The sequence below is a fragment of the Cyprinus carpio genome, chromosome A15, assembly GCF_018340385.1.
Source record: "Cyprinus carpio isolate SPL01 chromosome A15, ASM1834038v1, whole genome shotgun sequence".
Lineage (NCBI taxonomy): Eukaryota > Metazoa > Chordata > Actinopteri > Cypriniformes > Cyprinidae > Cyprinus > Cyprinus carpio.
The window spans coordinates 20858981-20931069 of record NC_056586.1 but is presented as its reverse complement, the minus strand read 5'-3'; the positions used below and the strand labels follow the sequence as shown (position 1 = coordinate 20931069).

At 35.9% G+C, this 72089-nt stretch overlaps 5 protein-coding genes across 7 annotated transcripts; 1 reads left to right on the top strand and 4 right to left on the bottom strand.

The window, feature by feature from the left end:
• Positions 1-12781: 12781 nt before the first annotated feature.
• LOC109104424 (osteocrin-like) lies at positions 12782-18872 on the top strand. 2 transcript variants are annotated; one of them, XM_042771868.1, is made up of 5 exons: positions 12782-12920; positions 15160-15258; positions 15950-16170; positions 18220-18335; positions 18468-18872. In XM_042771868.1, the coding sequence occupies exons 2-4, from the start codon at positions 15160-15162 to the stop codon at positions 18302-18304; spliced, it is 405 nt and encodes a 134-aa protein (XP_042627802.1). In that variant the 5' UTR covers positions 12782-12920; the 3' UTR covers positions 18305-18335; positions 18468-18872. The 2 variants fall into 2 exon arrangements, with proteins under 2 accessions (XP_042627802.1, XP_042627803.1); XM_042771869.1 differs by lacking the exon at positions 12782-12920 and adding an exon at positions 13400-13557.
• Positions 18873-19226: 354 nt separating this feature from the next.
• LOC109104125 (mannan-binding lectin serine protease 1-like) lies at positions 19227-31288 on the bottom strand. 2 transcript variants are annotated; one of them, XM_042771516.1, is made up of 12 exons: positions 31131-31288; positions 30292-30514; positions 27968-28145; positions 27754-27885; positions 26458-26654; positions 25140-25287; positions 24917-25035; positions 24722-24800; positions 22377-22496; positions 22216-22287; positions 21968-22039; positions 19227-21219 (listed from the first exon to the last, which is right to left on the bottom strand). In XM_042771516.1, exons 1-12 carry the CDS (start codon positions 31142-31144, stop codon positions 20342-20344), a joined length of 2232 nt encoding a protein of 743 aa, XP_042627450.1. In that variant the 5' UTR covers positions 31145-31288; the 3' UTR covers positions 19227-20341. The 2 variants fall into 2 exon arrangements, with proteins under 2 accessions (XP_042627450.1, XP_042627451.1); XM_042771517.1 differs by lacking the exons at positions 19227-21219; positions 21968-22039; positions 22216-22287; positions 22377-22496 and adding an exon at positions 23287-24620.
• Positions 31289-45576: 14288 nt separating this feature from the next.
• On the bottom strand, positions 45577-47077 carry LOC109104126 (somatostatin-1A-like). Its single transcript, XM_042771515.1, has 2 exons — positions 46821-47077; positions 45577-46073 (listed from the first exon to the last, which is right to left on the bottom strand). The coding sequence occupies exons 1-2, from the start codon at positions 46956-46958 to the stop codon at positions 45867-45869; spliced, it is 345 nt and encodes a 114-aa protein (XP_042627449.1). The 5' UTR covers positions 46959-47077; the 3' UTR covers positions 45577-45866.
• Positions 47078-61144: 14067 nt separating this feature from the next.
• LOC109104517 (somatostatin-2-like) lies at positions 61145-62490 on the bottom strand. The gene is made up of 2 exons (XM_019117807.2): positions 62257-62490; positions 61145-61520 (listed from the first exon to the last, which is right to left on the bottom strand). The coding sequence occupies exons 1-2, from the start codon at positions 62407-62409 to the stop codon at positions 61311-61313; spliced, it is 363 nt and encodes a 120-aa protein (XP_018973352.1). The 5' UTR covers positions 62410-62490; the 3' UTR covers positions 61145-61310.
• A 5044-nt stretch (positions 62491-67534) lies between these two features.
• Positions 67535-70245, bottom strand: LOC109104425 (rhomboid-related protein 4-like). Its single transcript, XM_042771711.1, has 6 exons — positions 70224-70245; positions 69686-69794; positions 69495-69583; positions 68979-69035; positions 68583-68777; positions 67535-68042 (listed from the first exon to the last, which is right to left on the bottom strand). The coding sequence occupies exons 1-6, from the start codon at positions 70243-70245 to the stop codon at positions 67933-67935; spliced, it is 582 nt and encodes a 193-aa protein (XP_042627645.1). The 3' UTR covers positions 67535-67932.
• Positions 70246-72089: the final 1844 nt, after the last annotated feature.

The following is a 72089-nucleotide window of genomic DNA, read 5'->3' as shown; positions in this document are numbered from 1 at the left end:
GGATGTTAAAGGTTCTTCGTGGATCCATTGATGTCATTAAAGAACCTTTATTTTTGCGTGTGTATTTTGTGACAAATGATGGTTGCACACTGCCATATTGCTCTGTTTTACTGGGAGCATGAATTTGATCAAGTTTTTTGTGTCAATGGCTTTATTAAAAATAACATTGAGATTCAGGATCCTTCAGGATCTTAATTTCCCCCATCCCCCCACCCCCGCTATATGTCAGGAGCGATGAACTGTTTCAGCTTTAAAGAATAACCTTTTCACCCTAATGGGGAGGACTTGCACCACTTCTGAGGTTTGTTTATTGAGGTTAACCTTTTAACAACCCTTGCCATTTGAGCAACTTGTTGAAGAGTCTGTTTTTCCTGAATGGTCATACACACCGTCTTGGGACGTCAGCAGTTGGGATGATCTCCTGTCATTTATCTGATCTCCAGGAGTGTCTCCGAGACCTAATGAAAGATAAATCCTTCAATCAGATAATCTGACATGACATAAAAGATTTTAGACTGCATGTATTGAAAGTCTTAGAGAAAACATGATCACATAATTGATAGCTTGCGAATCCCACACACTTGTACTGATCACTGAACATTAAAGCCAAAACAAATGATGCAGAATGTGTCTTGACAGGGGGAGGATGAAGGTTTAACTGTCTCATCTTTCTAATCTTCCAACAGCATCCTTCTTGGCTCAGCCTGATTCCCTTTCTCTTGCTTCTCCATCGTTTTCGAAGCACAAAGCACAGGGCTAATAATGTTTCAGAAATTGTCTAAATGAAAGGTTCTAAATTTTATATACTTCCTATGTAACTATCTTATGGTCAAATGTGAGATGTCATATCAGACTAATTGTTGGGAATTCAGATGACTTATGGGTGTTGAATGTCTTGTCTGTTTAAAGTGAACACTTTCATTGAGAGAGGAAGATAAAGTAAATGTAGTGCGGGAGGTATTACAAGTCAGGGGTCTTAACCATCTTTTCTAACCATGGAATGTTTTTCCTTTTCTAACCATGGAATATTTTCCTTTAAAAAAAAAAAAAAAAGTTTGGGGGTATTTTTTATTATTACACTCTTTAATATAAAGGTTATCTATGGCATCACTGCAAAACACACTTTTGGAACCCTTATTTTTTTGTATTTTCCTATAATCAAATTAAAGTTTCTTTTTTTTTAATTTATATATTTATATTCTTGGAAAAATTACAGCTCAGTCTGAATGAATAACAACCATTTATCCTTTAATATTTTTCTTGAAAGCTGAGGTTATCCTCCCTGTTGCCATCCATTCAAAGGTTTCAGGTTGGTACAATTATGTTTTTGAAAGTCTCTTAATTCTCACCCAGGCTGCATTTATTTGTTCAAATATATTGTGGTAAAACAGTAATATTGTGAAATATTATTAAAATTTTAAATAATTGTTTTCAATTTTATAAATAAATGTAATCAATTCCTGTGATGACAAGGCTGAATTTTGAGCAGCTATAACTCTTCAGTGTCACATGATCTTGCTTAATATTTTGTGAAAACATTGATACATTTTTTTATTTATTATTTTTAGGATTCTTTCATAAATAGAAAGTTAATATAACACCATTTATTTGGAACTGAACTTTTTTACTGTCAATTTAACGCATCCTTGCTAAATAAGTTAATTTAAAAAAAGAAAGCCAAACTTTTGAATGGTTGTGTAAATACATAGAATTAATTATAATCAAAGAATGACTAAATGTTTTGCATTCATGTATCTGCATTTATGTGCATTATGTGTGTTATTAGTGGACTATTCTGCTTTACTGACCTCAGGTGACCTCACTTTATAGTTATATTGTGTGTGTGTGTGTGTGTGTGTGTGTGTGTGTGTGTGTGTGTGTGTGTGTGTGTGTGTGTGTGTGTGTGTGTGTGTGTGTGTGTGTGTGTGTGTGTGTGTGTGAGCGTGCACAGTGTGTGTTGGGAAACAGAAGAGGAGGGAAGAAAGTTGAGAGAGTTCAGACTTTTGGGGATCTTCTGAGGGGGTCTGTACCCCTTTTGTCTGAACATACAAACACAGAATTTGTGTAGTTGGAATGATTGTGTGTGTGGCACTCTGCCAGCTGTCAGCGTTGCTCGGATGATGACCCTATTGTCCAATCAGAGCTCCTGATTGTTGTGCACTTCTTGCTTCGAGGGGGCCCTGGCATAGACCCTAGCTGCACCCCCATTAGCCCAAGAAATAGCCCCCTCTCCAGTCCATAATGAGACCCAAAACCAGTCCAAATCTCAGCCATCCCTCCTCCAAGTGAAGACTTGAGCACCTTCACTCTGTTGAGCTACCTCAGGTCTGTCATGATGAGTCCTAGTTCACAACATCTTCAAAACAATCAGGCCTAAAACTGCAATAGTAACAACTTAAACTGCATAATAGGTAAGGCAGAATAGTCTCTAAAAATGCATTTTCAGAATATTTAATACAATTATAGTGGCTCAATCTGTGTTATTGTTTCAACTTGATTAAAAAGCCAGAAACATTGTTTTTGATAGATTGATAAGACGTTCCGGTGCTAAATTAAATCAAGGGGGTTTTCCGTGTATGTATTGTTACTGATGTTATGCAGACAAACCGGGACAATAGTATGTTCATGCTGTGTACTAGAATTTGAACCCTGTGCGTGCGTGTGTCTTGGACGCCAAGTGTGCCAGATTTAAAAGGGTTAGATCTGGACAGGGGCCAAGCCTGAAGGGGTGACATAGAAAGAGAAGGACAAAAAAAGATTCAAAGGAGGAAAAAGGAACCAATCCAGAAATTACAAGCCTTTTACAAACCTGATGGGAAACGTTCCCGACACATGCACGCGTACACACACTCACATAACATGAATGAAATGCCATTAGTATGACGTAGCGGTGATATGTCGCCATCTGCTGGTGGAAACAAGTTCTGCATCCAACACCCTGACAAAACAAGAGGATAAAATACGTTCAGAAATGTCTGCTGAAAATTAGTATACATTATATTATATCGATAGACTGTGTCTTCTTATATTAGCATAGAAAGAGAGTACATGTTGCCACATTTTAGGTTGCGAATTATGGGGGGTTGAGAGAATCTGAAACCCCTAATTTAATCTCGAAGGCTGGGGTGTCGATTTTTTAATACAAATGTGATATGTATGTTTCAGAAGAACAAATCAGCAGTAAACTACATAAAATAAACCATGAGTCGCGTTTGGCTGAGTAAGCATAGCAAGAGCACAACAGAATCTCAATCGGACGTCGACCTAATAAAAAATACTTTTTATTGTGCTATTGTTCACTTATATGTAGAAAGTATATTTTAAAAAGTGTTTGTTTAAAAAGTTTTAGATATTTGACTTTTGCCACAATCATTCACACATTTCGTCAAATTTAAATCCTCTTAATAAGCTAACTATGTTATTTTTGTGACCAATAGAGGACGCCAAAGGCCATTTTCCAAACTGAAAGGCGACTGAAATGCGTTGTGTTTAGGCTATACTTTACAAACCTAAATGCCTAACAGTGGTTTGTAATTAACAAATATACCACTTTAGGACATGCAGGATATTAATTCTGATTTACAAAATAATTTTCTTTCTTTTTGTGCAATCATTTGTAAAAAAAATTCTTTCTTTTCTTCTTTTTATTTTTTTTTTTTACATTTTTAAAATTGAAACTTTTTTAATTGACCTCCAAATCTTCAGAATTTACTACTTAAAACAGGTCTATGACTGAGAGTTGTCACAGAAAAATAAATATATTTTATATATATATAGATTTAAGCTTTGATGTATTGAATGAATGCAATGTAAATGTTTTCTTTTTTTTCATTTTATTTATTTATTTTTCAGACAGTGTGTCTTCTAAGTATGTGTGAGCATGTGTGTGTGTGAGCGAGACTCAGAGAGAATGATCGGCAGCACTGAGGACTTTAACACGCTTCACAAATTGTACTGTGTGTCAGTAAAGCTGTTTACAGCTGATTGTGGCTGTGATTCAGAGCACTGCCCTGTGGCCTCTCGCTGTTTGCAATGCAAATCAGTCCTACCAGTAAAGAGGAAGACAGCTCACAGACCATCTGAAGCTGATGCACATGTTGATTTAAGACACGCTAATATATATTTTGTTATTTTCATGGTTTTGGAAACATTACTATTTTTTATGTTTTTGAAAGAAGTCTCTTCTGCTCATCAAGCCTGCAGTTATTTGATCAAAAATACAGAAAAAAACTGTAATATTGTAAAATATTATTACAACTTAAAATAATAGTTTTCTATTTGAATATACTTAAAAAAAAAAATTATCCTGTGATGCAAAGCTGAATTTTCAGCATCATTACTCCAGCCTTCAGTGTCACATGTAAACATCCAGTCTATCACATGATCATTTAGAAATTATTCTAATATTCTGATTATTATGAGTGTTGGAAACAGTTCTGCTCTCTAATATATTTGATGAATAAAAGGTTAAAAAGAACTGCATTTATTCAAAATAAAAAATATATATTTTCTAATAATATAAATTTTCTTTACTATCACTTTTTATCAATTTAACACATCCTTGCTGAATAAAAGGTATTGATTTTATTTAAAAAAAGAAAGAAAAAAAATGACTGACCCCAAATTACTGACCAGTAGTGTATATTGTTATTACACAATATTTATATTTTAAAAATATAGCTTCTTTTTTTTTTACTTTTTATTCATCAAAGTATCCTAAAAAAAAATATTATATGTTCTGAAAAAATATTCAACAGCAGAACTGTTTCCAACTTTGATAATGAATCATCATATTAGAATGATTTCTAAAGGATCATGTGAAAATGATCAGAAAAATTCAGCTTTTTAAAGTATAATACATTTAAAAACAATTATTTTAAATTGTAATAATATATCACAATATTAATTTTTTTTTCTGTATTTTTGATCAAATAACTGCAGGCTTGATGAGCAGAAGAAACTTCTTTCAAAAACATTAAAATAGTAATGTTTTCCAAACTTTTGACCTGTACTGTATATTATATATATATATATATATATATATATATATATATATATATATATATATATATATATATATATATATTTATATATATATATATACATACACACACACACATACATACGACCTAGCACACACACACACACACACACCTATACATACACACACACAGACACACACACACACACACACACACACAATCACACACCTGGCTTTTACACTGGGACAAAATCATAATCACATTCACAAAACTATATATATATATATATATATATATAATAAAATGTACACATTGCTGTATTTGGTGGTAGTAATCATGTAAATAAGTTTATATAAAATTAGACGTTTTAGGTGGATGCTAGGTTGTTGCTAGTGTAAGATTCTCCAACTTTCTATATCTTCTGTGACTCAGGTCTGCCTGTCAGTGTCACTCTGAGGTCTATAATTAACAAAAATATCAAATTGACCATTTTAAAATACAGTATCTGAATATTTATAATTTTTTTTTTTTTTTTTTTTTTTTTACATATATAAAACATTTTTTGGAATCTTTAAAGAACTGGTTTTGAAAGAAGTCTATTGTGTTCATTAAGGCTACATATTTGTTCAAAAATACAGTAAAAACAGCAATATTGTGAAATATTATTACATTTTTAAATAACTCTATTTTAATATACTTTAAAATATTTTGCCGATTTTCTCAATTATCATTGGCACTCAGTTATTAAAAATGGTTCCTTTGTGTTAAAAATGTTTTTTTGCTGCTTTATACTTTTTGTGGAAACCGTGATACATTTTGTCAGGATTGTCAAGACAATGTTTTTTTGAGCTTTATTTTTTTCAGAGATTATTATATGAAATGTTTTTGTGCACCAATTCAGCATATTATAATAATTTCTGAAAGAAAGTGATCATTTTGAGTGCTGTATCTGTAATTACCCCAAGTATCACTTATTTTTTTGTATGATGCCATCCCTCTATTTTAACCAGCACTAGTCATTAGTTTCACATCTTGTGGGAAACTTTATTTATTTCTTTTCTCTCTCAGGCCCACCGTCGATCATGTGCACATCTTTATCCTGCAATCCTACTCAAAATTCCCCTCACACATTATGAGTTATCTGATTGGCTCTGCAGCCACACACTGCGGTCCATCAGTGTTTTTGAGGAGCCCTAGTGGGTTCCTGGGAAAGAGGAAGCATTACTGTTTTTCTTGTCAGCCGATGTTTACTCAACAATGAGTGCAATCACACGCCTCAATGCCTCGACGAACCTCAGGACCCAGACTGCACCTTTAGCTCCCTCTCTTTCTCATCTCTTGGTTCCTGGGTCAGGTGATATTTTATTTATCAATTTATTTATTTTGAAAGAAATTAATACTTTTATTCAAGTTTTTTGTATTTTTTTGATTTTAAGTGACAGTAAAGACATTTATAATGTTACAAAAGATTTCTATTTCAAATAAACGCTGTTTTATTTAAATCAAAGAATCCTGAAAAAAAGTATTATGGTTTCCACAAAATATGAAGCAGCACAAATTGTTCTCAACATTGATAATAATAAGAAATATTTCTTGAGCACCAACTCAGAATATTAGCGTGATTTCAGAAGGATCATGTGACACTGAAGGCTGGAGTAATGATGCTGAAAATTCAGCTTTGAATTGTATAAATATATTGCATTTTACATTGTAATAATATTTCACAATGTTACTGTTTTTACAGATTTTTGATCAAATACATGCAGCTTTAAGTGAGCATAAGACAAAAACAAAAACAAATAAACAATCCTACCAACCTCAAACTTTTGACCAATAGTGTACTCATATTTATCTATATCTGTACAAATACATTGTGAGGCTGGCATCAGCTAATCATTGTTATAATCATTTGTACCCATATTTATACAAAGGACACAAATGGCGCACATTTAGTTGAACAATCCTCAGATTTTTCCATCCTCTTTCTCTCCTGTCTTCACGCTTTGACTCCCTTCACTCCATCCTTACCTCTCTCTGTGTGTCTTTCTCTCAGTCAGAGACGTAACCCAAGGCACTGCTCTGGCTTTGGTTCCCTTCAGAATAAATTTGGGGAAACTTTAGATTTGGCCCTCTGGTGAGAGCGTAACCCCAATTTCCTCCCAGAGAAGCAGAGAGCTGGAGTGGGGAGGTGGGTGGGCGGGAAGTTTACCTTAAACTGGGGTAACCACTGCCCGTTTCCAGGGTGACGAGTGTCATCATCATTTCTCTGTGAGGTGGACTAAGCTAATCACTTGCTTTTTTTTCCAAATTCATTCAATGCAATTTATATTTCTCTGCATACGTCTAGTAACATGCAAAAATCTATTTTTCACACACACACACACACACACACACACACACACACACACAGTATATATATATATATATATATATATATATACATAAATCGGTTTAATATTGGTCGGTAAGATTTTTTTTTATTTTTTTGAAAGAAGTCTCTTATGCTCACCAAAGCTGCATTTGATCAAAAATACAGTAAAAACAGTAATATTAAGAAATATTATTACAATTTAAAATAAATATTTTCTATTTGAATATATTCTTGAAATGTAATTTATTTCTGTGCTGACAAAGCTGAATTTTCAGTGCCTTCAGTGTCTTTCAGAACTAATTCTAATATGCTGATTTGCTGCTCATGAAACATTTATTATAATTTTCAATGATGAAAACAGTCGTGCTGCAAAACATTTTTATTTACGACCTTTTGTAACTCTATAAATGCCTTTACTGTCACTTTTGAACAATTAAATGCATCTTTGCTAAATGGAAAACATGAATGGTAGCCTATTTTAATACATTTAACCTTGATAATAAAATGAAAAAAATATGCAAAGGTTTTTTTTTTTTTTCGTGTTTTTTTTTTCTTACAGTATTCACTTCCTAAGCTCCTGGAATTTTTTGCCATTGTCATTGACACAAACTGTTTAACCTTGTTTCAAGTGAAGCCATATTAAATCCATGCAGGTTGTTTTGTATTGTCTTTTATCTTTAGTTTTGTTCATGGTTTTTGAGGAGGTCATGCTGCACAACCTTTCCAACCTGTTTTGTTCTTCTGTCCATGACCCTTACAGACCAGACCTGCGTGCCAGCAGTTGAGCACCATTGCGCTACAGCATGACGTTTTCTTAAACTTAAGCTTGGGACAGGAGCACATAACCCTGCGTCCGGCCAAATGACAAGTCCCATCATACAAAGGTATTAAGTAGAGAGTGGGAATTTCTCTGCTTCTCAGGGTCTTCTCACACAAAAATGGAAAAACACACACATGGTTTTTCTCTCAGTGGCTAAAACAACAGCCTGAGAAAACTATCTCACTGTATCTGCAGACTGAAAAAAAGAGCCTTCTTTCTCTCATTTTCTGCACCCTGTTTCGTCTTCTGTCCGGACTTCTCATCCGATCAGGTTTCCCTCCCAGAGTCGCTCGGCACAGCTGCGCGCTTCTTTTAATCCACCTCTTTCGCACACACACCGCTATCATCTTTATTTTAAAGTATCGCCAGGAAATCAGAGCATATTTTAAGAGAGAATCCCATAGATGCAATCCAGGATCTTTGAAACTCCAATTGAAATCAAGAAAAAAAAAAATCTCTATGATTGTAAACACATGGGCGAAATTACCATAGAAACTAGCTAGTTGCATTAGCGCTAACATCCTGTCAGTTGCCACAATTACAGTGAACTTTAAAAGAAATTTGCCTCAAAAGTGACTCAAATATACCACCGAGACCTTTCTTAAAGGTTGCTACAGAGTGCATCCAAAAGACAAGCTCTTAATAGTTTTTAAAGCTGGGGTTATGTCCGAATGAGTGTGTCCGGCTAGGCTATCAAGCATAGCACATAAAACATAATGGCCCGCCTGCAGGAAACTAAATATAGATGGTGTTTTGATTACGTGAAAATTGACATTTCAAAGGAGATTAGGATCAGACCACTAAAACAACACAGCGAAGAGCTGGGAGGCAGAAGCTGGGAGATGTAGCCACCTTTACGTGCTCAGCGTAGCACGTAACATGCTCACTTTTTCCAGCTCGGGCTACTGTGAGTGTGTTTGTGTGCGGGAACATCACTCCGGTGACTAGTTTGGCTACTCTTAGCCTTCCTTTCACGCGAACACTAAGTGGTTGAACCCGTGACCCCCGTCTCCTTGGAGCACACGGAAGTCCTTTCTTCATTACGGCAGGTGGGATGGATGACATCACCATCGGAGAGGGTCCCATTAATGACGAGCAGGGGGATTGGCTGTTTTTTCCGACATTATTCTGACATTACTCCCACATTATTGTTGTATTAGCAGTGTCATTATTAGGCCAGGTGTGTTTTCACAGTGAGCAAACCCTTCGTCGCTCTGAATAGACACTATGTAGGCCAAGACTGAGATGGGACAGGGTGCCGCTTTGCCAACATGAGAGTCTTCTCACACGCACATGTACCATGAATGTACAAAAGTCAAACTGAGTTCACCAATGCAACCTCTACAATATGGCGACACATAATGTGCATTTATGCATTGACACCAGTATTCATTTTTACAAATTTCTTTTTACTTTGTCACTAGTTTTATGTATGATGAAAATATCCTTTGTCATATTCATTCATTTTAACCTTTCTGAAATAACTACATTAATTTCAGTTGGTTAAAATCACATTTTACTTGACAAGAAAGTGCAAATTAAAATGAATATTCAAACATTTTATATATTACTTTAAACATTAACATTTAACAAAATCCTGACTTCACTGATTATGATTAAATAAAACATATTTTCTAGATTTTTCTAGATCTTGCTGTATTATTTTTTCTTGTCATATTTTGGCCAACAGTATGTTTTATTAACATTTTTCATTATGGTCCAAAAAAAAAAAAATTGTTTTAGCCATAGTTTTTTATGTTGATGAAAATATTATTTATATTTAGTAAATGTTTTGTGATTTCATAATTAAAATGACTATTTTTTTTACTACATTACTACACTAAAACTACATTTTAATTATGAGAAAGTACAAAGTTAAAATAAATATTGAAACATTTTATTTTATTTATTATGCAAAATCCTGACTTGATTATGATTATCATATCTTTTCTACATTTTCATTATGGGCCGTTGCATCTTCATTATTGGTGACAAAATTTACTTTTTTTGTAATATACATTAAAAAATCCTTTATTTTTAGTTGGTGTTTTATCATATATTCATAAATTTTAGTTTATTTTAGCTAGTAAGAACAATTTAGCCAAATATTCAAACATTATCTATATAAATCTAAACATATCAAAGTAACAAAATCCTCATTTTATTGACTATGTTTGGATTATACAGTAGATTTGATTATATGACAATCATTTTTGGATCATTGTTCAGATCTTGAGATGTAGACTGATGTATGCTTGTGTACGTTGGTGCACCCAAGAATTATCTTATTTAGGGTACTTTCAAAACTCCCAAAATCACTTGCATTGTGAAAATCACTGTGAAAGCTATCATGTTCAAGAGAGCATGGGGATCCTGAAAGCTCGGGCCAGACATGACGGTCTTCCTCTTTTAAAAGAGCATCGTCATGGAGACGCTTCCGACACCACACAACGTTAAATGGCAGAGCCACAAGAGATATTCAGCTGCACGCACACACACAATATCCAATGCGTGCAATTAAAGAAGTGTTCTTCATTTCACATCCACCTGGATGGAAGAGTCTCAGCGAGAAGCTTGCCAACCGATGGACTTGAAGATAAGCAATCAAAAACAGAGATTCGATCTCATGCACACACACATCTTCATATCTGATTATAGTTAAATGGGGTTGTGTTGAGTCTGGTCGCTATACACACAGATCTGACCTCACCCTAAGGATTTTGGGTAACGGAACACTGCAGATCCACATCTCAATAAGTGTAGAAACAGGTTTCCTCTCTCTCGTTTCATCCTGTTTCTTACTTTCAATCTCTTACTCTCACTTTTTTCATACCATAATGGATTTTGCTCTTCATCTTGTTCATCTTCTGTATCATGCCTGTAAGACTAAGGTTTTAACTAAAGAAAACAATATAACTCACCCATAAAACAAAAACATTTTTACTCACCATCATGCCATTCCAAACCATGACTTTTTACGTACTTCTGTAAAACACAAAAGAAAACATTTTGAACAGTTTTTAAATTCAATTGGAGACTGGAGCTTTCAAAAGCAAAAAAAAAAAAAAGCACCATAAAATTATTATAAAATGTGTGTGCTAGACCTCTAAAGCCATACTATAGCTTTGTGTTGCAAACTGACCAAATTTAAGTTGGTGATAATTTTCACTTCTAATGGGCTGAAACCAAATAACTGAGTCAGTGAGTTTGAAAACTGATTCAGTCTGATTTGTGATCAAATTGGTGAATCATTCAGGTTTCGCAAACTGGATCAAGTGATTCATTGAAAAGATCTTATTCAAAAGAATAATTCTTTCACAAATTATAAACATTGCTACTGTTACTTTAATTGGTTCTTCTTGACAGCAATGAAATTAGATGTAAATCAAATTTACACATTTGCTTTAAAGTTGGTATGGAATGGAAAATCTATTTTCTAAATGCTTGTTATTGATTTAATTCTGAATGATTCACCCATGCAGGTTTTTTTTTTTTTTTTTTTTTTTTTTTTTTTTTTTTTTTTTTTTTTTTTAATTCGACCTTGTCATTTGTAGTCAAATATACCATACAATACAATACCATAACTTGATCCTGGTTATTATCCTGGGAAAATACCTTTTAATCTCACGCATTTTCTTCAGATTTTCAAAAGATATCCGAGTTTGAAGTCTCAAACTATGCTCAGAGTTTCTAAGATTTCAAAGTATACAACCAAAAATTCTCATCAAATTACTCTTACTGTATGTTGTCAGTTGTTGTCAAAAGACAATTGTTGTCTATTTTTCTATTGTCTTATTAACATTTTTGTTTCTTTTTATTACTCCTATGGAATTGTTGGAACCTCATTGAGTCTCTTAAGTGATGAAAGAGCAATACATTTTTTTCTCTGGTACAGACAAAGACACTGATTATATCTATACACGCACACATGCACGTCTCCTGGCTTCCCTCTTTGGTGTCCTCTGATTTTCCAAAACATCTTAGCGAGGGAGCGAGTGAGAAAGAAAGAGCGAGAGAGGGATCATCGTAGGGTCTCTGTGGAAATTTTGGTGTGGTAGACAGGCCTGCCCGGTCTGCTCTTTATTTAACAGTGGGAGTAAAGAGAGATGAGCTCTGTGTGTGCAGATAAATATAGTGTGAGAACAGGCAGTCTGCTGGGGAACTCTTCACAACCTAACACCACCTAACTTTCTCAGTCCAAGAGAAAACTTGAGTGAATTACAAGATGCAGGTCATCAAGGACCATCAATACATACACTCATGTGGCCAGATACAGTGTAGTTTATACATTAGAGATAGGATTGTATGCCAGAGAAAGATAAACCACCTACACACGCTGTCCTCCAACACACACACTCTCAAACCTGTGGAAACACAGCAGGTTCTCAGTTAGAAGCTGACCTTCCAGGCACTTTTGGCCAAGTGTAAGCCAAGAAAGACGGACACAAAGAGACAGAAGTGACACGCATATTCAAACGTGTCCAGCTGCTCCCTCGGGTTGCTATTAGTTTGTAATCATAATGAAGATGAGAGAGTTGGGGAGAGCGGCTTCAGGGCGAGCCACAGTGGAAAACCTGCAGAAATGATGTCAGAGCAATCGCGACCACCGATTGGAGTGGAGATTCCCGGCGAGAGCCTATAAAACCGGGAAAGACAACAGCAGGAACCAGCAAAGGCAGAGAACGTGAGAAATTCCAGGAACTGCATCTGTCCATCCCCGTGTGACTGAAACCGAATCAGATTAAGGGTAAGGAGCCTTGGAGAAAGACCATCCTGCATGTTCCTACAGGGCTGTGTGAGTGTGTGTGTTTGGGTGGAAAGGTGAGCAGACAGGTGTTGAAGATGTATATGAAGACATTTGTTAGGAATAGCAGTAGAATAATGCTGATTAGTTGGTACAGAATCTGCTGTTTGATAAGCAACTGTGAATTTGTTTGAGCTCCAGGGTTACAGATGAGCCAGCATCGGAAACATTCTGTTGATGTTGCATTACTGCAATAGTGACACAGAGGTGTGAAATCATGTCTGGTATCAGAGAACTGTTGAGAGTGTCTTTGAGAGAGCGAGTGTGTGTGTGTGCAGGGTGTCCAGTGAAGTGTGTGTGGGCAATGGGAGATGGCTGGAGTTGTTTATTTTTGGGGATGGAAAATGCTAAAGTTAGCCCATGTTGCTGGACAATGCATTTTCCCAGTTGTGGGGCAGGAGAGGGGCTGCATCTGGTCCGGTGCTCAGTGCACCAGACCTCAAATGCCAAGGACGGGACTCTCTGGGTCAAATGATAGGTGGAAATGCATTATTGGGCATTTTTGTAAGATACTCTACAATCCTGCAGAAGAGTTTTGAAAAATTTCTAGGAGAAATACTGTGGCAGGTGTTCATATTTGGTGAGAAAATTAGTTATACATGTTTAAAAATTAAAATGAACAATTAATAAAAGGACAAAACTAAAATGGGTTACGAAAACCATGGATTACAGGATTCAAGGTCAGAATTTCACAAATACTGCATTTAGCTTTGTTTTGATATTTTTCTATCTTAGCTATGTTTATCTATATATCTATGCTGAAAAAAGAATTGGTGTAGAAACAATGTTCACTTAAACATTTCTAGAAAACTTCACAATTAATTACAAACACATGGCAAGTAAGATATTGAATTAAACATGAAATTTTGAAGTAGAAAGAAATCATATTTTCTTGTATGCTTAAACATACTCTAACAATATTTGTTTTATTTCTAACTTAGAAAAATATTTTTTACAATGTATCTATCTATATACATTTACATTTATGCATTTAGCAGACACTGTTAAACACTATCTATCTATCTATCTATCTATCTATCTATCTATCTATCTATCTATCTATCTATCTATCTATCTATCTATCTATCTATCTATCTATCTATCTGTAACCTATTATTAGGTTACCTATCACTATGGTGTAGAGGTTCTTACCAGTCACTGGACTTTGCATTTATTTAATTTATGTATAAGTCATTTAAAAATAAATCATGTTTAAAGGAAAGTGTCACAAATATCATGCCATTTCCATAGTTGCAATTTAACACATCTGCCAGCAGACGGCAGTCAAAATGTAAGATTCAGTGCAGCATCATAATCTGAATACCATGGTCAAAAAATCAAAAAAGTGAAAAAGCTAAGACAATGGTATTCATATTATATTTACTGTAAATAAATTGATCATTACTATAAAGCATTTAAACAAAGTGATGCGAAACTACAGTAACAGGCAGTCTCGCCGTAAGGATGTTTTTATGTGAGTGTGGTTAAGAGTGTGTTTTGGGGACACACAGGTAGGGGTGCAGGTCAGAGTGTGTGTTTGGGCTGAGTTCATGTGTTTGTGTAGAGGGTGTGTGTTAGAAGCATTCTCACACTCTCACGGCTGCCGGACCGCCCAGTCAGAGTGTATTTTCACAGATGGAGTCTGGATGAATGTAAACACCGCCCTGTATCACAGTAATTCAACACGGTGCTGAAGCTGAAGTGTGTGTGTGTGTGTGTGTGTGTGTGTGTGTGTATGCATGCTCAATTGACAATGCACTGACACAGAGACATAAAAACTCAGTAAGTAATCATTGTAATTATGTTGCTGTGTGTGTGTGTGTGTGTGTGTGTGTGTGTGTGTGTGTGTGTGTGTATGTATATAATATATATATATATATATATATATATATATATATTAATATATATATATATGCTACTACTACTTCCATTTTTTAAGAAATTAATTTTAATCAACAAGGAAGCATTAAAGTGAGTCCTGAAAAAAAAAAGAGAAAAAACACTCAATTATCATATTAAATCAAATAATTATAGTAACGTTTACTGTATATTTCATCAATTTAAATTCAGCCTTACTAAGCATAAGAGACTCCAAGACCCCAAACTTTTTAATGGTTTTATATAATATTTGATTGTCAATAATCACAATAATCTTGTTAATTGTATTTTAATTGTATTGTAGATGATGGGCTGTGGATGTGTGCTGCTCTCCGGTCTGCTGACACTGACCTTGTTCCACTGCAGTGCAGAAAGCCTTCACGTACCCCAAGAAAGATCAGAGGTGAGTCCAGGTCTTGCTGATATATAAATATACATAATGTATATATGAGAGAGAGAGAGAGAGAGAGAGAGAGAGAGAGAGAGAGAGAGAGAGAGAGAGAGAGAATAAGGTTATATTATTTGTTTTGTGAGGGAAATTCACTCTGCCTGCCTTCAGAAACACAAAAACAGACTTCATGTAGGTGATGAGACTAACTGGTACAAGTGAGAGATGATAAACTGTCATCAGTCTGAGTGCTCAGTAAATACAGTGAGGATTCCCCTAGAGAGCCTCCCCAGGAGAATGCAAACATCATCCTCTCCTTATGACCATAAGCTACCTGTCTGACAACTGACCCACTGGGTCACCCAGTCCTCCTGTTTCTCCATGTGAAATAAAACTGTATTACTGTGTCTTAAATGCTCTTGAGTTGGTCTCTCAAAGGTGCTCAAGCTGCTGTTTTTTTTGCTATTCCAAGGTGGTCGACCAGCTATAACTTGCTTGACAAAGGTAGAAACCATATCCACCAGCTGGATCCAGTGAACTTGGACCAGCTACTGTATAGAGCCCATGTAAACCAGGCTACCACCTTAAAAGGGTGTTAGATGAATTGTCCATCAGAGAGAAGAAAGAATATTTAGGAAGACTGTGATTTTTCTGACAAAATTTGTGATTACGCCATAATTTGCATTTCCATTTCTTTCTAATCTAGTATGTGGAACCATCTGTTGTGGAGGGCAGCAGTGTCCAGCCAGGCCAAACCGAGCAGAAGACCTCAGGAGCCGTGAACGCTAAACTCCTCCTGCACAACCAGCTGGTCCGACTGGAGAACGATGTCATTGAGACCAAGAGGAAACGGAGCTTCCCCGGATCCAACACGCCTCTTGATCGCCTGTCAATCAGCACCATGGATCCCAAAAGCAACAAGCAGAAGTAAGAAACAAGAATAAAAGGAAACACTATTCTTTTTGTTGGGAAACAGATGTAAAAAATTATTCCCTCCTTAGCCTGAAAATAATGTAAATAACAAATAAAATATTATTTTTATTATCAAAATGTTTCATTAATAATAATTAAATCATATTTTACCATTTGTAATACATTTTTAAACTGATACCTTGGATACCTTATTGGTGTTCTTTAACAATAATTATTCATATATGTCATACATATTGTCTCAATTGAATCATAGAACTGTAAATTTTATTGACAGCTCTGGCCTAAAGTCTGAAAAACATACAAAACATTTTTGATTTGCTATGATCCCGAACAGATGATGAACCATAGGTAGTTTGGACTGGCTATGGCTCGAACATGTACAGTTTTTATTGGCTGAAGTCTGTCATGCACAGCTTGATAGCTTTGCATGAGCCTGTTTGTGCTTTTACAGTTCACTAAGTGCAATTAATGTTTTGTCTGTAGCCCACAGTTAAAGTTGCTTCTATTTCTTGGGTGGAGTCACTGTGGTGTGGATTGAGGTTTTATATGACATAATAAGTGCCTGATGCTGATTTATGGGAACGGACAGTCCAACTGTGCTGATGACTGGACTTCCAGTCAATGATCAAAACGGTTTTATCTCTTTGAATGATTTGATCTCCCTGATGGACAGAACATGCAGTGTAACTCAGCATGGCCTGAGGCTCTGACAAGGCTCTATATAAATGATCCTCAGCACTTGATAAGATCAGGACAGAAGCCAAGAACAGCAGCGAAAGCACCACGCCATGCATTATCAAATCTCAACACCCGAATCATCTGTCATGAGCCTGATAAACACATGAAAGCTCAGGAAAACCACTGCGTAGCTCTGTGACTGTTCCGTGGATCCTCAGCAAAGATATTCAACTTGAAAGTCAGTGTTGGATTTTGTTACTAGACTTTTACATTTTCTCAAGAAATCTTCCGGTTCTTTTTCCAAATCTTCCAGGTTTTCCAGACAAAAATCGAGATATGACCTTAGAACAAATGCAAGTTTAAAAAACACCTTTGACCCTAGGTAGCAATACTAATAGGCTATTACTAGTAGTAATGGAAAACTGGCATACTACTTAAAAGAGATCATGTCAAGAATTCCCGGTTGATTCATCACTTTGGAAATGAAAGGTCAGGTTGAGTGCATTGCAAGTTGTACATGCTTTGTATATAGTAGGCCTATTTGATTACACTTAATTAGCTGCTATTGATAAATAACTAGAAGAATAAGGAAATACAGTAAATGGTAAAAATATCTGTGCTAAAAAACAGTGTGTTTATAATTATGACAACACATTAATATAATTTTAGAAATACCAGTATCAAGTAGCATAACCAGGTGTACTGTATAACCAAAAATAACCGGAAGCGGATGATACTGGAAGCCTCGCACATTCAAGTTACAAATGGCCATGCCCACTCTTACAGTACTTAAAAAGTTGTATGTTAGTATGCTATTTTTTTGAACACATCCATTCATGATACTTCTTTTTTGACGTTTTATGACGGTTGGCAAACCAGCTTTAAGTGCATATACCGCCACCTACTGGGATGGAGTGTGGTGCATCGAAGTTAAAGGAAGACTAAAAAAAAGGGGGTCTCCAGTTTAAATCTCTGAGATATTTCAACAGTACAGGCTTATACACTTATACAGTTGCATCTTTGCTTAACAACTTCTGAAGTAAAAAAAAAAAGAACAAAAAAAAAAAAATATTAATCCCTATATCTCTAAGTGCTTCTGTAAGTTTTAATCTTTCATTATCATATCCTTTGCACTTTACTGAAACATGTTCAACTGTTTTAGGAAAATAACATCTAACACAAAGTCCAGATTCATGTTTTCCAATCATGTATTCGTGATACTCGCCTTAACTTCACTTGACTGACCTGTCTTTCCACTCTGTATTATTGTGAAGGAAAATTGAAAAACATTAATCCACAATTGTGAGTGGTCGACTAAGCAGTAATCTAAATGAAATGGCTGATTACTTTGCATTATGTCCACAGGAAGACCGTTGAGTTGCCAAGGCGACGAGTCAGTGTTCCGATTGACCGGATTGGCGTAGGCCGCCTTCCCAGCAGCCGAGGATAGACTCCGCCTCTGACCACGCCCTGATACACAGGTGCGTAAGATTAATGGTAGTCACATGTTTATTCTCACCTGTTACGTAAAATGTATTCTAAGATGAAAATGTCAAGAATATACTGCAAATTGTAATCAAAACCACACATGTTGTTTGTTCTTTGTTCCACAGAGGGTAATATCGAAGGTAGATGATATGCATGATAAGCACACCAGCCGACACAACTCACTAACCACCAAACGATCTCAGCGTTCTCAACACACTTTTAATCATCACTGCCCCGGAGCTGTTCTTTCTCACTGATTACTGATTTAGACCTTCAATATCCATTCAAACTGTTTATTTCCAGTTCTAACTCATGTTATAAATTCAGCGTCTAAACTGTAGGCTATTGCTTTCATGAAATAAGTTCTGTTTATGATGTCAGAAGCATTAGTCAATCAGAGAGGAATCTGCTCATGGCTTCCATTGCTCATCACAATATTTACTCCAGTGCCTCACGACTTCTCGCTTGCTGTAAAATACATAACTAATGTCATTTTCTCACTTTGACTGGAGGCTGTTCAGCCTTGACAATAAAACAGATGAAAATCTACAATCTTTCTGTCTTATTTAAACTTATTGTGAGCCAGTAAAATATTTGCAGAATAAATGAGATTATAACTTAATTCTAGTGCTGATTAGTGAACATACCTAGGCTATGTGTATATGATTGTTGATGACTGATTGGCATTGAGACTTTTGGTTACCCTTATATTTTTTTGTGTAGACACTTACTGTACAAGTAAATATTTTCTTACGGAATAGAAGGGGACAATGATATTGAAAGTGGACTCAAAGACAAATATTACTAATAAAGCTAACACACAGCATTAGATAAATACACCAAGCACCAGGTTTCTTAAAACATTTATTTCATTCAAATTACATCAATACGTGCAAATATAACAAAATGTGTGCATTTCTTATATAAATGTCTAGTGGCTTTTAATAAGAGTGTAACCATTTTTATTAAGTATAGCATTTTAAATTTGTGCTGAGATAATATGTAGATGTATAAAACTACAAATTTCATTTGTAAATGATTTATATCATTATAAAGATGTATAATGTATTTTTTTTTCTTATGTACTATATGGTGTCCTTTAAAAAAGAAGTGATAATGGTAAGAAATGTTAATGATTTTGAAAGTGCAAAAATACAGTAAAACTGAAAATAACTATTTAATTTTTGAATTATTTAAAATTGTAATTTATTTCTGTGATGGAGAAGCTGAATTTACAGCTCCAGCTCCAGTCTTCAGTATCACATGATCTTCCAAAAATCATTCTAATATGCTGATTTTGATGCTCAAGAAACATTTATCAGTCTTGAAAATGGCTGTGCTGCTTACTATTTGTGATCTTTTTTTCAGGATTTGATGAATATAATGTAAAAAAAAAAAAAAAAAAAAAAAAGTACTTTATTGGAAGTAGAAGTCTTTTGTAACATTATAAATGTCTTTACTGTCTCTTTTGATCAGTTTAATGCATCCTTGCTGAATAAAAGTATTAATTTGTTTAAAAAAATCGTAAAACCCTTATGGACCCCAAACTTTTGAACAGTAGTGTAATACAGATGCTGTCTTGATAGGCTAAAGTCCCTAACCAGTACTGAAGGTTGATACAATTTTAGGACAGTATAATAACAAAAATGTATGAAGGATCCCAGCACAGGGCCAAATATGAGGTGAGTACAATGCTATTTTCTGGATAAATATGATTCCTTAAAGTTGACTTGAGCGGTCGCTGCAAGTTCATATCATCTGTACTACAAATAAATTCACAAACTGCTAGCATAAGATTTTGAATTTTAAAAAACAGCCAAATTAATTTTAGAAAGTCCATAATAAAGGAATTAATCTGACCAAATAAAAGAATCAACCCTTCTGGGTGTAACTCTTGCCTCACATCAAGTTAGTTTGTGGAAAATGATAAGAATGGCAAAATAAAATGACAAATGTAATAAGGAGAGACTTTCAGCTCCACTGCACTTTTCTGACTTCCTCACCACCAGCGGTCCACATCCATGTGCCTGTGTAGCCAGTGGATGTAGTTTGTCACCCGAGTGTACACCCCATACATCCTCTGACTGCCACACTCCTCTGGCCCGCCCCAGGACACCAGTCCTTGTGCCACCCATCTGCCACTGTGGGTGTCCTGGGTGACAAACGCTCCCCCACTGTCCCCCAAACAGGTGTCCTGACCGCCTTCGTAGAAGCCAGCGCAAAACATATTTCTGGTGATGTTGTAGTTGACAGAGCGTGACGCATAACTGGCTTCACATTCATCCTGCGGCACAACCGGGAGCTTCACATACTGGAGCAGCTCGGAAACGGTGCTGGAATCAGAGGTCAAACCATTGGAGGAGGCAGAAGCATTGGCCGTGTTAATGCCCCAACCGGCCACTATACCCAATGTGTTGGGTAGAGGCATCAGGACATGACCTTCTACACCAGGCCTTGGTAGACAGATGGGCTGTATTAACGCAGACAGCACCACCTCCTGGCTGAGTTTAACCAGAGCAATGTCGTTGTTGTAGTTTTGAGGATCAAAATGAGGATGGAGGATGATTTTTGCTACGGACCGGTTGGTGGCCAAGTGCTTATCCCGTACATCCGTGAGGCCCAAGTGCACACGGATGTGTTCAGAAGCAACAGGTACAACGGAAAGATCACGGCGGTGAGATCTGAGCACATGAGCGGCTGTGAGAACCCAGGTTGAGGAGAGGAGAGCGCCGCTGCCAAACCAGCGGTCCTCAGGGACACGGGACACGTCCTCTACTGAGAGCAGGACCTGCCAGGGGAACAGACCTGGAGATGCTGTTCTCCCACCAACGATTCGCTTCTGCTGGGCTGGGAAGAGTTGTGACTGCTCACCACAAGCTGAAACAAAAACGTGCAAGTTAACATAGATATGAGTAGAAATCTTAGAAACAAATACAAGTAACTTAACACAAACAGAGACACCCAGGGTACCAGACCCAAAAAAAAAAAAAAAGGCTGCTAAATTTAAACATTTTATTAGACATACTGTATTACTTTTTTTAGTTGACAGATTATGGAATCACTGGTTAAAAATAGTTGTTGTTTATTATAACTTGAAATAACTGTATTTTTATATGTGTATTTATTCTTGTATGTATTATAAGTTTAAGTTTTATTTTTGACATGGCAAAGCTGAATTTTCAGCAGTCAGAGTCACGTGATTATTCAGAAATCATTCTAACATCAATGTTGAAAACAGAATCTATTTAAAAAAAATATTTTTTTTTGTAACTAAGTATTTAGTGTTGCATCAATTTATTGTTATTGCTAAATAAAAGTATTAATTTCTTTAAAAAAAAATCGTATTAACCCCAAACTTTTGAAAAGTAGTGTATAGTTTAATATATATTTAATATGAATAATATATGATGTAATATATATATAATGTAAAACAATTTTGTGAATTAGTATCTTTAGTTGTCAAATAAACAATTAGTATGTAAACAATACTGATTCCCAGTTATGAACTGTGTAATGATTTTGAATGGTTTAAAACGCTAAGATTTTTTTTTTTTTTTTTTTTAAGTCACAGTCTGATGTCCTGCAAAACATTTCCAAAGCTTTACATTCTAAGCTCGAGTCTTACCAAGCGGAGTGCTTGCTAGTGGAGTAGGAAGCTGAGATTCGGGATCGGTACTCAAGGTTCTATCTAAATCTCCTACAGTACAGAAACAACAGTGGCAGATACTGTAATCATGTAGGTTAGTAGTACCATGCCAAAACTACAAACTGTTTATAGTCCTGTTTATAATGAAGCAATTAAACAAAACAGAATAGGCATGAATTAATTCACGAGTGATTTTAAAATGAGTGACTCTCAGTAACACACAATACCTGCTAGACAGGTGGGCAGTGGTGTCCCGTCCTCACTCACCCATTCCCCACTCTGATGACAGGTGTAAGTGTCTGTAAGACCAGACAGAGTCAAATCCACAGTGACATCTATTATTATAACTGGACTTAAATGCATCAGTGACTGACAGTGAAATACTCACTGTTGACCTGGGGAGAGTCTCTGCAGCTGTACTGGATTCTGGATCCAAACACAGTCCTGTTTCCAGAGCTCTCAAAAACCACCTCACCCAGAACTACATCCACTGGACCACAGTCAACCACTAAAAGAGATAATGAGAAAGATGTTGACTTAGACAGCTATAGTATTTATATTTGGATTCTTTGGATGACGATTTTGGTTCGATTGATGAGTTTTTTTTTTTTGTTTGTTTGTTTGTTTGTTTTTTTATTGAATAAAGAGATTCTTTAAAAAAAATTTAAATTATAGAAATTTTATTTTATATAAATGTAACAAAAAAAGTACAGTTTTGACAGAATACAAGCATGGCACTATTTATTTAATGAATTAGATGGGAGGATTTATTTGAAGTGGATGAGATGAAAACTGTATGATTCACAGGGTGTTAAGAATTAATGATAAATTATAATTACAGGAATTCACAAATGTGATTGGTGGAATTTAAAGTAGGACATGCCATGCATATTATGATAGGACTGTTGATGGAAGGGATGAACCACTTAAACCATTTAAATAGTGAAGATCACAATCATACCAAACAGTAAGTGTCCACTCTTCAACATGTGTTGTCCGTTCCCAACAGGTGAGGCAGTTTTGTAGTCTGTCCTGTCTGAAAGTCTAAGTGCATTTATGTATATGTATTTCTGTCTTAAAATGTACCAAATAGTGACAAGACTGTGCACTACTGACTAAGGGATGTATAAATATATATTTAAAAGATCATGTTCACATCCATACATGTACAGTACATGCTCACTGGCCCTATTTATGAAACAACATTAATAACCAGTAGATGGAGACATTCTCTGATACATATACTCAGTGTGGCCTTCACAACCACTTTCAATGGCAGAACAACAAATCTAGACTTAGGCATGAAGGATGTAAATTTAATATTGATGATGTTTAGCATAGAGTTTGTATTAGCTGTAGTAACAAAATGCAATATAAAATCTTTCATCAAAAACTGACAGATCATTATTTTCCAATTGCATTTAATCCTGTGAAATTATCAGAATTTGTGCTTATAAATAAAAATGCATCTTACATAATCACAGACAGCTGAATTGAGTGTAAGCGGAGTGTTATTTATTTAACTCTTCATTCATCAATTTATTCATTCTTTTTTTATTAAATGCATTTTGCCTTTTTTCACAATAGATCCAAACCTCAAGTACAATAAATTCTCAATAAGAACCGTTGTAATTTTAGGTTTGGTTCTATTCACAGATACAAATTAAGGCTAGGCCTGAAAGGACTAGACTTAATTTGAGAAGTAAACTGGGAAGCAAAGTTAGTACAAATACAGACATTTAAGATTTCATCTTTGCCACGAGATCCTTAAAATATGGGTGAAGAATAATACCTGAATGCTTTGGAGTATTAAAAAGAAAGTTACATTAAAATAACAAAACCATGAAGCCTGAACATTAAAGGAGTAGTTCACTTTCAGAATTGACAAAAGAAAATATTTTGGAAAATGTTGGGATCTGAACAGTTGATGAGCACCATTGACTTTGACACTTGGTGCTCATCAACTGATCGGATCCCAACATTTCTCAAAATATCTTCTTTTGTGTTCAACAGAAGAAAGAAAATCATACATGTTTGGAACAAGTGTGGGGTGAGTAAATGATGACAGAATTTTCATTCTGAAAGTGAACTACCCCTTTAACTAGCACAATGCTAATTTGGGGTGAGATTTTTAAATGTTTTTGAAAGAAGTCTCTTATGCTCAGTAAGGCTGCATTTATTTGACTAATAATACAGTAAAAACAGAAATATTGTTAAAGTTGTTAAAGCATCATTACTCCAGTCTTCAGTGTCACGTGATCCTTCAGATCAGTTATTCACATGTGCTGATTTGGAAACATTTCTTTTTATTATCAGTTTTGAATACTGCTGAATAATATGTCTGAAAACTGTGATTTTTTTTTCAGGATTCTCTGATGAGTAGAAGAGTAAAAAACAGCATTTATTTGAAATATTTTGTAACAATATTAATGTCTTTACTGTCACATTTGATCAATTTAATGGGGAAAAATCTGACCACAAACATTTTATCAATACATTCACAATGTACTATGGGGGTTGTAGTTCGTAGTGAAAGGTGACTGACTATCAGCCAGTCCCTTTAGATTTTAACTCAGTATCTGATTGGTTAAAATGCTTGGTAGGGAACGATGCCTCCTTTGAGATTCCTTCTCTGGCGACAGCAAGGAGAAGCAGAATAAGAAAAGAGAAAAAGGGCAAGTGAGAAAAAAGACAGGAGGAAAACAGAATTAGAGTCTCTGTTAAAAGACTTACTTTTACACAGCGGGACGTCACTGCTCCATTTCCCATCCCTCTGACACTCAATCTGATAGTGCTCAAATTCTTTATCACCCTGTAAGAGAGAATGTGAGTGTCAGTGTGTGATGTAAAACAGTACTGATTTGTTTCAATTGGCTTGCATCAGTCACTGGCTTTATCAGCACAAGTGAATGGCAACCTTTCCCTGACCTGTCTCAGTGAGTATCCAGGGTCACAGGTCAGCATAATGTGATCTTTGAAGACGTAATTAGACTGCAGAGGCTCCAGGTGTCCATTGAGGGGCGCCGCAAGAGGAGAGCATTCAGAACCTGAAGATAACAACATTTGCATCTTTGCCAATGCACCATATACACAAAGTAATTAATATGATGTATTTAATTTTAGCAGTAATATGCATTGGTCAGTCTCTGACCAGTGGAGGTGTAAGTGAGTTTCCAGCCGAGATTGTCTCCAGAGTTGTCACTGTGAAACAGGATGCTGACTGTGTTACTTCCTGTCTGGATCTTCCCTGGTGACTGCTCACCACAAAATGGGCCAAACTCCTTGTCTCCTGCGTTAATCTGAGGATAAAGCATCATTATCATAACAAAATTGATCTTTTAAATGAAATCTATCAATATTTATCATAAGTGATGGGAGAAACTAAGCTTTTTGAAACACTGAATCAAAGCAGTTGCTGTGCAAAATCATTTACATTTTCAAAGCGCTCAAACCAACTTCAAATGTTTTATTAAAACTCTGTTAAATGCAATTTAATCTAATCGAATACCATTAAATCTGTATAATATGCATTATTTTATTAATGTGTTAATGTGTTTGTTTTATGGAAAGCTTGATTAATCAAGGCTAATAAAAGACTAAACTACAATTCTTCCTTTTTATAATACAGTTGTGTCATTAAAAACCATATAGACAACAGTTCATGGGTTCATCAATGAAATTTCAAAACAGTTTTGATGTAATGAAGCCTCATTTACTGAAATCATGCCACTTTGGTGGTTTAATACACACTCCGAAATCACTAGTTCGAAACAAATGATTCGCAAAGGCTTTAAAGCTTCATTAACAGTGTTTTGAAAGCACTTATTAACTATTTATCATAATATTTAATTATTATGATTAGTGATATACTGAAATTATTTTTTTATGAAACAAGGAAACTGGAAAGAAAAATTTTATTTAGCCAAAAACCGGCAACAAAAATGTATTCAATAATCTATTAATTGATCAAATTTATTTAATATTCAATAATCAAATAAAAACTGAGTTGTATATAAAAAATTAAATAGCACATAAGGCATATTATTAGTTATTTAAAAAAAATGCTGTTATAAAAAAACTAGTTTTCATGAGAGATTTATTCAAACATACATTACTTAATGAAGACAACAGGTTAAGTTAAAATATAATGAATATGTAATATAGTGCATATTATATTTAGCAAAATGCTCCTCTGTAGATTTTTTTTCTAGCTAACTAACAAGCTATAGACACTGATTGGTTTTCCTGAGGTAAAGGTAATGTTAAGTGACATATTATATTATGTTAATAATAAAACAAAATATATTAAAATATATTAACTAATTTCAAGCAGTGATAATTCATTCTCATTAGAAAAATGCAATGTTCTGTCAATATTTCTGTATGATGATGATGATGATGATGGCTAAACTGTACATGTGTTTATTTAACAAAACAAAAAAATCACAGATATGCAGTAGGGTTCTCACTTTGATAAAGTCATAGGGGCAGGTGACTTCAGGGTGGTCTTCAATGTCAAAGGTGTCATCAAACTCCAGAGTGATTTGAAAACCCTCCTCCAGCTCAATGCGGTACATGCAGTCAGAGCTTTTGGGGTATGGTTTAGGGAAATCAGCACTGGTGATCTCTCCAGAGCGCTCTGTGTACACGCTTTCACTACACTCCACTGCAATGATTGCAAACACACACATATAAATAAATCACTGTCATTCAATTCAGCAACCAAAAGTGGCATGCACACACATTAAAAGCGGTCATAAAGTGACTGAACAATGATTCTTTCTATTCTTTAAATACTCAACTAAAAATTGCTCAAACATAAGAATTACATGTTTGCATTGAAATGCATAAAAGCTGCTATACTTGCTCACATTCTAATAGGGTTTATCCACATCTCACTACCACAATGTAAATATTTAGTCGTTGGTGCTTAGCTACAATCAGCTGAGGAGGGGGCAAAGGCTAGACATAAAACAGACACACTCCAACACACACATTAACTACTACTACAACACATTACAGCAACATAAATCAAGATAAAATTGCAAAATTGTATGTGAGCCAACATTATAAAAATATGTGTATATTTGTAATTAGTTGACTCAACCTGCTGCAAGGTTTTTCCTAAAGTACTGCTTTATAATTAGGAATTCCATCAACTAATCCTGGATAATCCAATGGTACGAGATTTATTACAAAAAGCTATGCAATTTAGAGCAAATGTTTGACAAGAGTTCACCTACACAGCTATACTGCACTTGGTTTTCATAATTGTAATCAAATAAAACTGCGTTTTATACTGATGTTAAATCTAAGTATAAAGCTAGTGTGCATTTATAAGTGTGTTAGGTGACAGAGTCGTGCACATTCACATACACACCCATGCACACACACACAGACACACACACACACACATACAAAAGGACTGATCTCTTTAGTTTTGACATGAACTTAACTGACTAACCAACATTTTCAGGAGTATTAGGAGATTTAAAGGATTTTCCTCATCAAGCCACATATAAATAATGTTTAAACTATGCCACCTTTTGGCACCAAGAAGAAAAAAAATGGGTCGAACTTCTGTTTTAGTGAAAATAGTCTGAAGGCACCATTGGCATTGCCCTATTCTGTTTGTTACAGAGCAACAAGTGGGTCACTAGGCTGACATAAATTTTGTTATGGAGTTTGTTATGGAGGAACATACAACAGGTTTTTTTTTGATCAAATATAGAAAATGTAGCAACTTTGCTATTTTGAAATGTTACCTTTGCAAGTTCTGTTGTCAGAATGAAGCAGGAACCCGTAACGACAAGAACAGTAGAAGCCGCTAATGTAGTTATGACAGAAATGATCACAGGCAAGATCTTCATCATTTCGGTCTCTGCATTCATCTACATCTGCAGAAAGAAGAAGAGAGAATGGAATAAAGAGAAATAGGATGGTGGAAAATGAAATGGTTTTGTTACTTCAAACACTCACCAACCGCACTAAAGTGAGCCTCAAAGCCAGAGTAGCGTTCCTCGTTGGAAAAGTCTGAACGGAAGGCCACACTGAGCACATTCCTGGGGGACACGATGATATCATTAGCAGGGACCTGTTCTGTGTCTGTATTCTCTTTTCCACAAAACACGGCCAGCTCTTCAGTGTCTGAGTATACCTGTGTGAACAAACACAAAAGATTTCTATTTCAAATCAAAACTGTTCTTTTCGAACTTTCTATTCATTAAAGAATCCTGAAAGAAATGTATCACAGTTTCCACAAAAATATAAACTATTTTCAACACTGATGATAATAATAAGAAATGTTTCTTGAGCAGCAAATCAGCATATTACAATGATTTCTAAAGGATCGTGTGTCACTGAAAACTGGAGTAATGGTGCTGAAAATTCAGTTTTAAATCACGGAAAATAATTACATTTGGAAATATATTCAAATAGAAAACAATGATTTTAATGTTTTTACTACAATTTTAATTAAATTAATCCAGCCTTAGTAAGACTTCTTCCAAAAACATACTTACCAAAATCAACTTTCGAAGGATACTGTGCATATACTATATACACACAAGATTATAGGTACAAGAATATGTTTCTGTGCAACTATGCAATTTAAATGAATAGATCAACCACAAATGAAAATTCTCACATTTAATCACCTTTCGTTATACACAAAAGTAGACGTTGTACAGAATGTTCATGCTGCTTTTTACACAGCATTTCCCCTTTTCTACAGAAGAAAGTAAATCAAACATGAGGGTGAGTAGGCCTAAATGAAAAATCAGAGGACTGAAATTGTTCTCATTTTCTAAATATACCTGCATGAACATACAAGCCACACAATTTAAACACTCCCAGCTTCTTGCTTTGGATGTACCCACACAAATTACCCAAAAGAATGCTGCCAAACCCTCAATTTAAGAAATATCTGCACAAAGTACACAAAAACTGGCATCCACATGAACACAATTACACTCAGCAGACAGGCAAACTGTCGATCAAACCAGAGTCTTTCACACAAACACCGCAAACCAAGACCACAGCCAAGTCTTCATTGTGCTTCCACAAACACACACACATACACACAAACAGCTCTAAATGTGTCTCTTATCTGGTCCCAGCTTGAGTGTTTACTTTACCCGTGTCAGTGAACGCAGGGTAACCTACGGTTACCAAAGATGTCCATAGGCAATTAATTCCTGAGCACAATACACAACCTCACAAACACACACAAAGAATTCGAGAGATACAGCAATTGAAATCAAATATGAGTGGGAGACAAGCTTATGCCAATGCAAGAATCCTAACAGTACATCTATTTCACCAGACACAGCTCAAGCTAACTGGTTGCAAAAGCAGGTAGGTTAATAATGCTTATAAAAAGTACAAAAGAGTTCAGGACAAGCTGCATTTCGTTGCAATGTTACACAGAATGCATGGAAACCCAATACATTAAATCCCTAAATGCATTTATATGGGTATGTGTGTAACGGTCATTATGTGTGTCTGAGTTTTTTCTGTGCCCTTTTTTGTCTGCCACCCAGTTTTTGGTCCTCTGCCATGGCTTGTTACCATAGCAGGTTGCTGTGGCACCCACTGGGGGTATTTGAATATGAATATGCCCCCCTGTGGTGAGGGGGTAACACATTGGCTCCTGTGAAATAAATGCTGTTAACTCCATCCACCCAGGGTACCAGGGCATCTGCCACAGACCTGTCAGTCAAACCCTATTCTCACCCATTCTTACCCATTTAAACAATGAGATCCTGAGACTGGAAATAAGATGCTTATAATAAAAGGTCTGACAGTGCGTCTAGACAGATCTAGCTGCTCTTTAACTGTCGGAAATGAAGAAATCTTTTGAAATCGACACAAAGACGGGTCATTTAAACTTTTGAAACACTAACATATATGTAGCAAATTACTAGTATGTTTTTTAGACATTCACCAAGGTCCTAGTATGGGACCTTTCTGAGAAAAAAGAAAAAGAAAAAAAATGTTCAGTAGACAAAGACTCCATAAAGCAGTTTTAAAAAAGCTGTGATTCGTGAAAATGACATAATCAGCAACCAATATGGTGTGTGCCACTGTACAGAGCGTAAGACCATCCATCACAGCCTTGCATTAAATTCAGTATGGCATCTAATTAAGGTCTATACCAGACAGCATTATATAACTTCCTTCTGCAAATCTGGTAAGGTTAATGTTCTTTTGTAACATTTATAAGTAGTACAAGTAGTACTACACAAGTAGTTGAGGTGAGTTTGTTAAAAAGGAGATTGAAAAATGTGTATATATTAACTTACCTTCAAGTAGTCATATTCACATAAGTATGATGGCTCAATGTCGAAATGCATAAAATAGAGTCGGATCTGATATCCTTCTGGCACAGTTATATTCCACTGTAGCTCAATCTCTTTCGGATAGGATTCAGGAAAGTTTGGAGACTTGATGGTCCCATACATGTCCGTGAGGTGGATGACTTGAGTCCACAAGGGCCATACACACTGGGCCAAGATCACAATGACTCTGTGTATAAAGGTATTTTATTTAACCATAACATCAAATTCAACATTTGAAACATTAAGCATTAAGATTAAACAAAATGTGTCAAATATTCCATTAAGTTTAAGTTTAATTCATTGGAATTAATTCCTGTAAGAATATGCGTATGGGGGGTTAAGTGGAGGGGGAATAATTAGTGTTCAGCAAAGCCTTAATAACCAAAGATATGTTAGATGACAAGTTATTCAGATTGCGCTCAATATTCGCAAGCGAACATATATAGCGTTCGCCTGAAGTGGTAATAATATCAACAGTACTGTAAGTTGCAAACGCTTTAAGTTAGATTGCTAACTGTACAAATCATAGTTTAATGTCATTAAAAATCACAATTTCAGCGGGAAAAATACTGACATAAATAACATTACTCTTAAATGACGTCGACCCCCTACAAGGAATCATTCCCACGCGGACTAAATAGCCTACGTCATGGATAATAATTAATTCCGGGCTGTCTGTTTGTTGAAGATTATCAGCAGTGACTGATTTTATCTTCGCTACGTCTCAGACCACTTAATTTGAATCTACAGGCTATATACCCTACTGAAGAAGAAATGTTGAAGAAGTGAAAGAAAGTTCTCACCTTGTAAGCTCCATGACTTTATTTATTTCTCTGTACGTTGGAAAGGTGCTGCATTCCCGTCTAAACTCTAGCTTTCCTCCACAAATCACATTGCATGTTTACAATGAGCTCTCCCCCACGGACTGTGTGTGTGTGTGTGTGTGTCGGGATTCGTGGCGGGGTGGAAGTTTGTGTTTTCTCACGCAGCTACATACACAAAAGACACGCCACATTTCAATACAAACAACAACAACACGTGGATGGTGTTTTTAACAATGCAAGTAGCGATTTGCATAAAGAAAAAGACATCATGGCAGGATAAATGTTATCTATGCATTTGAACAAATAAAAAACAGCCAAACACTTGCAAAGGTGAAATAACCGTCTGAGTTTGTGAAACTCACCAAATAATATATATAATATATTATATTAATATATTAATAAGATTTCATGTTAAAGTCTGTCATATCAACAACAGGAGCATGTAGATTAATAAAATTGTTGTATGTGATGGATTTGGATGAAGATCTTCATTCATTTTCTATATTTATCATGGTTTGTGTCGCTTTCTAACTAGGTAGCCTATAGACTGGGCCTGTGTTGCCAGGGGCTTCCAAAGCCTCAAGACATATTTTGACATGCTTAGATGATATTAGAATCATATTTCATATGATTTCAAGATATTTATGCTTGTCAGCCAAGATTACAGTAGGAATAACTTCACACATATATAGACTAAACTATATACCTCATAACAGCTCTCTATGATCTGTTAGCTTTCAAATCACATTGATAGACTTTAAGTGATTTTGTGTAATGTGTTCAGTGGCTACTGGCTAGCTCCTGTCCTTGTTTGAGGTCACCTCTGTGTATGTGTGTGTGATCCAGATTTCTAATGGGTTATCACTGTGGATGATGGGAGCTGATTAATGTGTTTAAACCAGAAGTTCTTTAATTCCAGAAAGATCCATGTCCTGCTGTTTTCTCTCTCAGTATGAGATATAGCGAGAGAGAGGATGTTAATTGGACTGTTAGAACAACACTGTTATAGTCGACAGGTGGGTAATGAGCTGTGTGTTAGAAAGGCAATGAGAGTGTATACTGAAAACACAAAAGAGCAAAGGGTACTTAAACCAAAATGATCTTTGTAAATATGAACTGTGTAAAAATAGATCACTTGGTTGTGTGTTGCCTAATCATTAATGGGTGAAGGTCCAGTCACAGGTCATGATAACTGAGTAACTAAGATCAAAATCCAGCATTACTAGCAAGGTACTTAACACCAGGTGCTTTAGGAGGATAGAATAACTGCACTATCACTCTGGATAAAGAATGTCTTCTAAATGGCAGCTGCCACTGTAAGATTGCCTTGGGTAATTTAAATGGATGGGTGACAGCAATACAATTGAATGGAGTGCATTAGCCTTTTGACCTCTAGAGGGAAGTGTTGACCACCTCTGCAAGCTCATGCTTGCTTTTTGCCAGATGACAAACTTCTTTCAGCTTACTATATGCTGACTGCTTGACTCATGAATTTTAATTAGCTATCTTGACTGGACACTTTATGAAAGTTATAACGTAACACAGCATTGCAAGATTAATATTCATGAGTAAACTACTAGTCACAGTGAGATTAGCCTACTTCCCATAAATGTTTATAAGAAAATTGTACGACGGTTAAAAAAAATGTTTGAAACATTAAAAAAGAAAACATGGCAAAGCAGGAAGAGAGAAAAAAAGTTTCAAAGTTTAAAGTTGGCCAATAATGCCAACAAACAGCAGCGCAAGGACCTTACAAAACTAAAACATGGGAGATCGTCCGGTACATGAAGATCACAGGAAACTTCATTTGTCATGCAATTAGCCACCCTGTCTTTAAATAAGACATTAAACAAAATGCCAGACACTAAGGCCCAGTTTCATAGACAGGGCTTAGCCTAAACCAGGATTAGGCCATAGTTCAATTAGGACATTTTTAATTAATTTTTATAAACATGCCTTAGAAAAAAAATCATTACTGGTGTGAATCTTAAGACAAAACAAAGGCACTGACATGTTTTAAGATCAGTCAGTGCAAGTTTCTTTCAGTTGAAACAGCTCAGATTTACATTTTAGTCTAGGACTAGGCTTAAGCCTTGCCTGTGAAACTGGGGGTAAGAGTTCCCATTCCTGGTCCTAGAGAACCCTCAACACTGCACGTTTTAGATGTCTCCCTATTTAAACACACCTGATTCAACTCATCAGCTCATTAGTGAAGACTCCAATGTGTGTGTCAGATAAGAGACACCAAAAACGTGCAGTGTTGGGCGTTCTCCAGGACCAGGATTGGGAACCACTGCCATAGGAGATAGCATTTTAAAGCAAATTCTGCTAAACCAGGGGTGCCCAAACTCGGTCCTGGAGGGCTGGTGTCCTGCAGAGTTTAGCTCCAACCCTAATCAAACACACCTGAACCAGCTAATCAAGCTCTTTCTAGGCATTGAATATTTAATGTGTTGAGGCAAGTTGGAGCTAAACTCTGCAGGAGACCAGCCCTCCAGGATCAAGTTTGGTGACCCTGTGCTAAAGGTTCCCCTAATTACTATCATTGTACAGGTAAACATGTAGCCCCGCCCCTAACTCATGTCATAGTCAGAAATTCGTCATTAAGTACTGTGATTGGCTAACATTCGTGTAAGAACCTGTGGCAGAGACAAGTGTGATTTCAGGACACATTTAGTGATATTTTACGTGTGGTATTCTTTACATTGTCCTTAATTTATAATGATTGTGCAGTAGTAGTTATTGTCATGGCAATGTTTTCTAAGGGCAGGGCAGAGTAGCATATTGGCAACAGGTTGAAGTTGTGCCTGAGTTCCCATACGTTATCTACACAATGCAGCAGGAAACCTGGGTATTGTTCATGTACTGTTTCACGAATAATCTTACTTATTTACATACTGCTGTTTACTAGTAGGGAGGTAAATGCACATTCAGGCACCGGGATTGAATATTTAATATAATACATATATTATATTTATATTATATTATATTATATTGAAAATATACACACTTAGCAATTAAGTTTTTTCTTATTAGTTTATTTTAAATGTCCAACCCTGCACATATGCGCACCTCTCTTTGTGTGTAAAATATGTCTTTGTATTACTTTATCTCTTTTATGTCCGACCTGGGGCACTTTTAGAAAACTTTATTTCCAAACTCCATTGAAAGCTAATTACTCTTATTACGATGCTAAAGTTTAATTGCATTTAATGAGCTGTATGTGTGCAGGTCTAGAGATCTTTAATCTATTTTTCCACACATTAAACTGACCCTGTTTCCCTCAGAAGCTTAATACTTTAATCAATAACTATCCAAGATAAATGACTCTACAGCAGGCAAACACACACACGGTAAACAATTCTGCTCAATATTCTTCTCATTTTGAGTCATGGCTGACTTTATGAAATGAATCACACATTAGTCACACATTTAGGCCTGTCAAACACTATCAGCCAGATGATCTTTCAGCACAATCTGTGTATATGTGTGTGTCAGTGGCTGTGAAAGTACAGGTAAAGTGTTTTCTCATCAACAGTCACAAGAACCTTTTTGTTGTGAAAGATGATGTTTTTTTTTTCTTGGTCATGATGAAAATGTTGGGTGTTTCAATATCTGGTTTTAGACATTCATTACCGCAGCTTCAGAGAATAAAGGTGATTAAATGGATGATTAGCATACGGTAGCCTACTCAAACACACAAATACAAACATTCTGGAATCAGATATTGATAACGTATGAGACATGATGATATTTAAATATGATGAGTGGGCAATGTGATTTGTTTGTAAGTGCATGTGTGCATGCTTGTTAGAGTTTGTATAGCTATGTGCCAATGCACACATTATGTTATATGTTTTGTTTACGTGTGTGTGTGTAGGAAGCTTCAGGGTTAAAGAGGCGTTCTATCAGCAGGCTCCTGCAGCAGTGGCTGCATTGTCTGCTTGAATGCCTGAATTAAAGGACTTTGTCTCTTTTGTGAGGCTAATGGCCTCCTTCACACAGACAGTACAACAATGGAGACTGAACAGAGGAAACTCATCCCTCACCCTTCATCCCCTCCCACCTTTTACCTCTTCCATCATTTATCTTCCACACCTCTCCTTGTCTGCCTCTTTTTCACCCTTCAGGAGAACGTGACATCATCACTTGTTTACGTAAATGTCACTCTCTTTTTGTCTGTCCTTTATTTGCTTAATTTACGTTTAAATTCTGGGTACAATTTTTATGGTATCCTAGTTGGATTCAGTACAATTGACCAAAAATTATACTATGAAAATATGTAAAACAGCGAACCTGTTACAAAACATTAAAAAGAATGTTAAAAATCTTATACATTAAAAAAAAACTTGAGACCATATGATGTTTAAAGCTGAATTTAACAATTTTTTAAACATTTTTAAAAACATTTTAACATTGTATACAGTAGAAGTGTGGAAAAGGACTTATTCTGTGTACTATCCTCAAGCTCAGACAGTAGTGCTGACCACGTCAATACCATGGGCTTGATTCCAAGGGAAATTAACATGTGCTGCATGAAGACCATCAGTGTAGTGCAAACTTATTAAGATAAAAGCATAAATGCATTAATGTAAATAAAACACCCTTAGGATAGTTGAGAACATGATTATTATTATTATTATTATTATTATTTATTTTTTTATTTTTTTAGTTAAATATATTTCCAAAATGTAGGCTTATTGGGAAAAACGTGCAGTTTCCAGCTGAGATGAACACCATTCTGCAGCTAAAAGTTGGAAATCAACAGATTCTGTTTTCCCTCTTTGTCATTTGTGTGTGGTTGGCTTATAAAAGTCTCAGTGTGCCCCAGTGGAGATGTTCACCTCTATTACCCTTTTCAGCCTCTTTGCTGGATCCCATAATTCTGTCTAGGTCAAGCACAGCAGCACCTCACATCACTGTCCGAGGCCTCTGGGATAAAGGCATAGAGGAAGATAATGATGATAAGTATTAGGAGAAAGAATATCTGATGATCTTATCCTCGTGCTCCTTCAGATAAAGTCATGAGGCACGTCCTGCCTGATCTCTATCTGCTCCCATAATGCTTTTCACCAGCAACCCCAACCCACTCATCACTGTAGCGATCAGAGACAATCATCTTCGGACAGATCCAGGATAAGCCTCTTGTTGGTCTGTGATTGGGTTTATATATTGAGATCAAGTAAGTGTGTGTGCTGAACAATGTGCATTTGATGTTATATTCAGTTCAGCTATTCCACAAAAGTGAAACAGAATGCTAAAGCAATAGGTTTTTACAGGTGGAAAAATATTTTAAGATCATATAAATTGTGAATTCAAGATTTTGCATGTTAAATTGAGTGTGTCAATGTATATTGTGTCAGAAAGGGGCTTCACTGGCTACGGCAGTAACTGATTCCGAGAGAACATATTATTGCAAATAAATAAGTCATCACTTCAGTGTAGCCCTGTAAAAATCGTCTCAATTTTTATCGGTTAAGCACACACCATTCCTCTTCTCTCTTTATCAGTTAAACACATACTGTGCAGAAATGAGGATCTTCAGCCTGGCGCTGCTGCTGTCTATTACCCACAATGCTTTTAAGTCAGCTGTGATAATGGTTATGCAAATGATATGTAAATACAGCTAATGGAAATGTTTCATTTGACAAGACTTGATGTGCTGGGGAAATACCGTAGATGGACAGACTATACAGTAGATAGGCTACTGTAGAAAGCAAATAAAAGAAAGGCAGATTTATGTGTAGTTTTTATAGCATCAATCACAATGCAAGAGAGCCAATTAATGAGTTATAATGCTAAACTATGTCACAGAAGCCTATTTAAACTAGTGTTTCGGTAGCTGGTAATCTTTGGTGCCCCAGCCAAACAAATCATATTTTACACGAGTTGTGAATTCAAGTTTGCATGATGTTTTGCACATAATGTAATGAAAACATTGAATGCCATGGAATAATGCCAAGAAGCATCTTTATCACACCTGCACCCCTCCAAATATAGGCTACAATGCAACCCATTTCACGAACATGACTTTTATGAGCCCGTTCTTTCAGGGAATCAAAAGTAAGCTACACATCATGATCAGTGTAGTCCGATTCCCGAAACCCGGTTCTTTTTAGTGAATCAAAATTATAGCCTACAGTTCAACAAGTGTGACCCGATTACAGAACGAATCATTCTTATTGACGAGTAGATGTGTTGGGTGAATCATATACAGGTATCACAGTGCAACCAGATTATCCTGATTTCCTAATGAATTAATCTTATGAGTTGGTTCATTTAAGTGAAAAAAATATACAGCACCAGTCAGATTCCCGACCAATAAACTTTTATGAACCGATTCTTTTAGTGATTCATAACATACAATGCAACAAGTATAGCCTGATTTTTCAAATGAATGACTCTTGTGAGCTGGCTCTTTTTAATGAATCAAAAAACATACAGCACAACTAATAAGCAGTGTTGCCAAATCTGCGGTTTTGTGGCTACTTTAACACCATAGGTTGCCATAGGTTGTTTTTTTATGTCTGCGGGTTGAAACGACCCCAGTAACATGATATTTTGCCCCTGGAATACAAATTTTACTGGAGGATCCCCGCTGAAAATGTGTATTTTACCCACCCTCGAAACACGATTGGGAAAGATTTTTGCTAGTTTTGAGTAGCAATTGGGCGGGTTATGTTGCAAAAAACCTGGCAATCGATTCTCAAACGAATTACTTTTATAATCCGATTCTTTTGGTGATTCAAAACACACAGGTCAACCAGAACATTTACTGTTTTCCGAACAAGTACAATGAACCTGCACTTTTTAGTCAATCGAAAATATACAGCGTGTTTCACAAACAAATGAACAAATGATTAAAGTCTCAAATTCAAAAAAGAGATGTTCTTGATAAAAGTTAAGACTCGTCCCTCCCCCCTGAAACGGCTCGTTTTAACACGCCCCCACATCTCTACGTCACTGTCTGGAAAGATTTGCAAAAGGCCGCCCAAATGTTCACGCAAAGAAAGAAGGCGTAGCTTTTATTCTCGCTGTTGCCGCCGGCGCCATTTCATGGAGAAGTTGTGTGGTTCATTGTGAAAGTGAAACTACTTTTTTTGGCCTTCCAAAAGAGGACAATATCCGCTTCGTCATGCCTAGAGCTGATCCGTGCTGGTCGCTGAGGGAATACATCAACTTCGCGCTGTGGATCGCCGTATCGGCATTCGCCGTGGACGAAGTGGAGTCCAGCCCGAGGTCGTCACATGTGGTTGCAGATTTCAACTTGTAAAAAGCGTTCATGTCCTCATAGAACTCATAGGTTTTCTGAAAGCTACAACTTTTACCAATACCATCTGACCACCTCAGATTCATTAGGCGATATGTTTAAGCATTGATAGTGCAACAGTGGGTGCTTCTAAATTCTTATTTGTGCATCCTCGGTTCCTTTCCTTGCTTCCTTTCCTTCAAGAGGCGAGGGAAGAATGCAAGGAAAAGACGCGAGGATCGAAGAATTTAATCAAGTGAAATGAAATATCCTCACTCCCTTTAGCGTCACTTCAAAGCATCATCAGCTGTGCTAAAGGGATCTGCCCTTATGTTGTTAGAGTTTGTTATTTAAGACATTCATAATAAATATTAATAAAGCAAGATGCCAGCTGTTTGAAGTATATGACGTGGTTTATTTAAACTGCAAATGTAAAATATAAATTAAAATTATTAAAACAGATGTGAAGGGGAGGAGAATTTATACATGCATCAGGTTTTTTGATGAGGACAGAGGACAGGATTGAGGACAGAGGACTGAGGAAACGAGGAGGGATATTGAGAAGCACCCATTGAGTCCAATGGTGTGAACGGCTCCAAGTAGAATGTCACATGTTGTCATCTTGAAATGATAGTAGTTGAGTGTTGGCATTTGTGATGTGTTAGGGTGCGTTCCAAACTCACCCTAATGCTAATATCGCCCTCCAAAGGGCACTTCGGGGTGAAAACAATCATGGCCACCATACTGAAGGGTTCGTTCCAAACTGAAAAGCTCAAAACTGGCCACTTCAAAGGGCCCTTCAGAATGAAGGAATTCGAAGGGTACAACTGATGGACACATCGGACTCCCATGATCCTTTGTGCAGATTCTTTGCATGATGACGCCACCACATGTGATGATGACGCAGAAGGGCACTTCAAAAGTAGTATGATAATTTTAAGTTTGCATAACTTTAAACAGTTTGTACAGAAAACTTATTAATAAAGTATACTTATGTACTGTTGACTTAAAATAATTAGTTATGTTAACTTCTTATTAGTGTTCCCATTACTTGGAAAATATTAGGAAACCGATTGCCTTAATATTAGCAAGTAAGATAAACTAAAAACATTAAGTAAAGACAAAAAGCAACAAACGAACTTTTGTAAAAGATTTTTTATTGTCTACAGGTAGTACAGTGTACCAAACAATTTCCATTCAAGCACTGCTAAATTCTAAATACAGTTTTTTTTTTTTTTTTTTTTTACATAGGGTTAAAACTTTTTGAAGCTCAAAAGGCACCAAAAATGTGCAATGCAAGTGCAACATATGAACCCTTCCAAATGGAATGCAGGGTTATGCCTTGTCCAAATACCCACACTTGCGGTCTTTGCACTTGACCACTTGACTACTCAAAGGACGTATTTCCTGTATTTGGTCCAAATGATAAAGTGAGCACGAAGACCACAAGTGTGTGTAGAACTTTTCATTACCTGATGGGACACACTATAGTGTTGTAAAAATGCAAGTGTTTACAGAGCTTTATTTTTATTTTCAATACTTTGCATTTTAAAATCAACTTCTAAATGTCTGTTCAATAGTCCATATAAGAGATAAGAGACACAATTTAATTTTGTGGTGCTTCTGATTAAGTGATAAAATGCAGTTGCAAATGTTGTACAAAATAATTATCACCACTATTCATTTGCACCAATAAAATGTGCAACTATTTGTTTTACTACCAAATTATATTTAATATCTATTATTAATGTTTAACATACATTGGAAAAGTTTCCGTGACCTCTCACGAGATCTCGGCAAAAAGTCTCATGATTTATTTCCAGAACGTGATGCATGATGGGATACACTAAGCCTTGAATACCGCTCCAGAGTATTTCAGGCTTATTTGAAAACTACATGGTATGTGTGTTGGAGCAGGGTTGGAACTAAACTCTGCAGGGCTGTGGTCCTCCAGGAACTGAGCTTGACACCCCTTCTATCTGTCTTATTTTTTCTGTAAGAGTGGGTGCGTCCATTTGTACGTTTTATGTGTCTGGCTTCTGGTCTCTACCACTTCCAGCTATTTTTAGCTGTACAATACAGCTCGTTTTGCTGTTTGATATTGCAAACTGGTGCGTCTTAACTCATTATTTTAATGTGTTATCTTAATTATGAACAGAGTGGTTTGTAGTGTAAACAGTTTCAGTGTTTACTGCACGTTGTTCTTCTTCTCGTTATTTCCCAACAGCGGCTAATGAACCGGAAATCTCGCACATTCACAGAAAACGGCCTACTTCCGCATTGAAATATTAGGTGGATAGAGTATTTACTACGGCATGCACTGAATAAAGGTTCTATACATTATGCTGTTTTCACAACTCTCAAAACTCTATTATGAGCTTTTGTCTATGAAGTTTGGAGATTTTTCAGAAATATGTTTCCTCAGCCGAACACTCGGTATGTTGATAAACTACTGAAGTGTTTGAGTGAAGTGTTACAAAGATCACTTAGATGTATACTGATCTGTGTAGATTATGGTTGAAAATGAAAGAAAGATTATAGAGATTTCAAAGGATAGTTTACAGAAATGCATTCACACACAGAGAGGAAGAGAGATTTAATGAGTTATGAGGAAAGTATCCCATTAGGAATAAGCGCAAGGGGTGCTATGTCATCAGCAGCACACACACCCTGCGGGCCACTGCCCCCTGAGAGCTGCTAATGATGGAGAAAAACGCAGGCAGACCGACCTGGTCACATTTGTAAATACTACACATGTAAATATGCACACTCATACATGCTGAGGCTCTGATTGAGTTTTCAGCTCTCTGTAGACATCATTACTAACCCATCATAGATTTAGATTCTCATGATTTCACTTTGTATATTTGCATGTGGTGTGTGTGAGAGAGACAATGCTTATCTGTTCGCATTATTAAAGCATGGCGAAAGACCAGTTTAACACTCTATGACACTTGTTTTTCCATGAGAACTCACACAGCCAAAGGCCTTTTCTCCTCATTCACACTGCAGTGTCATTTTCTGAGTTTGTTTCTGACTTTTTTTAAATTCTATGTTTGGACGTTTTCCTCTTGGGGTCCCTCTTACGCTGGTTGCTCCCCCAAAAAGACTCAGATGCCTGCACTATCTTCACACCTGCATCCAATTATTCTGATACTGGCAGTTTTGGCTCTCGAGAGAGGAATCCAACTCAGATTTGAATCAGTTCTTAATCCCCAAAAGAGACATGTAACTGCTCCGGGATGCGTGAACATGAGCAGATCTGGAGAATGCTTTTGAGTTTGAGGTGGAACTGAATTAACCTCCCCATGTTTCAGGGAACATACCTCCCATCAAGAAACAGTTTTTAATAGATTCAGAAAAAAGAGTGTATACGTGTTATCATGCATGTGAGAAAAAAGTTGTTTATAAGATGCTGGCAAGCGCTTTTGGGCATGAAATAATGGATTTGACTAAGTTTGCCATGTTAAAAGGTATTCAGAGTTTTAAAACACTTGAAGCAAAAGTTCACCCAGAAAAATGAAGAATCTGTAATCATTCTTGTTTTTTTATATATATATATATATATATATATATATATATATATATATATATATATATATATATATATATATATGTATGTGTATGTGTATTTTGAAAGTCAATGAGGATACAAACAACATTGTGAAGACAAATTATAATATCTGTTAGATAAAATGTTATTAAGACTATCTGTAGTTTTGATATCTTTTTTGTGTTCCAGAGAATGAGTAATATAATAATTAAAAAATCATTCTTACCTTGTCTTCAAATTTCATTGTGTACTTGACATCATTGTGCATAATTGTAAATTTATCTAAGCCAAATGCAAATATCAGCATTTTATCACATTCATTTTTGCATTTAATGGAAATTATAATCACCACTTTGCAGATATATTGTTTTTATGGCATGGCACATAGCAACACCCTAGCAACCACCCAGAACACCTCTGCGACCACATAGTGCCGAGTTTTGGCATGGCAAGCACTGCTCACATTTTCTTCAGATGTACATATCACAATGTACATATCTAGTTGAAAATAATTATCGCCGCTTTGCGGAGATGTTGTTTTATGGCAACTTAATCAAGCCAACCCAAAAAAAAAATACTTTTGTCATTAATCACTTACCCCCATGTCGTTCCAAACCAGTAAAAGCTTTGTTCATCTTCAGAACACAATTTAAGATATTTTGGATGAAAATCGGGAGGCTTTGGACTGACTGTCCCATTGACTGCCAGGTAAATTATACTATAAAGGTCCAGAAAAATATGAAAGTCATTGTCAGAACAGTCCATCTGCCATCAGTGGTTCAATCAGAATTTTATGAAGCATTGAGAATACTTTTTGTACGTGAAGAAAACAGAAATAACAAATTTATTCAACAATTTGTCTCCTCTGTGTCTCTCCACATCACAATAGCGCCATTTTGGCAGATGGACTATTCTGACAATGTCTTTCATACTTTTCTGGACCTTGTCAGTGTAATTTACTTGTCCCATTGACTACAGTCAATGGGACAGTCACAAGCCTCCCGGTTTTCATCCAAAATATCTTAAATTGTGTTCCGTTTGGAACGACATGGGGGTAAGTGATTAATGACAAAATTTTCATTTTGGGGGAGTATCCCTTTAAGTAAGCAAAACAAGGAATTGGTTTAGTGAGAGAGAGAGTCAGTGGAAACAGTAAATTGGATGAATGAACATGCTAATGTCTTTGTTTACTCAAAATAATCATCGTCATCATCGCTCAAGTATGAAATCAAAATGCACACATATTACAGACATTACACAGTGCGATTTAAAATCAAAACATGGGCAATTAGAGCAAAACAAACTGCATAATGAAAACACATTGTTTACACACCAGTTCATCTGCTCCTGGAGAACTGCTTCAACCACTGGGGTCTAATGGACCCGGAGCCATATTACGTCATTAAACGAATATTGACTTTGCTTTTGTGTGATTATATGAAGCTCCAGCAGTGTTGAAGAATTTCAGATTCTATGTCTTTTCACAGTCTTGTGATTACTGCAATTTTATGAGGTACTAAACAGTGTTAAAACATAACATTGTTTGTGTTTCTCTCTGTGGAGATCTTCATAACTTCTTTACTGTTCATGCTGTCTTTCATTTCCATTTCTCTTTTACCTTGTTTCTAAGAGAAAGTAAATCACACACATATACACACACACACTATTAAACAACAGGGGAATGACACACACTCACTCACACCAACATATACCCTCCTTGCTCCTTCCGGAAAGTCAAAGTGTGGTGTCATTAAGCAGAGAGATCAGGTGGGGCTGTTTAAACTCTTTTGCTATTAATGCCACCACAGGAAACATCAAACATGCAGAAAGAACAAACCGATGCCACCTGTTGCCCCCGGAAATGTGCCTACCTTTTCACACAATCCCAATCCCCCCCACAACCACCACCACCCATCCAAAAAAAAAAAACTAACTAGCCACTTTACGATGCAATATTGGCAATTGTAGATTGAATTAAATGCGACAGTCTCCTAAGATTTCTTTTAAAGTCTTTAATTAGTTGTAATAAATGGAGATGCTGCAGACTGTCATATTGAAATGCATTGAAGGCTTGCTAATCACTTTAAAAGCTCTGAGGCAGATGTCAAGATTGTTGTGACGCGTGGCATGAAAATGTGAACCATTTAAAAGGATTTTTTTGTCTGTGTGTGTGTTTGTATGAGTGGTATATTTACTGACGTCTTTTGAAATAGAGAGATTACACGTGGGTGGGTGGATATGGACCCCCATGAAAGAATAGGAAGGCTGTTGCCACACACATACATATGCACACATATTCACTGGTACAGTAAATGTATGTTATTGAAATATTTATACTTGGATAAATGCATATTCATAATCTATATAAAAACTAAATATATATTATATTAATATAGGCCCTATGCAATATATAGTGGAAATATAACTGTAAAGTTAATAGCTATTAAAATTTCCTTATCTTTTATAACAACATGACTGATTATGTTTTCTGACAATTTTATGGAAATGAAAGATTATAGAGCTATGATTATAGAGCCTAGTAGTACACACACACACACACACACACACACACACACCAGTACATACATGTGTGTGTGTGTGTATATATATATATATATATATATATATATATATATATATATATATATATATATATATATATATATATATATATATATATACACACACACACACACACACACACTTTACTTGGCTTCATACAGCTTTGCAAATATTATCATTGAGCTGCAAAAAACATTATACCCATTACATATATGATTTTTCTCAAGTACAACACATGAAACTGATAAATTTAAGTTTATATTTTCATGGTTTTCTTTGTAGATTCATTTAAAAAGATATGTGTGCAGTCAGGGATGAAGGACCAGAAGAAAAAGAGACTGTAAAACAACCATAGAGTGAACTGCACCTGCTGTCTTCCTACAGTATGTCCTATTTTCTGTAAATGTCAGAGATAATGATGTGTTTTAAATGTAACTGTGCATACCCAGAATGAGTGCAGTAAGAGCAGTGGCCATATATGTGTCAAAAGAAAAAACGCTGATGACGTGTTCATAATATAGAACGGTGGTCCACAGTTCTGATGGCTGATCTCCCTGTCAGTCTCACCATCTGTATTCAACCTCAGACCAGGCTGCACAGGGAGATAGGCCTACCACACACACACGCACACAGTGGGCAAAGGACCTTTCAACTGGCAGGAAGACACAAACCCATAATTGTTTAAGAGCTTTCTTAACTGGATCTCTTAATGCTGAAAGCGAAATGTTATTAAGAGCCTCTGTGATTCATCTGCCTAATAGAGTCTCTCTCTCCATCTTTCACAATCACTTTGGCTCTTAAATGGGTCTGAAAGATTTCCACACAGTGCAGGTCAACATTAAATTCAGGCTTATTGATAAGCTGCCAAACTCACACCTGCCATCCAAAAAAAGACATCGTCCTTCTGGAAAGAGGAGACCTCTTGGAAGGTGTTATTTTTTATTTTTTTTTTTTTTTCATGCCTTTGGCTTTTACACACTATAAAATCAGTGTTATCAATGTTGTATGAAGAGGTCTGTATGTGTTTAAGTTGGTTGGACAAAGTTGCATTATGCATTGGCTCTGAAACATAGATTTTATTCAAACAAACAATTAAAAATAGTGATATCTGCTAAAGTACAATTGAAAGCAGATGCGCACACATCCGCAAAACATTCTTTCCGATGACACATCAATAGCCTTGGAAAACATAGTCAATTAGAGCTATCATCGTTGTTAAACGACAAATATAATCATTTTATTTTCTTATATACAGTTTAGATATGATGAAGAATACGTGAAAGACGGGAAAAAAAGAAATATGAAGTAGTAAAAAAGAATAAGTCAAAAGAAAACGCTTTGCGGTGAGAAATTAACACGACGTGAAAGTTTTCCAGAAGAAGTTCTTGCATCCGGCTTTGCGCTCGCGAGGTGCCAGCATGGGACCGGCGGCGCGCTCGAGCTCCAGACGGACATCATCTTTCTCCACAGCGCGGGACAGATCCTCGGGCTCCAGCGCCTCGTTTTCTGCTTGCACCAGGTCCGAGAGCAACTCTGCAAGTGTGTATCTGGCGAGTTCCTGAAGAAATTAAGAGGGGTGGGGTGCTTTAGTATGTTTGCATACTTGTTGCCAAAGGTGCCTCCGATAATGCGAACACAGAAAAAAGGTACAAAGCTGTCACTGTGTTGGCACCCTTAGGGTACAAAAGCTACAAGTTACATCTTTGTACCTTATTTACTCCTAAATTATACATATTAACACCTTTTTAAAAGAGTTCCGCCCTAGTGACAGTATAGTACAATTTTTTCAAGTGAAGAAAGAAACATCGAAGACGTTTGCACAAAACAAATGACTGTCTAAAAATGTACGCACTGATTTAGTTTTACATCGAATTCTTAAGTGTTGTGTTGAATAAAGCCGAAGTTTGCAATTTTTTTAAATAATTTTGCTCTTCGGAAATCTTTTAAGTCGGACTGTCTGACAAGCGCCATTTGTTATCTGAATTTATTTCCGTTTTATATGTAGGCTAAAATGCACTGTCTAGAGTGTTTAAATGTCTTAAGTGCTTAAGTTTTCTTTCTTTGCCTTTTCTGATTCCTAATGTTTGCATGATCAGTAGTTTATGTTTGCGTCATAATCAACATTATGCAAGTTCAAACGACCTGAATTGTAGAACTTTAGTCTCAAGATGTAGCTGCTTTCGTAGATTTCAGCACCATGGACAGTGATTTTAGTTTGTTTGCTGACATTTTATGATTCAGTATAGTCATTTATAACACATATAAAATTACTAAAACTAGTAATTAATGTAGGTATTTGGTTTACCTGTTTTCCAGCCGGGTTGAGGAGAGATCTCTGCAGAAGTTGGCGGAGTTTGGCGTCTGTCGGTGCTGCTGAGACACTGCTGACTGCGAGCGCAAGGGACAGGAGCGCTAGTGCGCACTGGATACGCGTGGAGAGCATCTTTGAAAGTTTTGATTTGGTGGGAAATTAAAAGGAGAGAGACGCGTCGGGTAGCGCTGCGCTAGTTGTAAGTCGCCTCTTCTATCTCTTTGCTCCTTCCTTTGCAGCTCATTCCTGCAAAGTTGCCTTTTAAACGATTCGCCTGACGTCAAGAGGAGAGGGGGGTTTCCTCCGCGTGCGCTCGAGTGATGCTGAGTGACAAAAGATGACACCGATTAGGGGCGTGAATCCTACTGGAGGTGAAAAGGATTATTGATCGATTTAACCTGCAATCGTCACTCCAACCCCACACACATACTGTATTTTGTCTCTGTGTGTGTTTGTTAGAATTTGCCTATACTGACTCGTAACCACAATTGTAGTAAAATCTTAAATCACTTACAAAAATATAAAAATATATAATTAACACAATAAAGGGTTTAGCAAACATCATCTTATAACACTGCATCTGAGATGTCCTCACTAACATAATAAAACAACTATGTGTTTGTGTTTTTGGCTCAGAGTGTGAATGAAAGAGAGAGACGATCTTATCACAATACTGTATATCCTTTGGGTTGTGAAAAAGACCCTCAGAATATAAAGATAATTATACAGTTTGTTCCTGTCCTCGAATCTAACAAAAAGTCTGTGGGGATTGTGACTATTTGTGCAAGTTGCATAATTACGCCATAAGGTGGCGACAAGTGGCTTCAGTGAATCTTAATGAGTGAGACTTTGAATCATTGTTCAACCGATTCGTTTACAAATGTTGATTAATTCAGAAAACAGGCAACCAATTTACTCAACTTACTGATTCATTCAGGAACCAGAAATAGTGATATTATATTATTATTTAAAATAGCGTTTCATTGAATTATGAATGCAACTGATTCAGTTCATGAACGAATCTGTTGGGGTTTGGTTGGAACTTAACTGTAAAAGGCCTATTACATTTTTGTTTATTGAACTTTAAAAGCATATCACACAATTGTGCTGCCTCGTTAAACCAACTGATGCAATAACACACTCTTGTTATATTGCTTAATCAAAACGTTTAGACTATATAGTCATAAAATATGCACAGGAAATAAAAAAAATAAGAAGAAATAGAAATTGATTTAAAATTGCACAAAAATCATATTCCTATGTAAGATTCCTGTGCTGGTTTCAAGTGGGTAACCTTTTCTCTCTAGGGCGAAGACATTAATTGATGGTGGTTTTGTTCACACTGCCTAATGCGTGTGCGCATTGACATCAGGTTTTCCGAGAAGAGATCGTGTCCTACTGTTTTCTCCGGGCCGGGCGGATAGTGGATCTGTTTGCCTCTTTCCTCCGTGGGGGTTCTCGGTCTCCTTCATTCTTCTAATCAAGACTCAACCGCCGATTAAGTGATGGTAATGGCCAGTCATGATCCACGCCGCGCGCGCCTTCTGATACGTGATGTGTTAGAGGAGAACTCGCGCTAATTCCATTGAACCCGTAGGGGTGGTGTGACGGTCGCACCCGCTCTGCGAACCCGGTGACTTGATACGCATCCAAAGCAGCATTATTTAGTAACTATTTTTCGCACACCAGCACGCTGTGCACGCTGTTAAGTGCAAATGAATTTCAGACTAACCCTTAGCGACAGTATTTTTCACAGCCTATTTTTTTCAATGCTAATTGCAGTCATGTGTGCTTGGAGCGCATTCAGTAGCCTTTGGCGTTTAAGACTACAAACATATTTAGACACATGGCTGATGGCAAGGATTTCTATTAGTGCTATAGAGTTTGGCAGAGGCCACCGAACTGTATAGGCCTTCTAAACTATCATGGATAAGTACTGAGATGAAGATTCACAACATCGTTGTCAGTACATGCAAAAATCACACACACACACACACACACACACACACACACACACACACACACACACACACACACACACACACACACACACACACACACAGTTAAACAAAAAAGGGCTTGAAAAGTATTTGGAATTTATGTGGATTAGATATGACCAAACCAAGTGGCATTTAAAAAAGAAAAGAAGGAATCATTTCACAGAAAAAGTTTTAAAAGATAAAGCAGTATATATTGTTCAAAAGTGAGACAGCTAAATAAATAAATAAATACAAAAGTTCTGAGAAAATTTTGTTGCAGATCATAAAATTTATTCATTTCACGAAAATGTTAGATTTTAAATTATAAAAATAAATATTGTTCAAATGTAAGACAAATATTTTGACACTTTTGTGATATTTTGTGGTGTTCATTTTCACCTTGAAAAAAGTTATTGCAAAAAAGCACAAGAAAAGCTTACTTTATTTGAAGATGCCACTTGGTTTTATATTTTGCTTCAATAAAATTCATACATTCATGTGCATTTTAAGAGTTAATATAAGTTTACTTCAGCACTTGCAGATACAGACACCCTTTCCTATCACTCTGCATTGGGTTAACAAACCTGTAGTGTTTTAATTAAAGCTTTGGTTTATTGAAGGCAGTTTACAATCTCATTTTCTCTTTTCTCTGTAAAACTGATGTTGGACTTCTCTCATTATAATGAATGTGCTGATTGAGGTTAAAACTGAGTGGCTGAAATCCTACACTGCAGCAAGAAACTGCCTTTCTGATTAACCACACAAAACCTAAGAATTTTTAATTTTTAGCTTAATAAAACGAATCGCTAATCAGAACTGGGCTTCAAACAGCAGTCAGTCAACTGATTCCCCAGTCACTTTTCTGTTTGATTGTGAGATAGCCTTAAGGTTTGGGAATTTTAATTAGAGGTGCTTGCTAAGTGTGATTGCTTAAACGTATGCAACAATTGGCATACTTAATGCTTGTTTTTATCCCTAACATTAAGTATTACACTTGAGACCTGAGACATGAATGAGAACACAAAAAAAGCTATGACTCTCACATGGTGTTGCAACCTACACTTAGGCCTTTTAAGGAATAATTTAGCAAAAAATCTGCTAAAAATGTATACACCCTCAGGCATGTAGATAAGTTTGTTTCTTCATTGGAACATACACTGAACAAAATTATAAACACAACACTTTTGTTCTCTGCTAAAAATGTATGAAATCTCAGTAATGTGTATAATTATTTGAGATAGTGTGAAACCAGTGAGTTTTAATATAACTATGAAAAGTTATGTTCACATTCCCAAACAATTGCAGTTGCTTAGCTAGCACACCTAGCCAAACATCTTTGCTAATGCACTCTCCAGAAATAAACAAATAAGAACATCTTCAGTAAATGCCACTGATTACAGTGGAATTACAGAAAAGCAATAGGTTAAAATCTACTCAGAATGCTGTAGCCACTGCAGAGCAACCCAAGCATAATGGTATTCAATTAAATTGCTTGTAGATCTAATTGGAATTTGTGGAGAGAGATTTTCAAGGAAACTTAGAATGTTTGAAACATAGAGATGTTTAACTGATGAGGTGTTACAAAGGCTCATCTGTTTTAATGGAAAGGTCATTCACCTCTGTCAAACACACACACACACACACACACACACAAACTTGGTATTTTTGAATGGTGTAGGTTTTTCAGTGTGACTCCAGGTGGCCATTGCAATCTGGACACACCTGTCCATCATTCCGCAGAGGCAGCCTGGCCTGTCCACAAATGCCTTTCCATTCATCTGTCCAACGGTGCAAGTTTAAATCATATTTTGAAACAAAGTCATGTCACCTATATACACATACCCACTGTGCTACTACAGATGCATTCATATGTGTTGGAGGTGATGATGAAGTCTTGGATGGCCATCTGGCTAGGGATGATAGTGTGTGTGTGTGTGTGTGTGTGTGTGTGTGTGTGTGTGTGTGTGTGTGTGTGTGTGTGTGTGTGTGTGTGTGTGTGTGTGTGTGTGTGTGGTGTGTGTGTGTGTGTGTGTGTGTGTGTGTGTGTGTGTGTGTGTGTGTGTGTGTGTGTGTGTGTGTGTGTGTGTGTGTGTGAGAGAGAGAGAGAGAGAGAGAGAGAGAGGAAATGGCATGAATAAATATGTTTAATCTGGTGTATCATTCATCATTTTATTTTATTCATGGACTAATTTGTTATATAACGAGAAACTGATATATTAAGATCTTCATATCTTAATATATATAAATTGAAAATGATTTAAATACTTATTAATTTTACACACACACTCATATATATACACACACTTTTTATTGTTATATATTTCCTTTAAAAATATTTTTATATTATTTTAATTATAAATTATATATATATATATATACTCTTATAAATTTGTGTGTGTATATATATATATATATATACTTTGTGTGTGTATATATATATATATATATACTCACTCATATAATATATATATATATATATATGCTGTATATAATCTATCTAATCTTCTTTTTAAAAATCATAGTTTATATACATTAAGATTTAGATCAAGAATTAGGAGATAGATTAAGAGAAAGAAAGGTGGAGATTAAAAGAGAGGGAGATGCAGATCAGATAAATAAACGCTTTGATTTGAATTGCATGCTCTTAAATTCATCTGTCAGGTTTCAGGCTTGTCAGAGACTTGAAGGAATTACTCACCCTGCCCTGCATCCACCTCGCAGACTCATCCTCCTCCGCTGGCATTTTCTCTTTCCACACTTTCACACACACATATAAAGCGTGGAAATTTGTGTATGAAAGTGTGAAATGACTTGCAGCCACACACACACAAGCTCACAGAAGCATAAGTGAACAGAGAACCTGTCATTCTCACAGCAAACAAGTGAAGATTCATCACAAACACAATTAAATGCAGTCTATTCACCTGTGCAATTAGACCAACAGAACAAAACAGATTTTTCAGAAGAATATCTATTTGATCTGTATAATCACCCAAGAGGTGAAAACTGCATGTCTACACAAGTATGATAAAATCACATCCAATAGCTACAATAAAAGTAATTTATACAGAACAGCAAACATGTAAGCTTCTGATCTTTACTGGAGTGAAATTAAGGCCAATCTGTTCCACTGCTTTGGTGTAATCTGTTTGCACTTTTTCTTGGTACATGAAATGATCAAATCTTTCATGTTAGATTTCTTATCATCCATTCTTCTCATCTCTGTCCCCATCAAAAGATTTTTAATAATGCTTGCTCATTTCAAGAAATTACACAAATTGAGCAAAGTTTAAATGAATTTAGCATGAGAAATGTGAGTGGGTCATACATTTTTCAAACTGGAAACAAACCCATAAGTCTTTTAATAATGGTAAAGGTCAACTTGCTGTTTTAGGGCTTCATCTCATTCTCTCTTTCTATTTTTTTCTCTCATAGGTATTATGACATAGACAATGAAATGCCCACCAGCATCATCATAATGACAACATCTTTTACGTCTATATATTACGTCCATACAAAATCATGAATATGTACAAATCTGTACAAATCCTTTAAAAACTGGAACCTTTGTGAGGGTATCTTCACAGGTGAGTGGGTTTAATGCTCAGATACCCATGAGCACAACACTCATTTATTAGTAAATGATAGAAAATCTTTATCTGAGAATGAGCTTTTTAATGTCAGTGTTATTAATAAATCAAACCCAGAGAGCCTAACATAAGTAAATCCATGTTTAGATTGATTTAATTATCATCAAAGCTCATTAAGTATGAAATATGAGTTTAAAAACCATTGACGTTATGGTAGACAGATTTGTGTGTGTGTGTGTGTGTGTGTGTGTGTGTGTGTGTGTGTGTGTGTGTGTGTGTGTGTGTGTGTGTGTGTGTGTGTGTGTGTGTGTGTGTGTGTGTGTGTGTGTGTGTGTGTGTGTGTGTGTGAATTTCTTTAACATTTATGAAACATTTCATTTTTTAACTTTGACGAATACCTACCTTGTATTAAAACCCATGCCATTACATTGCATTCTCACACATATGCACATCTATTTCACTCTCTTTCATTCATAAAGTTAATGCTTTCTATAATATCCTGCATCCGGTATGTGGAGAACATGATTGAACATTTTCACAGTTTTCACTATGCATTGAAATCTTCAGACACCTGCCCTATGATACAACATTACTCACTGTATTTCTCATCAGGCTCAAGCAAACATATTCACACAGTCTCAAACAAATAAATGGTACTTCTGTGAAGCGTTACACCCCGCGTGTGTAATAGCAGAATCAATGGTATTTAGTGATGAAGCAGTCAGGCAGAGACGAGAGAAAAGAGCACCTGGCAGCGGAATCATTCAGCATTGATATTTAAACACAGCCTCACAGAACCCCGTCTACCCACCCTCACGCTGCTAATCAGCTCTTCAACTCAGACGGAGAGAACACACTATCTTTCATGTATATATGTGTGTGTTTGTGTGTGTGTATATAACTGTCTTTGAGCAGGTTGATCTCCTGAGCGTCTCGAAATAAATTACTTTCAAACTTTTCATCTCCGTTTTTGCAACAAAGAATCATCTGCAGTTTAACCTCTGTGATTCTTTTTATGCAGCTCAAATAACATCAAAACTAACCAGTTTCGGGAGCTATTCATGCATATGCAGAATTCATGCTAATCAGCTGACAGCTCCAAACTTCTTTGCTTGTTTAACAAATTATGCAATTATCAGTTTTTTGCTGAATTCATTTTTTTATTGCTTAATTTATTTAGTTCCTTTTGAAGCTGTCGCTACAATCAGACACAGTTTGCCATGATGTCACTTCCTACGGTCACCTTTGTGATTTACATATTTATTTGAATGTGAGTCATACTTACATATTCCATTCTGAGGGTTTTAAAAACTATGCATTGCAAAGGCGTGAAATCGCATTGTGACATCGTTCTACATTCCATTCTACATTTCCACTGCAGTCACTAAATGTCTCCCTTAAAACTCATCGCTGATAATCGAAATGACATATTTAAACATTCTTCCCATGAAAATAACACCTTCATGCCTTAAAATGGCTTGAATATTAATTCTACATCCTTACCTCATTTAGTATAGACCTTATCCGTCAGAGAAACAAGTGTGCAGCCATCTTTAGAATTTCGTCTTTGAACTTCTGTTTTTGTGGTTAATCTATATTGTTTTGTACTTCTAATTCATGACCCGTGTTTTGTTTAGCTCTCTCCTCTGTGATTACGCATTAGACACTTCTTACTGGAGCTTACCGTAGGAGCGGCGTTCTATTATGAACGCATGTACGACAGTTAGTGAAAGCTAGAGATTACTGTTTATAATGTTTTAAATATGGATATTTTTCTTACAAAAATGCATCGATTCACTTCAGGAGACCTTTATTGACCCCCGGAGCCAATATGGTGGATGGATGCACTTTATTGGACTTCTTTTGGACTATTGAAAAATAACACCCATTCACTGCTATTATAAAGCTTGGAAGAGCCAGGACATTTTTTAATATAACTTCAAACTGTATTAGTCTGAAAGAAGAAAGTCATATACACCTAGGATACTTTGAGGGTGAGTAAATCATGGGGTAATATTAATTTTTGGGTGAACTATCCCTTTGATTAGGGTTGGAGCTAAACTTTGCAGGACAGTAGATTTCGGTTTTGGATACCCCTGATCTATAGAATCACTGTTGAATAGTAATTAGCTGGTGAAGTGTATTTACTTACTGTAGCGTAAACAAAAGTTATCACGTACATTGTAATGTTTAAAGCGGATTACAAACGAAAGACAGAAGACAAGAAGTGCAGAACAGGGGCAGTGCTATATAAGGCCTATACAAGGACCATGAATATGCAAATTAGTCCCCGCCTGCACCAATCACACCAGCTCAGACTACCTGCTCCAATTTCACTCAGTTAACCTTCACATTAAATGCTACACAACAGGCAATATTTGATTAATTCAGCCATATACGCATGTTTGAACCATAAAGTGATTCTGAAGAAGAAGAGGAAGAGCGAATTATACAGGGTTGTTTTCAAGTCAATGTATCAAAATGATAATGCATTTTGTGTATCACTCTCTACAATGTTGGACGCATAATTGATATCATAAGCTTTTGGCCTGTTATAAAACAGCAAAGGGTCATCTACTAGTGTTATATATGAATTGTTATTAGTTTTTTTTATTGAAATATAGATTTTTTATAATTATATGTGTGTTTATTATTTACCTAATCACAAGCTGACATGTTTGTGATGGTAGGAAACAAGAATTGTTTCAAAGTGCATTTTTAAGACTAAGGTATTCTGCAGAGAAAATGTCCTACAATGGTGCTGACTGATGAAATTCCACATGGTTAAGGTGTATTGATTTCAATGGAGTGAATTATTAAATACATTGTTTTCTTTATTTTAAAACTTCGCAAAACAGCATGAACACCAAAGACACAGGAAATAAATTTCATTTCTCAATACATTCACAACTTAGCCTTTATCTGGCTCTCAGTGCGGACATCCGCTGACCTATCAGTCTGTGTGTTAACATGTCTGTCAGCTATACACACGTCTGACATTGATGGAAATGAGAGACGTGACACACCTTATTCAAACTGTATTTGCAATGGTTTAAAGGCATATTACAGCAAATACAGTATCTGCTCGATGAAGGTTAGGCAGTCTTCCGACCTCCTTCCCTCCCTATTTCTATATCGCCTTTTCAAAAATAGCCAATCTAGCTTTCCCATAGGACAGCATGATGATTTAACAACAGAATATTTTAACATAGATGTATCACCAAGTCTGTTTTAAGCATCTGTGATTTAATGAGTTTAATTTGTTGGTGTGAAGATGACGAAAAGAACCCAGACATGTTTTTCCACAGCCTCAGAGGACCAACACGAAACATAAAAATAATAAATCTGAAAAATAATAGTGTTTACTGAGATATTAAAAATTCAAAAGATTACACAAAGCAGCATAAAAGAAATAATTTATACAAAAATTAGGCTATCCGAAATGTAGATTAATTTGTTTCTTCATCAGAACAGTTTTGGAGAAACTTAGCATCACATCACTTGCTCACCAATTGATCCTCTGCAGTGAATGGGTGCCGTCAGAATGAAAATCCAAACAGCTGAGAAAAACATTACAATAGTACACAACTCCATCTTGTTAGTGGAAAAAACTACTAACAGGTGGAAAAGCTACATGTTTGTAAGAAACAAATCCATCATGAAGGTGTTTTAACTTCACCGTTAACTGTCACATCTGGCCAAATTATGAGTCCAATAATACATAATGATGAAGAAACAAATTTATCTACATCTTGGATGGCCTGAGTATATTTTTAGTAAATTTTCATTTTTGGGTGAACTGTTTCTTTAAATAAAGAAAACTGAATGTAAAATATTTGAGTCTGATGTATCAAAACGTGTTATTCTATTTCCACTATGATTCATCATTAGTGAGAAGGGGTAATTCAGAAACAAAGCATTCATTCATAATGTTAATCTTAACAACACTTAAACGTGAGCTCATCACTTGGCAATGTGAGAGCAGCAAAGTTATCTGAGAAAGAGATCTGACAAATAAAAACTTGTGCATTCATAAATTAGAAACAGAAAAAAAATATATCACATCTGGTTACATTCCAACCTTTTTTTGGGGGGGGGGGGGGGGGGGGGGGGGGGGGGGGGCTTTACATAAATGAATAAATGAATTTTGAGGCCACTGTATCGGTGTATGTTGGATCATGTCATGGTAGAAACACTGGGCCAAAAAATTTTACTGACCCTCAACGACCCAATTTTTCTATACGCTACAGAAACACTGCAACACAATAAAAGAGTCCTCCAAAGTGTTTTAATGATGGAGGAAAACAGCTGAAACAGTTGAGTGTACAGTCTGGCTTCGGTTTATCCTACAGTAATTTTCCATATGAGTCACCGAGGAGGTAGAACTTTAAGCGAGTTTAAATGGGGATTTGGAGGCAGAAGTGGACATATTTGTGCTGGCTCATTTCTCTAATGTTCTTTCCCTGCTGATGGTGCAGTGTGCTGGTAATGAAGTGTAAAATGACTAGGAGGCGACGCTTTTCACTGCCTTGCGCTGAACACTTTCTTAGTAGATACAGGACCTCATTAGAACTTTGCAGCGGTAGAAAACTTTCAAATAAGATGCACAATTGAAGGTCTCTTCGGTAATGCAGATAAAAAACGCAACAATTACGATAAAAGCCACGGAGCGGTGTTTCCTGTTCCGCTGTCAACTGTGGTGCTGCCCTTTGATGAATCTTCAACTTCACGCCAAATTACATTTTATCAGAGTTGTGAATGTGTTTGTAGCCTGTGTTCAGAATGTGATGTCATAAAAAGACTGTGTACCTAGGAATAATGACAAAAAAACAACAACTTTCTTTTGAGTTGTCTTGCGGGCTGCAGTGCTGCACAAAGTGCAGTGAAGTCCAATTCTCAAACAAATGAGAATAGTGAATAAAAAACATACTGTACAGTACAACCATAGACTGTATAAAAAAACATGGACGTAGTGTCCATGACATCACCCGTAGATTTCCAAAGTGCGTTTTTGAAGCCTAAAGTAGGTGGAGCTGGCCAGTGCCATCTTGGCAGTTGTTATGAAGGGTAAAATTAGCTATATAGACCAAAATAATTTTTTGAACCAGGCTGTAAACATGCTTTTTTCTGCTGTAAAGTTGGGCATTTTAACATGGGGAGTCTATGGGATTGACTCCCTTTTGCAGCCAGCCTGTAGTGGCCAGTTGATGAATTACAGTTTAAGTTACTTCCTTGTTGGCTTCATGAGAGAGAGCGGGAGGTTGCCGCTTGAATACAATGCAACCAGTGTAGACAGATTCTCGAACACATCTTATGACTCTTATGAACTGGTTCTTTTAATGAAAACCATAGTGAATAAAAACCGTGTGAACTATGTATATATACCCACTTTATTTATTCAATTGATTTATCTGAAATCAATTGCCAGTAAATAATGACTGAATTTTTGAACAATACATTTTCCCTTTAAATGTTTAGACCTGAGAGAATCTGTTTGTTTGTGTGTGCCCACATGCATGAGTTCAGTTGTGTGAGTAGTTCTCAGTATTAGTTGCTAAGGTGTGATGTAATAGACCTCTGACCAAGTCACTGTCTGTCATCAGTTCAGTCAGCTTCCATCTGCATCAGAGCATATGAAACCATGCACAACACACACACACATGCTAGAGAGATCTTGATAGGTGGCCTAGCAGTGGGAAGAATGTTAAATGGAGTTTAATGGGATGAATGGTAGGGAGTATTTAAGGCCTCAAAGGCTAATGGACCAGCTCAGTGTGCGCAGACAGCATGCTGGTCTTCTCAAAGCACACATAAACACCCAAACGCACACACTGTGTTTAGGAAGCCATGCTGTGCCTCTCAAATGGATGAGTGATTGTGATTTGTGTTGTTTGAATAATTCTTTGATGACTGCCTGCGTCGTTCACAGACTAATGATTCCTTTAAGACCATGCACACATGTACAATCACATTCACTCACACACATTTATCTAAATGAGACACAAAATATTTATCTAAATGAGTACATACCATAAACTTCTAGTGTTTTTAACAGTTTATATTATTATTACTACAACTACTATTTATTTATTTATTATAAGAATAATCATTATCATTCATTCTAAATATAATAACACAAAATATAGTGATTAATAATAATAATAATAATAATAATAATAATAATAATAATAATAATAATAATAATAATAAATGACTAACAGAGCTGGATAGAAACTGATTACATGTAATCTGTATTTTGTAATCAGTTTCAAAAAATCAAGTAGGCCTACTCGAAATTAGAGTATAGGCCTAATACATTTTATAATGCTCATGATCAGATTACAGTTACTTTTTATAGATTTTTATAAGTTATTTACATGATTACATATTCACACAGTAAATCATTCATCATTTACGGTATATTCACAATATAGAGTAATCATGTAAGTGTTGTATAAATAAATTTGCAAACCATGCTTCTGAATTTGGGTGAAAAAAGCACATCTCAAGCAATTAGACCATGTATGAGATAAACAAATATGCAAGTTACTAAACACTGGTGACCTATGGCTGTGAAACATTATGTCTTCATCATATATAATGACTTTTAGTAACTGTTGATTCGGGACAAATGTCTGGACAAAAATTTTTGAAACCTGAAAGACTTTGGGCATGTAACATCATTGTTGTTTATTAATGTTTGTTCATGTAAAATGCTAAGCAAAATTATAAAAGTAGCATAGTATAAAAATATATATTTCACTGTCTCTAAAAAACTGACATTATTAAATTTGCTTTTGACTTTTGCATCAGCTTAAGAGCTTTTTGGCAGCAACACATATATCTTTACTATATGAGCAACAAATATCTTTACTAAACAGAAACAAAACAAAATATGTCTCCATGAGAAATAACAGTTTGGTTGTGGGCAGGCAGTGAGAGCCGATCAACCAGCTGACACGATGACTCATTACATTCACTAATTTATTTGATTGACAGCTGCAGACACAGTGGCCAGTGTATCTCCATTTGACCACACTGAAATAAAGAATAGTGAAGTAACAAAATACCATATATAAGCTGCACTGCAATGAATTTCAATAATTTCGGCTGTCTGCCTGTTTTCCTTCACTTATTTTTACATGCTGAGGGGATTGTGAATTACAGTAATGAGTCTTTTGTTCAGAGAGTGTGACACGTCATTGGCTTTGCTAGAGCTGTGTGGACAGAGAAGATACACTCAATTCATGCTTTAGGCCTATTGTTTTCCTCATAACAGGGATTGTGATATGTTGTTTTAGCTGGATGACGGGAATTATGAGGGAATAACATGGAAAATCTTTTTTGCGGGTATATGTGTGCATGAGGGAGATATTATTGCTAATCTTTCCTTCCCATCCAGCTGAAAATTGCCCTTTTATAGTACTAGAGGCTTTAAATATATATATATATATATATATATATATATATATATATATATATATATATATATATATATATAGAGGAAAGTAGTATAATTATAATAGTTACTATATATATATATATATATATATACTATCAAGTCTTATATATATATATACATAATAATATTATAATTATACTACTTATAACCCTCTAGAAGCCTCTAGAATATGTATACAAATAATATATATATATATATATATATATATATATATATATATATATATATATATATATATATATATATATATATATATCACATAAAATATACATTTATTCGTTTTTTCAAAAAAAAAAAAATAGAATTTGAATGGGAAATATGTAAGTTTATGTTGAATGCAGACATTTGATTGCACATTATGGTATCTGAGCCCAGTTTGGGACTTTTTTACGATTTCTGTGGTCATTTAGGAGAAACATCTGAGAAGCAAGATACTTCAACAAAAGTCTCATTTGATCTCAGTTTAAAGTCATTTTCACTAGTAGATTCTTTATTATTATTCTTATGAGAACATTCACACTCATTTTCCCCAAACAAGTAAAAATAGAAAATGTCACACAAACAAACCTATTATACACACATATGGTTATTCCAATGCAAATTCGTCAAAATGTTAAGTGTCAGAATGACCCGTAAGCACTGTGAAAATGTCTACTCGGTAAACAGCAGCAGAGAACCGTTCATAATGCCTGACGAAAGTCTCTTCTCAGGCTTGCTAATCAACCAGTCCAGATCTGTCGAAATATTTGCGGTGCTTTCAGGACCATAATTAAATAACAATTACAACTGACTAACAGCCTTTTCCACCCTGTCTGCGCGTTCGTGCGCGAGCCTCAAGGGACGGAGCTCGAGTCAGAGAGCAGTGTCTGTTTTCACAGCCAATAACACGCTAATGAAGAACACATCAAACACATCGAGTGTGTGCGCCTGAGAGACAGAGAGTGCAAATGATGCTTGAGTTTTGTTCCCTTCATAGATGTTCCGTCAGTCATGCTTGCTCGTCTGAAGATGCGAACACGTGGCTTTTAATGGCGGAAAGGTGAAGGGGTTTTTCCACAAACATTCAGAACATACTCGTTCTTCAGTCATTCTTAATCATATTGGTGTGTCGTGCCTCTCACCATGTTTAATAGAACGGAATGATCCCTAATGCTTGCTAATTACCACTAATCACCATTGTGACATTACATAAACAATCACACACACACATCATTAATGTTAATGTTCCCACACAAATATAGTCCAGAGAAAAGATCGCATTATAAATGTAGGCTATACACCATCACATCATCCACAACAAAATGCTCTTTTATTTTATTTTTTCTTTTATTTTGTGATTTATTGACTTACATTCAATTGATTGACTGACAGAACTGATTAACTTGTGGTTTGACCACAGCAGTTAGCTTAGCAAGAGATTGGAGAGGGTGTTAAATAACTTAAAGTGAGGGCCTCAACAGGAAGTGAAACCCTTCCAGTAGAAGTTTTTGCATCCCTCTTTGCGTACCCGAGTGGGCAGGTGGTTTGTAGTTTCTGCTGAACGTTCTTGCTCCATGCGCCCGTCCTCGCTTTTGCCTGCCGTTGAAAGGCGTCTCTCGCGCATCTCCATTTCGGGGATGGAAAGCAGGGAAATTAGTTTCTCCACGTCTTTCTTTGACCAGTCCTGAGAAAAATGTTAAAACACAAATGATGGGATCAACATTTCAGTGTCTAGTAAAGCTAATGGTGTGCATTCATTTAGATCCATGAGGTACCCGAGTCTAAAAGAAAAAAGCCATTTTGTATTTATAATGGAATGAGTGTTTTATTAGAACTAAATGTATTCCGTTAACTCAGAGTTCCTGTATAGTAAAAGATAATGCATTTACTTGCCAAGAAGTAAATGAGAAAAACAAGAGGGTCATTTAGAAATGTGTGTGGGCTACATGAATGAGGGAGAGAGGGGGACTGGAAGTAATTAGATGGGGATTGTAGTAATTTTCTGAAACTGAAATACTTTTAATCCCTTAGCAATAGTTCACCTGAAAAGTAAATTGTCATTATTTACTCACCCTCACCTCGTTCTAAAATTATATTGATACTATTTGTTCTGCAGAAGATTTTTTTTTTTTTATCCATACAATGAAAGTCAACGGGGTCCAGCGTTGTTCTGGACTCCTTTGACATTGAATGTATGGACAAAAACAGTTGAAATGCTTCTTTTGTGTTCCACAGAAGAAATTCGTTTTGAACCTGTTTGGATTGATATGAGGATGAGTAAATGACAAATTTACTCATAACTGGAAGTGATAGTTAGTTGAATGTGAGCTTGGCAGCTTTGAACATGCAGACAATTGAAAACCAGAATCCAGGAGATAAATACAAGGCCCATATTTTGTTAATGTTCATTTAAGACTCACTTGTGTAGCCTGTCCAGTCGCACTTGCTCTCTGCAGAAGTCTGCGATGGTGGAAGTCCAGTTCCGGTTCTAGCTGTGAATTAGCACTGCGACCACATAGCACAAGGGACAGACCCAACAGGGCCAAATAACACTGCGGCTCACACAGTCTCATCTCAAACCTCTGTTTTCAGCTCACGGAGTGTCTCTTCGTAGCTGTGGTTCTGGTCCTGGACCCTTGGAAATCCCAAGCGCTCTTTTTAAACTCTCCTTCCACTCGTACGGTTGACTGACAGCTGCCCAGGTTGCTGGGTGATAGTGGATTGTGATGTCATAAAGCATTAGGATTCTTCTGGTCCCACACTAATGGGAAACACTCTCATTTAGATAACGCAAATGAACGAATTGCGACTTGACAAAGGGAGCTACAATAAAAGCATTAGACTGAGTGGATTCGGGTTTGTTCAGCTAATCTAAAGCAAATACAACAGAGAAATGCCTGGGTGTGAGTCTCCATCGCTCTGAAGCACACACGTCATGGCAGAAGCAAATAATAAAAGCTTTTATAAATTTAATTGATTCTGAATGAAGAGAATAATGTGTGTTTTCCTGAAGTGTTAACTCAAGAAGTACAAGCATTTGTGCTGTTGGGAACATCTTCTATTTGCTCTGTAGAGATAAATGAATACATTTAATTATTAGTGAATTCTCAATTAAGTTTCAAAGCATTGATGAAAAATATAGTGACAGGTGTGATATGCATTATAAAACAAAGCCCAAATGTATTAAATCTTTACAGTAAAAGACATTATTACACCAAGACAAGTATCACTTTGTTCATATGGATCTTAAACCCCTCAAACCATATTTTGAGACCAGACTATAATTTATGGGATTTGGGATTGGGCTCTTTTAAATTTTAAATATTAAGAAGTAAGCAAACTTTTAAAATTTAAGATTTAAAGATTCTTTGAGGTGCTTTGGCATAGATGAAATAGTTAGAAGAACTGAAGAATTTCAAAGTGGTAGGCCTTTTTTTTTTTTTTTGGTAGTTAGTATATTTTTAGAAAAAAAATATAACACCCAAGCAACCACCTATAAATACTCTAGCAACCATGCAGAACACCCTAGCAACAACATAACAATGCTTTATCAACCACCCAAAACTCTGCTGGTGAGTTTTGCATCTACACTCCTAAAAAATAAAGCTTTCAAAAGAGGGTTTTCACAGTGATGCCAAAGAACATTTCAGTGAACAGTTCTTAACAGGGTAATTTTATTTTTTAAGAGTGAAGAACATTTTTATAATCTAAATAACCCTTTTCCGTTATTAACAACCTTTAGTGCAATGTAAAGGTTCTACAGATGTTAAAATTCTTAATGGAACCATAGATGCCAGTAAAGAACCTTTATTTCTAAAAGTGTAGCAGCCACCCAGAACACTATGGAGAGTTCCTGTGCCTTTCTTTCACAGACTCACTGGGTATTAAATATTTTTTGTTGTATTTATCTATTTATTTATTTATTTTTTACTATTTCACTGTAAGTTCCAGGTTGTAGCATCCAAAATCATTTGCATTAGGTATTCAAAAGAGACTCTGGCCTGACATCTTGTGGTCAGCCTGAAGTAGTCATGATTTAGGACTTAAGTTTATGATTTAGTTTTAAAGCACCTCTCATGTTAAAGACAACTTGGATCATGCACTTTTCCAACAGCAGCTCACTTTGTGTCCTTCATTATTGTATTTTTTTATTTATTGGGGGTGTTCCTAACATCACAGCATATCAATGTAAAGTATATTGTCTCATCCTAGAGGGGAGATTTCGAGTTTGAAATTACATTCAGCATGCAGAGAAGTTCCACACATGCAATGATTATTATTACAACACTGTATTTGTTCAGTAAATTTTTGGTACAAATACATGCCATAATCATAACATGAGCTACATATTAATTTCATCCAAAAGATTATTTATTCAAGTAGTGCAATATTACTACACATCCAAACACAATAATCTTTATTTATGGACTAATGGAGTGTTTAACAAGAAAAAAGTATCATTTGGCCAATTCAAATCTGTACATAAGAGAACGATGTATTGAGATGAGATGTATTGGGATGCTATACTATACATAGACATATACATAGACATTTTGTAAAGAAATAATCAGGTGTTTTTTTTTTTTTTAGGTTTTTTTACAAAAACCATTACAGCATTTTCAATTATACAGTACTCAAGCTATTAAACACTGCAGTCAAAAAAGAGACTATTAACTTCTGCACTAAACTTCTATTATTTTTCATTTATGAAAGCATAAAACAGTATGTGTGATTCATATGCACACATAAATCACACTTTTAACCAATTCTACTTTAACTTGTTTAGTAAAGGAAAAAAGGCAAGAAATATACACCTGTTCTGGATCCGTGACAGTGGATCTGCAACAAAGCAGATATAATGATGGCAGTTTTCATATTTTCTTTAGAGGAAGTGCTGTCGAGACTACACTCCTAATTTCTCAGTTGATTTGGCATTGACAAGCTTTTATATGTAATAATTCATTTCTGTTTACAATATACAAGTGGACTGAATATGAGTCATGGGGAAAGCTCCTTTATGCAATGCTATGCTGAATTCACATAATGACTACACATCTACACACACACTTTGTCTCTCATTAATCTGACAAATGGCACCATTAACTCAGAGTCATTCAGTGTTAAATATGAACAAGCTTAAATATGTTTTGCAAAACCTCATTAACAAACATATTTTCAAATAAGCTTTGTACAAACAATTTTGTAGACTAAGAAACAGACTTTGATTCTTTCTTGAATAAAGTTCCAATAGCAAGCAGATCTATAACAAAGTATTTGCATAATAAAGCATTTGTATGTTTTTGTTTAATCAAGCATTTTTATATTATTTGTATAATAAAGGAAATCGTAGTCCAAATGATAAGCACACCTTGCTTTCACTTTCAGTTGCACAAATCGCTTCAGACACATCCAAAATACTTAAGCAGGGTTCTATTGCATTTTTGAATCAATAGGAATGCTGTAGAATCCTTAGCGGTGAAAAACACTGGGCCTCTAAATAAGCAAATCCAAAACAACCAACTTCCATTAAAGGGAATCTTTTATTTTTGTTTAGTTTTCTTCTTTAAAAAATCTATAATCAACTAAATTTGTCTAAAAGTTCAAATTGGCTAAAAAAATGATTCACCCATAACTGTATCATTCCACTCATTAAAGAAATAGTTCAACCCAAAATGAAAACTTCCTAAAATGTATTCACCCTCAACATCATCAGAATATATTTGGAAAATGTAACATTACATCACTCGCTCACCAATGTATCCTCTGCAGTGAATGGGAGTCCAAACAGCTGAAAAAAAAAAAAAAAACATCACATTCCATAAGATTATGGAAACTATGGCCAGAAGTGACTGTTTAAAGTTAATACACCTTAATGATGGATTTGTTTCTTACAAACATGCAACTTTTCACTTCACAAGACATTAATTGATGGACTGAATTTGTGTCGATTACTTGTGGATTATTATGATGTTTTTATCAGCTGTTTGGACTCTCATTCTGACGGCACCCATTCACTGCAGAGGATCCATTGGTGAGCAAGTGATGTAATGCTAAATTTCTCTAAATCTGTTCCAATTAAGAAACTAATTCCTCTGCATCTTGGATGGCCTGAGAATGAGTAGATTTTCAGCAAATTTTCATTTATGGGTGAACTGTTCCTTTACTGGATCACAGCAAACGTAACGACAATCACTCATGGGAGAGAACTATATATACTATATATATTTAATTTCAGGTGAATTTCACTGATTTTACTGACATTATACAAGTCATTATTCAAGTTTATAGTTCAAGTCTTTATCAAAGTCACCTCTGACATAAAAACTACTGCTTCATACAGACCTGACAGCCAGCCCCGGATAAAAGGGTTAGTTCACCCAAAAATGAAAATTAGCTCATAAATTACTCAGCTTCATAGGTTCATAGGTTTTTATGACTTTCTTCTTTCAGACGAATCCAGTCGGCATTATATAAAAAGTTGTCTTTGATCTTTCAAGCTGTTTCATGGCACTCAGCAGGTGTTGAATGCACTCCCATGAAAAAATTGAGAGTGAATGAAAAACTTGTTTCCCTTTTAAAAAGAAGTGATTCTTTTTGGCTGATTTTGGCTGTGGTTAGAAATGAAATTCATTGTTTTTGGGGACATTTTAATGTCTCAAGTACTCTACTGTTATGCCTGAGCATGGATGTACACATAAGGACAACACGAATTGTTAAAACTCTTTCCCAAGAAGTCTGATCTTGTTCAGTGTCACATGCATTTTTACATTTAACAATCAGGTTCAACATACTGTGTATTAAATGTCTAATAAATTGTGATATTTGTATAACATGCAATAATACCTTGGTAAAAAGAATATTAACTCACCCAACTGAGACATCATTTATTGTTTTTACACTTTTTTTTATACACTATTCTTGAGTTTTAGGAGACACTTTATACTAAGTACACTCACTAGTGGTAAGTGGTGGTAGTTCATATATCACTATTTCTAGGGTTTGAACCTTTAGGTTTTTTTGGGTAGAATGCGCTGGTAATTGAATGCCCCTTCAGCACTTTCCATTAAATCGGTAACATTTTACAATAAGGTACATTAGTTAACTACTTTATTTAACATGAACCAAGCATGAACAATATTTCTTCACAATTTATTAATCTCAGTTATGTTAATTTCAACATTTACAAATGCATTATTAAAATCAAAAGTTGTGCTTGTTAACATTAGTTAATGAACTGTAAATTAACATTAACAATGAACCACTGAATTTTCATTAACAAAGATGAATAAATACTGTAATTAATGTATTGTTCATTGTTTGTTCATGTTAGTTAATACATAACTAATGGAACCTTATTGTAAAGTGTTCCCATTAAATCTTAAAACATGAGAAATATTTTGTACCATTGTAAGTATCTTTACTGTCAGTTTTCATTAATTTAAAGCATTTTTGCTAAGTTAAAGTTTTTTTGTTTTTTTTTAAGTGAATAGTAGCATACCGTATATATACCATGAAAATGGGATTGTTATGCATCTAAATGCAGGGAGTCTCTCTTACACAGTGATTTGAATAAAACACGTAAACTGAATTTAATTATATATTTGTTATTACAATCAAATGTAATTTTTATTGTATTTTTTATATTATTATTTTTGAATATGGGGTATGTATTGGGGGATGTGTTGGAACAAGTGCAAATATAAAAAGAATGACTTATGTTTATTTACAAAAATATACTTTCTTAAGAAACAAAGTACAAGTTACTTAGGAAGAAATGTTGTTTGGAAATAATCAAGTGCTATAAGCTTGAGAGATTTTACATACATTTAGTAAGACTTACTGGCATGCTGACAAAATCATCTTATGGTACATTCAACATACTGCAAAAAGGCACATGCACAAAAATGTGTCATGGATATTATTAATGTTCCATTTTTAAAGTTAATGTAAAAATTAGAAATTAGAAAACCTCCCACTGATGACATCATAAAAGCTATTCAATGACACAACCAGTCAACAGTGGAAGAATCTTCTCCGCTAGCTTGAATTGGTCGTTTACTGCTCTCTTTGATGTGAACAATCTAGTAATATTATCATTATGTGTCACGTTCTCCAATTGTTCTGCTGTTAAATCTCTGAAGTCGTCGCCAGCGGATCTCTTCAGGAGTTAGGTTAGTCTGGGTATATGTGCTACGAGTATTACTACCTACAAAACAAAAATAACAATGTTACACATTGTAACTGCTAGTACTGTAAAATAAATAAATAAAGGAATAGTTCACCTGGAGTTGTGTGAATTACTTGTGGATTATTGTGATGTTTCTATCAGCTGTTTGCACTCTCATTCTGACGGCACCCATTCACTGCAGAGGATCCATTGGTGAGCAAGAGATGTAATGCCCTATTTCTCCAAATTTGTTCCCATGAAGAAACAAACTCATCTAAATCTTTGATAGCCTGAGGGTGAGTACATTTTCAGCAAAGCTTCATTTGGGTGAACTATTCCTTTAATCAGACTGCTTCTGCAGCCTAAGTGTTAGTAAAAACATGTGGGAATGAATTAGTTGTGTTGGCATGTGGTCAGTAACTTCTAACTCAATAATCAAAGAATGTTGTTTATATTTTGTGTCTAAATATCTGTTACTGTTTTGCTCTAAATATGTATGACAAAATAAAACACAAATATAATAATTTTTCTGTACAAAATTGTTTATGACAAATCAACTTGCCATTTTGACCACCTAACCTCTGTCGTTCAGGCTGGCTCTGACAGCTGCTGCATACTGTTCCTCTTCTGACAGTCCTGCTGTATAGGGATGCTGGGATGGTGCAGAGGGCATTGCTGTGTCATATGGCTCCCTGTAGGGGGCGCCATACTGCCTGCGAATAAATGACTGCTGTCCATAATGGGGGTTCGAAGGCATGCCATATCCACTGTATCCTGTGAACACAGACATACACATTATAGATCCTGAGGATGTCGACAGATTGATGCTACAATGGTCTAGTGAACAATCCCTAAATCACTCGATCTTTATTTGTTCTCAGAGCCATTTCTAGGACAGTAGCGATTCAAATCAAGTTGCAGTCTTTATAACTAAATGAATATTTCCATATAAAAAAAAAGAGCAAAACTGTTTACCTGATGAGCTGAAGTATGTTTGTTGCCTTCCATAATGCCCATTAGATGTCACAAAGCCTGAAATTACATAGTCATGGCTGTTTATGTGGCTGGATGAATTAATTCCTGAATTAAAAGTTTTTGTCTCTTATGCTTCTATTTTCATTTGAAAATGTAATTTATTCCTTTGACACAAAGCTGAATTTTCAGCATCATTACTCCAGTCTTCAGTGTCACATGATACTTCAGAAATCATTCTAATATGCTGATTTTCTGCTCAAGAAACATTTTTTATTCTATCAGTGTTGAAAACTTATTTTGTAGCATTATAAATATCATTACTGTCACTTTCGATCAATTTAATGCATCCATGCTGAATAAAATTTCATTTTATATATATATATATATATATATATATATATATATACTGAACTGAACTGAACATATTGAATGGTAGTGTATACACATATTAACATAGTGAAGTTACGAATAGGTTAAACACACTTATAAAATAAACACTGAAAATGTTGTGTTTACCTGCACAGGTTTTCATGAGTCTCTTTAGTGGTCCAGTAGTGTAGAGCAGACCGACCAGAATCCCAGCCAGGTGTCCGACAAATGACGTCCTGCAAGAGATGTATGTGAATGTCTGTTAATACAAGCTGTGAATCAGGTCCTAGGCCTAAATACATTTACTCTAGCATCTTTAAAATGTGTTTAATGCCTACCCAGGGTTCATGATATGGATGAGGACCAACTCTACCCAGCAGGCGTAGCGATTAGCAATGAGCAGCCCCATGATGTAATTGGCCCCTCCTGGATGATAATGATCCTTTGCTAAAGGGAATGGTATTTGGCACACACTGACTCTTCCACATCACACACACAGAGCTGATACAGCCGCTTTGTTTTTCTCTGGCCCCTAAAACGGGCTGCACCATTGTGTTTGCTTGTCACAAACACCAACATTTTAACCCCCATTTTGTTTCGGGATGTTTTCAACCTTCAATTTATTTTCCATTTTATCATTTTTTTTTTCCTCTGATAATCAAACTGCATCTGAATTCTGCATTGGTGTGTTACTTCAGGGTGTGTTGTGGAAACCTCTGATGTGGTCTTGTGTGTGGTTCGTGTGTGTAGTTCTCCGATCATGAGGTAGTCGGGAAGTTCCTAGTCATTGGTTTGTTACTGTCTGAGTGGGGGTTTGTCAGTGTGTTTTGTGTTAAAGAGTTCACCCAAAAAATGAATATTCTGTAATTTACTCACCCTCGTGTTGATCCAAACCCATAAGGTTAATCTTCAAAACACAAATTAAGATATTTTTAATGAAACCTGAGAGGTTTCTGTTCCTCCATTGAAAGTCCAGATAACCAAAACTTAGAAGATCCAAAAAGGTTATAAACACGTCGTAAAATGAATCCATATGTTTCGAGCGATTTAATCCAAGTCTTGTAAAGAGATATGATTTCATTATATGATTCAATATTACATTTGGGCTTTTATTTACATCTGCACAATGATTGACACATACTGTACATACTTACACATATGGGCTGCATTCAAAATCACATACTCTTTGAGTGGGTACTACTTTTGAATAGGTAGTTACTAAAAGTATATGTTCTGTATGGCATGAATTTAATCCAGATGTACTACATTCGCCATGTTGTCATTGACCTACCAGGCCTCTCCCGTGGCCTCATGGGATAGTAAAGTGTCCACTGGATGTGCACTTCAGTACAATTTTGAATGGGTTCAGCGATCTGTCATGCCACATTTAAGAGCATCAAAATGGCATTTATTGTTTGAATTTGTGATAAAATTAACATAATTCTAGAGCTGAGATTTTGTTTCTTATCAGTATAACAAAGCACAAAGCTTTTTATGATCATTGGATGGGAGTTGTAGTAAAAATAATGTTTGGTGAAGAGAAAAACCACTGACCTGCCAGCCTTGGCTTGAATTATGGGTGATTCATAGGGTCAAATTGAACTTGCATTAACTGAGCTATTTTTTAAAAGTGAGATGGCATAATCATTGTATTAACTTTGACAGCCCTAATTCTACACAAGGTCTTCTTGACACAAAAAGTTGCATTCAGACTCGTTTTTCTGCCCCCTTTAGATTTACAGGATATAATCGACCCTGATCTAGGGCTGTGCAAATAATCAAATACAATTTTCATGCACATCTCGCCAATAAATCGCATTTGATTTCGAACACGATATTGCGTAGCTTGTCACTGAACTACAGCTCTATGTGTTAATGCCGCTCCATCTGAAACACGTGCTAGAGATTTACTACCAATCACAGAACCGGCTTTACTGATGAGATGCGCATGAAAATCACATTCAATTATTTGCACAGCCCTACCCTGATCCTTAGCTTTTTTAAACAATTAACCAATTGCCGATAGTTCTATTAATTGCTTTTATTGACCGAAATATCATTTATTGGCTGATATATTGGTGAATCCCTATTTATAACCTTTTTGGATCTTTTACAATTTGTTTACCTGGATTTTCTTAGGTTTCGCAAAAAAATGCTTAAGTTTAAAGATTAACTAAAGTTTTATGAGTTTGGAATGACATGAGGGTGAGTAAATGATGACAATTAGTATGTTTGAGTAAACTATCTCTTTAAGTAAGCACTTCTCACTTCAGAAGTCTGGGATTGAATTCATCAAGAGCCTGTGGTGTGTTTGTGTGTGTGTGTGTTGGCGTCAGTGTTTGAATGTTCTCTCTCAGCGAATATGACCTGTGTACTGACGTCAGCCGAGCCGAATCACAGCACACACTGCGGCACACATCTGTAACTGTATCCCTCGCAGCGTGTGGGGATGGATGTGTGTGGAAGTTTCAGCGGGCTAAAAATGTCCCCACTCTCCCGGGTCCTGGCACCGCATGCCTGTGTGTGTGTGCTACACGGCTGAATGACGTTAGTTCATTGAGCTGATGGTGGTTGAGCACCACCCCTCACTCGCGGCCTTATAAGGTTCTCTGCAGAGTAAAGCTCCAAATCCCACCTCTGCAGACACTGTATGAGTCTGCAGATACTTACTGTAGTGTGGGAGTGTGTGTGATGTTACAGTACGCTGTAATGCTGGCTTCTATTACATGTGCTTATTTTAAC

Bases quoted from the DNA above. Each gene is read 5' to 3' on its own strand.
- LOC109104424 (XM_042771868.1), top strand. From the start codon at position 15,160: ATGATGGGCTGTGGATGTGTGCTGCTCTCCGGTCTGCTGACACTGACC. The intron at 15,259-15,949 runs GTGAGTCCAGGT...TTTCTAATCTAG, and splicing joins TACCCCAAGAAAGATCAGAG to TATGTGGAACCATCTGTTGT. The intron at 16,171-18,219 runs GTAAGAAACAAG...TTATGTCCACAG, and splicing joins CCCAAAAGCAACAAGCAGAA to GAAGACCGTTGAGTTGCCAA.
- LOC109104125 (XM_042771516.1), bottom strand. The intron at 28,146-30,291 runs GTAAGTTAATAT...TTGTTCACACAG, and splicing joins GTGAATATGACTACTTGAAG to GTATACTCAGACACTGAAGA. The intron at 25,036-25,139 runs GTCAGAGACTGA...TGTTATCTTCAG, and splicing joins ACTCACTTACACCTCCACTG to GTTCTGAATGCTCTCCTCTT.
- LOC109104126 (XM_042771515.1), bottom strand. From the start codon at position 46,958: ATGCTCTCCACGCGTATCCAGTGCGCACTAGCGCTCCTGTCCCTTGCG. The intron at 46,074-46,820 runs GTAAACCAAATA...TAATTTCTTCAG, and splicing joins TCAACCCGGCTGGAAAACAG to GAACTCGCCAGATACACACT.
- LOC109104517 (XM_019117807.2), bottom strand. From the start codon at position 62,409: ATGAGACTGTGTGAGCCGCAGTGTTATTTGGCCCTGTTGGGTCTGTCC. The intron at 61,521-62,256 runs GTGAGTCTTAAA...CATTTTTCTCAG, and splicing joins CGACTGGACAGGCTACACAA to GACTGGTCAAAGAAAGACGT.
- LOC109104425 (XM_042771711.1), bottom strand. From the start codon at position 70,245: ATGGGTTTGGATCAACACGAGG. The intron at 69,584-69,685 runs GTAGGCATTAAA...CATCTCTTGCAG, and splicing joins ATCCATATCATGAACCCTGG to GACGTCATTTGTCGGACACC. The intron at 68,778-68,978 runs GTAAACAGTTTT...CTGTGTTCACAG, and splicing joins AACATACTTCAGCTCATCAG to GATACAGTGGATATGGCATG.